The 72,089-nt window shown below is 39.1% G+C and overlaps 2 protein-coding genes and 1 long non-coding RNA gene across 4 annotated transcripts in view; 2 read left to right on the top strand and 1 right to left on the bottom strand.

Moving 5' to 3' along the window:
• Positions 1-32,361: 32,361 nt before the first annotated feature.
• On the bottom strand, positions 32,362-43,008 carry pkia (cAMP-dependent protein kinase inhibitor alpha). The gene is made up of 3 exons (XM_058375944.1): positions 42,850-43,008; positions 34,290-34,467; positions 32,362-33,355 (listed from the first exon to the last, which is right to left on the bottom strand). Exons 2-3 carry the CDS (start codon positions 34,438-34,440, stop codon positions 33,273-33,275), a joined length of 234 nt encoding a protein of 77 aa, XP_058231927.1. The 5' UTR covers positions 34,441-34,467; positions 42,850-43,008; the 3' UTR covers positions 32,362-33,272.
• A 3,587-nt stretch (positions 43,009-46,595) lies between these two features.
• On the top strand, positions 46,596-58,476 carry zc2hc1a (zinc finger, C2HC-type containing 1A). Of its 2 annotated transcripts, none has more exons than XR_009203341.1 (9): positions 46,596-46,720; positions 48,081-48,151; positions 48,845-48,961; positions 51,953-52,094; positions 52,189-52,337; positions 52,915-53,038; positions 56,188-56,287; positions 56,383-56,550; positions 57,531-57,670. XR_009203341.1 is itself a non-coding variant. In XM_058377043.1 (9 exons), the coding sequence occupies exons 1-9, from the start codon at positions 46,705-46,707 to the stop codon at positions 57,667-57,669; spliced, it is 969 nt and encodes a 322-aa protein (XP_058233026.1). In that variant the 5' UTR covers positions 46,596-46,704; the 3' UTR covers positions 57,670-58,476. The 2 variants fall into 2 exon arrangements, 1 of the variants encoding a protein (XP_058233026.1); XM_058377043.1 differs by having other exon boundaries at positions 56,383-56,493; positions 57,531-58,476.
• A 5,527-nt stretch (positions 58,477-64,003) lies between these two features.
• The window catches only part of LOC131344648 (uncharacterized), a 15,500-nt gene continuing 7,414 nt past the window's right edge, over positions 64,004-72,089 (top strand). The window contains exons 1-2 of the long non-coding RNA XR_009203350.1: positions 64,004-64,144; positions 71,716-71,759. This is a non-coding gene — a long non-coding RNA (uncharacterized LOC131344648). The remainder of the gene's footprint in view (positions 64,145-71,715; positions 71,760-72,089) is intronic.

Raw genomic sequence — 72,089 nt, 5'->3', positions numbered from 1 at the left:
AAGAGGGGAAAGAAAGCACCTTCTTCTTCTTTTTTTTCCTCTCTCTCTTAAAGATTATTTGTGACCTGTAGCAAAAACAGGAAATGAGCTTTAGCAATTGTCGAGCTCGTAATGACGCTCCGGCAGCCCCCGAGTCCAAAGGACAAGGGAACAATTTAATATGTCTGGCATAAGCAATAAATGCCACTTTGATTAATTGCACGGAACATCATCATAAAGTGCAGCGGCCGAGCCTCCGAGGTGCATTAGGGTGGCCTGACTTTGCGAGGATGTTCACCTTCCTCATCATTAAGATCATTAATGTATGGGTGGGGGTAATGTGAGGGGTAAATAAGGCCTGGGTATGCGCCTCGGTGTCCTCGCTCACTCACACTGTTAAAGCCTGGCAATAACACAGACCTGCAGGAGCGCAATTTATGGCTCAGATACTAAATTGTCCTTGTTAATGCTCGTACGTTGTGGGGGTGGGGGGGGTAGTACAGTAGCAGTGGTTGTTACGTGTTTTATTTCTCTTATACTACAGTTATCTACCCATTTTTATCATTTACAAAACACATATACTTTATTTAAAAATTGTTTATCACTTACACTATAGCAGCAATAAATATTCATATTCTCACCAGCCTCATTCTCTTTCTTTCTCTCTCTGTCTGTCTCTCTTCCTCTCTCTCTGTCTCTATTACTCTCTGTCTGTCTCTCTCTCTCTCTCTCTCTCTGTCTCTCTCCCTTACACAAAAATGCAGCTTATCGTGACATCAAGATAAAAAAAAAAAAAAAATGGTACATTAACTTGGTTAGATATCTGACACTGGACACTCCTTCCATAAAATCCCATCATAATACAGCATAATAATAATAATAATAATAATAACAACAGTAATAAATAAATAAATAATCCCTCCTGTAGTTTCTTTCTTTCATGACTTCTTTCTTTCATGCATTTTTGTTTTGTTTTATTTTTTGCATAACATCAAAAAACAATTAACTTTGCCCAGAAGCAAAATCCCGCACTTCACTGACATCTGAATATGGCAAATAAATAAATAAATAAATAAAAAAGCAAGGTTAGATCCTGACACTGGAGACTCCTTCCACAAACACAGCATACACTAGGAACGAGCCGTCGCTATAGAAACGATAACGTACCCTATCGTAAGGTTCGTGTTAATATAAACCTGTGATGTCAAATCTGCTGTTTGAGAAAATGAATCCACACTTTCTGACCAATCAGCACGCCCTCTGATCCTGTACACTTCTTCTCTGATAAACGGTCGATGTGTGGGAATTCATCACGACGCCTCTTTTTTTTTTTTCAATTAAACCATTCCAGGCGATGCTATTTCCATTCTTATTTCCTCCTCTTCCTCTTATCTCTGCGCCGAATGATTTTCATAACCCGAAAGTGATTTCCTCCCCTTTCCCTGCTTTGCAATTTCATCTCCTTTTGTTTCTGCCTTTTTCCCGCGCAACCCATAAACCCTTCCTGCGCTCCCATCCATCACACGGCGTCGTGTTGTCCCGGTGCCCCGTGGACATAATCATCATTTGTATTCTTTAATATTCAGGTTTCTGCATATTGTGTTTATCATAAAGATGTCAGCACACCTAGCACGACTCGCGGATGGTGTTTGGGTTGTGTTTGCACGGCCGTGTGTGTGTGTGTGTGTGTGTGTGTGTGCGGGCCCCTCTGGGCCAGGCTGTCAGCTCTCTCTGATGGATAGGGGATAAAAGGAGTGTGTTGAGCTCTAGGGGATCAGGTCTGGGCCCAGGCTGTGGAGCAGGAGACGGGGCATCACTATGCCCGCTTAGGAAATGTGTCAGTTATTGTCTCCACTGCCTCGGGGCACTGCTGAGGCCCAACAGTCAGAGAGACAAGCTTCAACCCAACTCTCTAGATCTCTCTCTCTCTCTTTTTCTCTCTCTGTCTTATTCATCTCTCCTTTCCTTTCCTTTTCTTTCCTCCTCCTCCTCCATCACTGCCTAAAAACTTCACCGAACTAATTGCTAAACGAGGAGCGTCTGTTACACAGAGACGGGTTTTAACTGGGCGTCGCCACTAAAGGTGACGCTAATTTCTTTTACGTTACGGAAACGTTTAGGAACACGGGTTAGCGTCGCGTCCGTCGCGACCTTTGAACTTCTGAGGTAAGCTGAATGCGGCTCTGTGTAAATGTGTAAAGAGGAGAAAAAGTCTAGTCCTAGACACAGAAGATTTACTTTTTACTTCCTGGCACAGAGTCTGATTGGGAAAAAACAAACTACATGCTCTCGTTGTGTGTTTTTCCTAGAAATGTAGTCGGGAAGAATGAGGCTGAAATTAAAGAAATTAAAATGAACTCTGTGTTAAATGTAGAATAAAACGTATGGCTTCTACGTATGATTTCTATTTGAAAGACTTTGAAAGACTCTCAGTGACAGGCATGACATCACAACACGATCCCACTCTAGGCCCCGCCCACAATATACAAAGGAATAAACTCGTAAAGTTTAATTTAATTGCAATTAAAATATTAAACAGTTACCTCAAGCTACCTCAAGACTCACTACATTTAATAAAAGTGAGATAAAATGATATTATATCAGAATATCAACATTATATATATATATATAAAATGTAATGAAAATTTGATTACATATTAAGAGAATAAATATTTTAGCTCTTGTTTTTTGTGGTTATAACCTTGGAAGAGTAAGCAAAAAAAAAAAAAAAAAAGTGGGTGGAGCTGGCAAAAAGTTAGCTACATGAGCTACAAGTAGCAGACACCTGATCAGTCTGGCATGTAGTCATTCTGACAGCACTTTATCAATGTCTCGAACAACCACATGATGATGATGAGAAGGAGGTGGAGGAAGAGGAGGAGGTGGTGCTGCACAAGGCCAAGGTTCATCTTCTCCCACAATGAAGCTCCTCGGCGGCTCTCACCGCCGCTCTCCGATTCACACCCTCGTCTGCTCTGACGGTAGGAATTTATCTGCTAATGTCTTCAGCGTGAGGTAAAAGATCAAACATGGCGGTAAACTATACACACAAAACAACACTAGCTAGCTTGTTACCAATAAACAGCATAAAGAGAGCAGTTTTGTTCCACTACCACTTCCTTAGCACACATTTTGCGTTCTTTTCCACAAGGAAAACCTCACAGCTCCACCCCCTGGTGATCTATTGGCTCACGCTTCCAAGCTTCGCATATTTGCCAAGTTAAAAAAGGTGCAAACTTTTAGCAATGCCCACACTCACATGCTCACCTAACATCCCAACTGGCTAGCTGGCTAGTTAGCAGCTAATAAGTTCTCTAACTTATTAAATGCTCTAATATTTAAACATTTTCCATAAGAACCACCATCTTTTGTCGCTATAGCTTAGCGTCAGGTCATAACATTTGGATAAACATTTCCTGCTATCACTTCCTCATCTAACTATTTGCATATGGGTTGTCTGTATTTAATGACATCACAACAATGGTCATATTTAGCCCCGCCCTCACAAGGACCTTTGTAACGACTACAACGTTTTTGTTTTTTTGTGTGTCTTTTATTTTGTGCTGTTTCGTATTTAGTTAGCTAGCAATGTTTTTAGCAATTTAGCATTATTAGCAAGTATAAAATTCAGAAGAATTTAGAATTGAATTGAACTTAAAGCTAAAATGCTAAAATGGTTCAGTTTGCTAACTGGAGGATGTGTCATTTTTTTTGGATGTAATAAACAGGAAAGTACACTGTAACAATTTATCACCATATTGATAATTTTATATATATATCATCTTTAATTATAAATACACCTCAGACCACGCCCACTGTTTGGTTAAAGGCCACTCAGGTGACTGTCACCAAGAAAAAAGTATTGGCACCCTTTCCCCATTTAAACTAATCATCATTCTCAAGCGAGTTAATGTTGCGTTCACATTTGGTCGCTGGAATTTCTCCAAACAGATGTGTGTGTGTGCAGCAACGTTGTGTGTGTGTGTGTGTGTGTGTGTGTGTGTGGTCCATGACAGCGTGTGAGGTTTTGTTGCATATTAGGTGTGTGGGCTTCCATGTATGCTCATGACATTTCATGTATGTGTTTGTGTGTGTATATATGTGTGTGTGTGTGTGTAATAAAAGCACTGCTGAGCTCTATAGATGCTGCCCTTTCCACACATATCAAGCCTCGAGCTCCGACACTCCATCACCCTCCACTGACAGCCTCCAAATTGGAATCACAGGCCCAATGTAGGAAGATATATCATTAACACACACACACACACACTTTTTCCACGTCTTTTTCCCGGATGGATCCTGTACACACATATATTTTATACATTTGGACAAATGTGTAGCATAAGTCAAGTGGATTAGTGGCTTTATGCATTATGCACGTGTTACTAATACACACATATTAAAGAATTTGACAGAAAGAACATCATTTAAGCTGTTCGTGAAGTAAGAAAAAATAATAAAAAAAATAGGTAAAAGCCGTAGGTAGCGCGTGGCAGCTCGTCACAGCTCTCTAATCACCATCTCCGACTCGTCTCCCCGTCTTTCACCTACACTGTTTATCATTTTTAATGAAAACCCTGAATTTTGCTCCACATTTAAAACCTCCAGCTTTTTTTTTTAAGTGATAAGTGATGAGACGAGGCGCTCGAGCTCGGTTCGAAAGAAGCATCGCGGCTCTTTCAAGATTTAAGATTTTTCTTTTCCCCTCGCTCCGTGTCTCTCTCCTCTTGACATGTGTCACATGTTGGAATTCTGCTCCTGTGGGATAAGTGCCAGATTACACGCTGTCGTATTTTTATCCTCTGTACATTATCTGAAAAAAAAAAAAGCTTAAAACATCAAAGAGAAGGAAGATCACACACACACACACACACACAAAGACTAGAAACCATAACCAAGAGTCTTTCATCATCATCATCATCATCATCATCATCTCGTTCTCGTTAATCATCATCATGATCATGTATAGATGTATTTGATTTGAATTTATAAGTTAGCTTAAACCTCTGGGTTAAGACTTTTATTTTGTCTTTCTACACTTTTTTTTTATTTTGCATTTCCTCAAACTTTTACAGAATCTCAAACTTTATCTCAGTTTTTCTTTAACAAATTCAAGGATGATGTTTTCTTCCTTTTTTTCTATCAAAACACCTGATGCTGATGATGTAGATTAGGATTTCAAACTAATCTGAAGTGCTGAATGATAGCGATTTGGGGGCGGGGCTAGGAATGAGCATGGTTTGCGATGTCAGAATTACCCTGAGCCAATCATATACAATATGCAGATTATTAGTTGAGGAAGTGATACCTGGAAATGCATGGTTGTTTTGAGGGAAAAAATCATTGCTAATTTCCTAGAAGCTAACTAGCTGGATAGTTATTTTGGGATTGTAGATGGACATTTTAATGGGGGCATTTCCAAAAATTCACTTTCATACATTAATTCTGATCTTGGGGAAAAGGTGTTGAAATTTTCCTGGGATATTTAAAGTAGATTCTGATACACTAGCACAGTGTATTGAAGGTCAGTGTAGTGTAGTACAGTGTAATAAAGGGTAGTGTAGTACAGTGTAATAAAGGGTAGTGTAGTACAGTGTAATAAAGGGTAGTGTAGTACAGTGTAATAAAGGGTAGTGTAGTGTAGTACAGTGTAATAAAGGGTAGTGTAGTGTAGTACAGTGTAATAAAGGGTAGTGTAGTGCAGTGTAATAAAGGGTAGTGTAGTACAGTGTAATAAAGGGTAGTGTAGTACAGTGTAATAAAGGGTAGTGTAGTGTAGTACAGTGTAATAAAGGGTAGTGTAGTGTAGTACAGTGTAATAAAGGGTAGTGTAGTGTAGTACAGTGTAATAAAGGGTAGTGTAGTGCAGTGTAATAAAGGGTAGTGTAGTACAGTGTAATAAAGGGTAGTGTAGTACAGTGTAATAAAGGGTAGTGTAGTACAGTGTAATAAAGGGTAGTGTAGTACAGTGTAATAAAGGGTAGTGTAGTGTAGTACAGTGTAATAAAGGGTAGTGTAGTACAGTGTAATAAAGTGTAGTGTAGTACAGTGTAATAAAGGGTAGTGTAGTACAGTGTAATAAAGGGTAGTGTAGTGTAGTACAGTGTAATAAAGGGTAGTGTAGTACAGTGTAATAAAGGGTAGTGTAGTGTAGTACAATGTAATAAAGGATAGTGTAGTACAGTGTAATAAAGGGTAGTGTAGTGTAGTACAGTGTAATAAAGGGTAGTGTAGTGCAGTGTAATAAAGGGTAGTGTAGTACAGTGTAATAAAGGGTAGTGTAGTGTAGTACAATGTAATAAAGGATAGTGTAGTACAGTGTAATAAAGGGTAGTGTAGTGTAGTACAGTGTAATAAAGGGTAGTGTAGTGCAGTGTAATAAAGGGTAGTGTAGTACAGTGTAATAAAGGGTAGTGTAGTGTAGTACAATGTAATAAAGGATAGTGTAGTACAGTGTAATAAAGGGTAGTGTAGTGTAGTACAGTGTAATAAAGGGTAGTGTAGTGCAGTGTAATAAAGGGTAGTGTAGTACAGTGTAATAAAGGGTAGTGTAGTACAGTGTAATAAAGGGTAGTGTAGTACAATGTAATAAAGGGTAGTGTAGTACAGTGTAATAAAGGGTAGTGTAGTGTAGTACAGTGTAATAAAGGGTAGTGTAGTACAGTGTAATAAAGTGTAGTGTAGTACAGTGTAATAAAGGGTAGTGTAGTACAGTGTAATAAAGGGTAGTGTAGTGTAGTACAGTGTAATAAAGGGTAGTGTAGTACAGTGTAATAAAGGGTAGTGTAGTGTAGTACAATGTAATAAAGGATAGTGTAGTACAGTGTAATAAAGGGTAGTGTAGTGTAGTACAGTGTAATAAAGGGTAGTGTAGTGTAGTACAGTGTAATAAAGGGTAGTGTAGTGCAGTGTAATAAAGGGTAGTGTAGTACAGTGTAATAAAGGGTAGCGTAGTGCAGTGTAATAAAGGGTAGTGTAGTGTAGTACAGTGTAATAAAGGGTAGTGTAGTGTAGTACAGTGTAATAAAGGGTAGTGTAGTACAGTGTAATAAAGGGTAGTGTAGTACAGTGTAATAAAGGGTAGTGTAGTGTAGTACAGTGTAATAAAGGGTAGTGTAGTACAGTGTAATAAAGGGTAGTGTAGTGTAGTACAGTGTAATAAAGGGTAGTGTAGTACAGTGTAATAAAGGGTAGCGTAGTGCAGTGTAATAAAGGGTAGTGTAGTGTAGTACAGTGTAATAAAGGGTAGTGTAGTACAGTGTAATAAAGGGTAGTGTAGTACAGTGTAATAAAGGGTAGTGTAGTGCAGTGTAATAAAGGGTAGTGTAGTGTAGTACAGTGTAATAAAGGGTAGTGTAGTGTAGTACAGTGTAATAAAGGGTAGTGTAGTACAGTGTAATAAAGGGTAGTGTAGTACAGTGTAATAAAGGGTAGTGTAGTGTAGTACAGTGTAATAAAGGGTAGTGTAGCGTAGTACAGTGTAATAAAGGGTAGTGTAGTGCAGTGTAATAAAGGGTAGTGTAGTACAGTGTAATAAAGGGTAGCGTAGTGCAGTGTAATAAAGGGTAGTGTAGTGTAGTACAGTGTAATAAAGGGTAGTGTAGTGTAGTACAGTGTAATAAAGGGTAGTGTAGTACAGTGTAATAAAGGGTAGTGTAGTACAGTGTAATAAAGGGTAGTGTAGTACAGTGTAATAAAGGGTAGTGTAGTGTAGTACAGTGTAATAAAGGGTAGTGTAGTACAGTGTAATAAAGGGTAGTGTAGTACAGTGTAATAAAGGGTAGTGTAGTGTAGTACAGTGTAATAAAGGGTAGTGTAGTACAGTGTAATAAAGGGTAGTGTAGTGTAGTACAGTGTAATAAAGGGTAGTGTAGTACAGTGTAATAAAGGGTAGTGTAGTACAGTGTAATAAAGGGTAGCGTAGTGCAGTGTAATAAAGGGTAGTGTAGTGTAGTACAGTGTAATAAAGGGTAGTGTAGTACAGTGTAATAAAGGGTAGTGTAGTGTAGTACAGTGTAATAAAGGGTAGTGTAGTACAGTGTAATAAAGGGTAGTGTAGTACAGTGTAATAAAGTGTAGTACAGTGTAATAAAGGGTAGTGTAGTGTAGTACAGTGTAATAAAGGGTAGTGTAGTACAGTGTAATAAAGGGTAGTGTAGTGTAGTACAGTGTAATAAAGGGTAGTGTAGTACAGTGTAATAAAGGGTAGTGTAGTGTAGTACAGTGTAATAAAGGGTAGTGTAGTACAGTGTAATAAAGTGTAGTACAGTGTAATAAAGGGTAGTGTAGTGTAGTACGGTGTAATAAAGTGTAGTGTATTGTAGTACAGTGTAATAAAGGGTAGTGTAGTACAGTGTAATAAAGGGTAGTGTAGTACAGTGTAATAAAGGGTAGTGTAGTACAGTGTAATAAAGGGTAGTGTAGTGTAGTACAGTGTAATAAAGGGTAGTGTAGTGTAGTACAGTGTAATAAAGGGTAGTGTAGTGTAGTACAGTGTAATAAAGGGTAGTGTAGTGCAGTACAGTGTAATAAAGGGTAGTGTAGTGTAGTACAGTGTAATAAAGTGTAGTGTAGTGTAGTACAGTGTAATAAAGTGTAGTGTAGTGTAGTACAGTGTAATAAAGGGTAGTGTAGTACAGTGTAATAAAGGGTAGTGTAGTGTAGTACAGTGTAATAAAGTGTAGTACAGTGTAATAAAGGGTAGTGTAGTACAGTGTAATAAAGTGTAGTGTAGTGTAGTACAGTGTAATAAAGTGTAGTGTAGTGTAGTACAGTGTAATAAAGGGTAGTGTAGTACAGTGTAATAAAGGGTAGTGTAGTGTAGTACAGTGTAATAAAGTGTAGTACAGTGTAATAAAGGGTAGTGTAGTACAGTGTAATAAAGTGTAGTGTAGTGTAGTACAGTGTAATAAAGGGTAGTGTATTGTAGTACAGTGTAATAAAGGGTAGTGTAGTACAGTGTAATAAAGGGTAGTGTAGTACAGTGTAATAAAGGGTAGTGTAGTACAGTGTAATAAAGGGTAGTGTAGTGTAGTACGGTGTAATAAAGTGTAGTGTATTGTAGTACGGTGTAATAAAGGGTAGTGTAGTACAGTGTAATAAAGGGTAGTGTAGTGTAGTACAGTGTAATAAAGGGTAGTGTAGTGTAGTACAGTGTAATAAAGGGTAGTGTAGTACAGTGTAATAAAGGGTAGTGTGTAGTACAGTGTAATAAAGGGTAGTGTAGTGTAGTACAGTGTTATAAAGGGTAGTACAGTGTAGTATAATAGTGTAATAAAGGACAGTATAGTGTAGTACAGTGTAATAAAGGACAGTATAGTATAGTACAGTGTAATAAAAGGTAGTGTAGTGTAGTACAGTGTTATAAAGGGTAGTACAGTGTAGTATAATACAGTGTAATAAAGGACAGTATAGTGTAATAAAGGTAGTGTAGTGTAGTACAGTGTAATAAAGGGTAGTGTAATGTAGTACGGTGTAATAAAGGACAGTATAGTGTAATAAAGGTAGTGTAGTGCAGTACAGTGTAATAAAAGACAGTATATTGTATTATAGCTGGCTAATTATTTTGGGATTGTAGATAAACATTTCAAAGGGGGCGTTTCTGAAAAATTAACATCCATACATATTCATTAATTGTGATCTTGGGGAAAAGGTGTTGAATTGTTCCTGGGAAATTTTGGAGTAGATTCTGATATTTTTTCCCACAGTAGGTCATATGACCAGGACATGTAAACGGTCGCTGTGTTGGAGACGGAATCAGAAATGTATCTATACCCTCAGGGAGTGTCAGGTTTCGGTGATAAACGACAGAAGAAAGCGAGAACTTCCTAATAATCACCTAACATTGCACATGTAAAACTAATCCAGTCCGAATAGGGCTGTTTTTAAACATTTAAATCTAGAATCCTGAATGCTTTGCCTATGTTTGGCGTATTTTGAGACAGGAATCCTGTAGAAGCCCTGGATGAAGCGAAGCAGTGTGGTGAAGCACGAGACCAGATTTTGACTTGTTCTTGTTTGGGAATGTTTTACACCACACCCGCCTGGTTATGAAAAAAAAATAGAGAAAGCTGATGATGGAAAAGTGCATGGTTATTGTGGAAACGTGTGATTAAGCAGCACGGCTCCAACACGGTGACGTGTAGAGAAAACCCTGAGAGTACCGCACACTCTTTAGTCAATCCTCCGCCTGATTCAGTCTCACGGGCTTTTTGATCGATCGGGTTTGTGGCTCGTGTCTGACTGACTGAGGTCATGCTGTGGTTTAATCCTGGCCTCTGCTCGCGCCTGAAAAGTGGCACACGCATGGAGTGATGATATGAAAATGATTTAGCAAGTCTCCAGATCTTCTGTTGCTCAGACTGTAGCGTTTCACCTGAACGCTCCCATTTTAATTCCACGGCTAAATAACGAATCTCGCTTTAATCGTGATCCTGATTTCTGACGTCGTTAATTAATCATACAGGATTGTCTGCATTAGTGCTGAGCTTAGGTAGAGGAAGCTAACTGGTTTATGTTAGAGATTGGATTTTATTGATTAGAACAGAAGCTTACAATTAATTAAATTAATCTATTTAAAAAAAATAAATAAATAAATATTATTGTGATCATTTCTGCCACTTGGAATACAAAACCTGGAGCAGATTCTGAATTCTACAAAATGACGTGAAACAAAAGGTGAGCTGTGGGCCATCCTTTAATGTTAGAGCCTCATTAGAACTTCCTCTGAAAAGGAGGCTCAGTGTGTGTGTGTGTGTGTGTGTGTGTGTGTGTTCAAGCAGAACCAGGCTAATGCTATTCCTGCCCTGCTGGAAGCAGGAAGAATCGATACAGTCTTGCTTACAGGCCCGGCCCCTGATCCGACCCGACCCGACCCTGAGTGCGTGCTCGGGGCTTTAAAAGCGTGCGGCCGAGTCACTCTGTGCTGGAGCTCATAGATGAAACCGCTTTATTTATTTAATGGACTCTCTGAAAGCATCCTGAAATGTAAAGCAAAAAGAATTTGGCCTTTCAGTGAGAAATTCAGGTATACATCAGATTCCTGAGACGCTGCGTTACAAATCTAACCTCTGATGTGATGAGTCGGCTTTCGCTGACTCGCTAAAAATCACCTCCCGAGTTTCACTTCCTGTGGGAGGGTCATCTCAGGACACAGAGTTTCCTCTTTCTGTTTGTAGAATTTGGCTCTGGAGGGGTGATGAAAGTTTTGATAAATGTGAGGTGGAGTAAACTACACATACACAAAAACACACACACCCATCATAGGTAGCATTCATTGTTTAAACTTTTCATGTAAATGCTGTTAAATTTCTCGTGAAAGCCAAACACTGTTAATACACGACCATTCATAACTACAATCTCGACGCTTAGGACATGTTCACACACACACACAAGTTGGTACACAGCGGACCAACCATAGTCCGTACATCAACTTGGCAGAGGTTTTATGCCGGATGCCCTTCCTGACAACCCTCCCATTTTTGTCCGGGTTTGGGACCAGCACTGAATCCAGTGGCTGGGGTTTGGGCACTGGCTGGGAATCGAACCCCGTTCACTTCCGCATGGTAGGCGAGAAACCTAACACTGAGCCACCAGTGCCCTAATGTAATGTAGTATAGTGTACAAGATATACTATACACAAGAAGTGTAGTGTAGTATAGTAAAGTGTAATAAAGGATAGTATAGTGTAGTATAATATAGTGTAATGAAGGGTACAATGTGGAATAGTATAGTGGGATGAAAGATAATAGAGTGCAATAATGGATATCGCGGTATAGTGTACTACAGGATAATATTGTGTAGAACAGCTAGATATTTGAGGCAGGAGGATATGAATAATTATTTTTGCATGCTCATGCATATTCATAAACCCTGCATATTTAACTAGGCTCAACACGTGTAGAAGGTTCTAGACACATCTCATTAGCACGCTGAGTAATTATGATGATTTAAAATGGAATGTTCAGGTGAACAAGTGCAGGAAAGGTCAGAAGATCGAATATTGTGGCTGATTTATCTGAAGTGTTCTCTTTGTGATCTCGACTTCGTGTCTGTAAGTAAGCAGCAGCAGCGAAGGGTCACAAGAGGACAGTCATCTTACAGCCAGTCGGTAATGTTACTCTGTTCTGAAGTGTCACTTCCTTTCCTTCACCATCATTTACTCTAACCTTTATTGCTTTTGAGGATCACAGACGTGAGAACTCATGAAAGCATTGAGTCTATTTACAGTCGGGAAGATAACCTGGTTGTTTGTTTGCCGCTACCCAGAGGAGAGAGTCTCTGCTCCGTTTTTAGCCATGCTCTACTGTAAATATAGGGAGGGATGCTGGGATAGCCGATAGCCTCGCTCTCATCCAGCTGTGATGTTCAGATTGCAGGTCTCCAGCTGTGCAGCCGCATCAAAATTCAGTCTTTGTAGTCAGGAATGGGGAAGAGAGCTGCGAAGCCTCAGAGAGAGGACCGAGGCGGACGGGTTCAAAGTGAGAAGAGAGGATGAGAGGGACTTTCGAAATCCTGTATGCGTCCTTGCACGTGTGCTCGAGTTAGTGCGAACAAAACCGGCTTCTCTGAACAACACAGGGAGCGTGAGGATAACTGGATTACCAGAGCCGGGCAGGAGCTGACCTTTGGAGGCGATCAATGTAAAGATATCGGTCATGTTCAGCATGATGAGAGCTGCGGCTTTGCTCGTTTGGCTCAAATCAATGACGATCTATTCATCGAGTGTCTGCTGCTTGGCACGGCATGGCACGGCCGGGTTCTCTGGTAAAAAACGCAGCCAGAGTCGAGCTGTAATTAAAGCCCCCCCTCACCGTTTCTTAACACCGACCGTTATTGGCTTAGAGCAGGAAGCAGTATACGAGTGCTTACAGCTGACCTCGGGTCCTCCGGGAGTCCCCTCAGTCGATGCTCAGCTTTACACACGGCTCCCAGAGACTAACACTCACCCACCTGATACACTTAACCTCCCTTTACACCACCCAGCTCAATAACAAATCCATTTACTTCCTGCTCGTGCGTAGCAGGCTAATGAGTGAATCAGCTCGTGTGGATACAGTTGTGTTATTTATACTCATTAACACATGACAGGAAAATAACCGGAACAGACCTGAAGTCACCGAAAGATATTTCGTCTCGAGCAATTCATGCAAATATCATTTTCTGTTTAATGTTCCTAATCATCGAAATTATTACAGCTAAAAAACAAAATGTGAAAAAACGAGATATTGAAGAAAATTTACTGATCTAACCTAAATAAATAAATCTAAAATTACATTTAGGGGGAAAAAAAACTTTTAACGAAGGCTAGAAATATCACCTGTGGAAGTAACTGTGATCAAATTAACAACAAAATCTACTAAAAGTAACAAACTCCAACTACTATATATACAAACTGTCAAAAAAATTATTTTAAAGTACATTTGAAAAAGAAACAAGATCAAAACACTTGCTTTGGGAAACTTAATTGTAACTATAAACAGCTAAAAAAGTATGAGGTGTTGCTGTTTGTTGTGTAATAGGAAATGTGCAGTTTTGGGGAAATGATCAACTGGTGCTAACAGTAACTTTGCTCTCGTTGATTAATTTCCTTTAACTGCACAGCCTAGTGGTTTATTCCTTACGTTTAAAAAAAAAAAAGTCTGATGGATTTTTAAAACGAGGCGTCAGAGCGACGCTGTAGATCTCAATAATGTCTTCAAAGTTCATCAAACTTCCGTTGTGTCATTTATACTCAGCCTCATCTTCGTTCGTAGTCAAATAAAACAGCTAGACATAATTAATGAACGTCGGGTGATCCGTGACCTGCTTCTTCTTCTTCCTCCTCTTCCTTCCTCCAGCAAAAAGGGCCTTCGTTTAATTTCATCCACAAGTCTCCGATACTGATCTTGCGTCGTTCGTATTGATGCATTTAAACATCGTTTTTTTCGATATGGCGAATCTGGAACCCTTGGGGATGCTGGTGATGTTATTAAACACTGTGCAAAATAATTAACGCCATGGCGGAGATGAGCCGCGACCTCAGCCTTCTTCGCTCTTGGGTACTGTCGTCGTGTGCTGTTTGGCTCAACACGGCCACCAATACGCCTGTATTACAGAGAAGGATTAAAACTGGAGAGACGCGTTAATTAAACCTAACAAGTCCGCTGCCTTTTTAACGAGAAGCACGAATTAAACTTAATTACTCTGGCTAATTACAGACAGGCATGCGTTTGACTCTTCTTCCTACTGCAAATCATCAAAAGGCACTCTGGAAAATGGCAAAAGATGAATTTAATCAGGAATCCGCTGACTTGCGTTAATGTTTTAGTGCCGTTTAGCGAGGAGGCGGTAGGGTTTGAGCTTCGATAAGGAGCGGCGGTGATGACAGGCCGTAATTGCATGCATAATTGCAAATAAACAGAACGCAGCATTGATTTATGCAGCGTAAAACTGTAGGAAAGTCGGGTCCGGAGCGGTGCATTATCATCACTCAAAACGTTTCCACGGACTGGAGGAGGCTCCAAATTGTGTCGTAATTACGGGGTGTCTTTATGTATAGACAATTTTGTTTATTGCTGTTTGGCGTAATGTTGCGAGGAATCTTCTGCTTTTGCATTTCATTAACGTTCCATAGACGAATGGGTTTTTTTTCTTCCTTGGCTTACATGTCTTTTTTTTTTTTTTCCCTTTCTGTCCGATCCGTCTTCGTCGCTTTTATCTAGTCGAGAGCGTAAAAATAAGGGAGCGATGGTCAGGCGTTGCATGATACTCGCACTGAGTTTCATTTGTAGCTTTCAATGAATTGAATACGCAGCAAAAGAAGAAAAAAAAGGGATCATGGCATCATGATCATTTCAAACAGCGCTTATTTGCTTCGTTTTCTTTGTTTGCACTCGGAGCCCGGTGTGGAAATTCCTTCTTCATCCCGTCCTCTGCGTCTCGTTACGGTCGTCTGGTTGGCAATTATCGTCTCACAATACGGCGAGTTCGCTGGCGTCCCGGTGACATTAGGAACGGGTGGCATCGCTGGTGTCCTCGCGTGGAGACAAGACGTGGTTGAATAGTGAGCGATATTCGTGCGTGACCCCAAAATCATCCCGGCCTCCTGTTCCCCAGACGCTCTTTTCATCCGTATCCGGGGAGGAATGTGTATTCAGTTAAGAAAAAAAATATTCCATTACTCAGTGTGAAAGCATTTTGTGCGCACATGCCATTAACCCGCGTGCTCAGTTAACACTTCGTCTGTTGGTCAGCTCGGTGGTCGAGGCAGCACCAGAAGACGTTTTAGGAGTTTTATAATGATGCTAGTGATGCAGAGACCAGGGTCCAGGGTTTGTTTATCCGCAAGTTTGGAATATAAAAAAAAAGAAGGAAGAGGAGGAGGAGGAGGAGGTGGAGGAGAGGAAGATAAAGAAAATCACGCGTGATGAAAGCATACCAGCAGTGGGATGCCATTAGCCCCTCGGCTGGGTTGATGAGCCGCTTGGCTTATTAAGAGAGTCATTTTGGAGCAGTGATGTCCAGCCTGCAGCTCTGTGTGTGGATAATCAGCAGTGCCACTGTGGCCGTGGCCGAACTGTGACTTGCTGCAGACTGCTAATGAGCCTGGCCCTGACTCCATCTCTCTGTTTCTCACTTTTACACCCTCATTTTCTCATAATCTCACTACTGCCATTTGCAGCCGTATCCAAACTTGTAATCCGGGAACGTTCGCCCTCCTACAGCCTTCACACCGAGCTCGGGAGATCTGAACATGAATTCCATACGGTATATAGAAACGAATTAAAAATAAAGCTAGATTCATTTTGTGGTGGATTTAATAAATGTAGATTACCTGTGTTTATTATTGCTTTGTGTTTTTCTTTATAAATCTGAACCCTAGAAATCTCAAAAACCCTAATGTCAAGAATACAGATTTCATGTGGATTAGATCGTCATGGATCCTTTCAGATCGATCGAGCTCACTAACTATTAAAGCAAGCGTCAACTTTTATTTAAAAAAATGGGAAAATTCCCAGGCCATAACCATCAAACACATCCTTCATTTCCAAATCTTTATATTTAAGTCTAAAGTTGACGAGATATCTAGCATGCAAGTGAATATGTTAGGAAACCAACAGAACCGCGTGTTTTAGTACTGGAAAGACTTATAACTGCTCACTATTTCACAAGAAGACACAAACTGCATTGTTTCAGCAGAAATGCGATGAAGTTTCACGTCTCAGTGTGAGCTCTAGCTCGGAGATTGCTCCGGTCCGCTCCAGGCTGCTGTCTAACTCTGGTGTCTCCGCTGGCCTCATCGGAAAGGCGGCTGCTACAAGTGCGCTCTTTGCCCCGACACGGCGATCGATAGCTTCAGTGGACTGCTGCCCCCCGGAGAGCTGCAGGAGCCTGCGACTGGGAGTGGTTTCTCATGCTGTAGGCGGTCGAGCAGCTCCGAATTTCGGTTACACAAATATTTCTTTAGACACTGGAGCTTTAGCATCATTTTGTTTTTGTCTTCAAAGTTGTTTTTAATCAGGAGAATAATGCATATTTAATCCTGATCACTATCATTTTTCATTAATAAATTTAGGCACAGATTCATTTGGAGAAAATTTAGCACATGATGTGTTTATGAGGTTCGTTCACTGTTTATTCAATTCCTCTGTGAGCGCAGTGGGCGGTGCCACATTGAAATGCGGTGAGTGCACCGCGTCATTTACAGTTCACCAAAACAGTCGGGAATTCTTGGTTGGGTTTGGTGTAAAAACACACAGCTATTGTTCTAAGCAGGTGGCCAGAAGGTCAGATGTTCAAAGATGATTCTTACAGCAACATGACCTACAGCAATGTCCTGCCAACATTCCTTCTTTCCTTTATTTATTTATTTATTGTTAGAAAAAAAAATAAAATCCTTGTGGTGCCCCCGGTGGCTCGGAAGTCCCTGAGCACCCGCAATCGCTCGCATGGCTTATAGCTTAGAAACGTTCTTGATCTTTTCAGAGCTCTTCGTAGATCTTCAGAAGTCATGTCGACTAGCAAGACCAATTAGCTGTCGGTTAGGGAGCGTTGATGAAAAAGACGCTGCAATTAAACAGAAAGTATCCTTTCATTTTGGAGAGATCTATAAGAAAATCCACTTGTTCTGCACTCTGAGGGTCTTCGGGAAGAACGTGGCCCATCTCCATTAACTACATTGTTTTCCTTTTTTTGAAGATGGCCTTTTTTCCCCAGCGATGGAGAAAATAAGCCTGGCCACTTGAGAGCCGGAGGTACATTTACTTATAGTGGCACAGCAGATGGGTCACATCAACCTCACGGTGAAGAACAGAATCAAAATAAACAATACACAAAGAGCACTCGAGTGTAAAATCGCATTCGGCTCGGCTCGGCTCGGCGCTCCTCCCGGGCTCCTGTGAATAAAACCCGGCCTTCTTTAGAGCACCGTGTTCAGGTACAGAGCTGCCTTTATACCTCAGAGCCCTGTTGTGGAGGCCTCAGTCCTCTCCAGCATCCAGGTGAAGTGCACCTTCCCAGAGATTGATGCACTTCATATGCATAATGACGAGAGCAATCCGGAGCAATCGCTTGATCTAAAGATATTTTCCACTCCGACGTCCCTTTATGGAATAAAATCATTTACTAGGACATGAATATGGAGCGTAATGCGAGGATCAAAGCCGGCGCTGGGAGCTGAAGTAACGTCAATACCTGAGCTGTGTTTTCAGATAGATTTCAAGCTTCCTGTTTAGCTTAAGAGCATTTTCTTTTTGTCGTGGTTTGATTCATTGCTTTCCTTTGAAAGTGACAGAGACTAATAGTCACCCTGAAGACGCACGTCATGTACGAAAAGGAGCGGGACGAATGAAAGCGAATATGCGAGATGCTCCTTTTCATTCGACTCGACTCGCTCACGCTGCCTTTTAATGAAGTACGACTCTTTACGGTAATTACGCTTTATCAAACTCTGAATCATGACGTAATTATAATCGGCATGCGGAACTGTGGAACCAACACACAGTATACAGGATATTTATAGACCTCTATTTATGCTGGAAATAAAAAATTTAAACCACAACAAATTCTCAACTCTGATTGGTCAGACTGGTTAATTGGGCTTGTTTTAATACGTCATTGTTTGTATAGTAACAGCTCACATGTGATCACTCCATTTATACAGAAAAAAACTTGCTTTAAAGTAAGGAGCTGTTTATTTCACAATTAGAAAAGAAGCAACGGGGAAAAAGAGAGAGAACAGGAATTTTAACACATCATACTTTTATAGAAGTTAAACATTATAAACAGCCATAAATAAATAAATAAAAATCACGAGACATTCTTAAATAATTTTTTTTAAATGCCATCGTGAACTAAACAGCTGTGGTGTGAGAAGAATAAAAGACTTTATGATGTGTCTTTAGAGTAAAATCACTAATTCTTGTTATACTACTGAAACAGAACATAACTGAGGGTTTTATTCCTTTATTTAATGAATTCCGAAACGTTAGAAATGACTTCAATTTTATTGACTACTGTGTTGGAATAATCTCATGCTAATGTAAAGACAAGCTCTTTCTGGCTCTAATTAGGCGGCGTATATTATATTTATGTTTTACGACGTTATATAAGTGCTGTGTATTTATCTATAAGAGCTTAACGGCTTTACCCCCTCCGGGGTTTAGCGAGAGCAAGTGTTTTTTAACAAAAGCTCTCATTTAGAGTGGTGTTAGGATCCGAGAGTGGCTAGGAAATCCACACAGGTTTATTTCGTTGGTTGTTCTGTGGAAATAATAGGAACCGTAGGAAACATAAGAAACTCTGGGGGGCAAAAACTTTCGGTTAACAGTGCAGAATAATGTTTAACAACATAAAAAAAGAATAGCTCGAACCCCTGTACCCCTGTACCCTGTACTCGAACCCCTGTACCCTGTACTATACATGCATCTATGAGGTTCTCTCTTGAAAAGGTTCCAAACAAAAACTTCCTATGAGGCTGGGAACCGTTTAACAAACCTTTAAAGACCCCTTTAGGCTTCATGTTAGAACTAGAACGGAAATTCCAGGTTACAAACTCGCTTTGGTTTGAACATATTTCACACAAAAAAGGGAATTATTTATAATCAGACTGGTTTGGTGTCACCACATGAGGATGGGTTCCTCCTCCGGTTCCTCTGAAGGTTTCTTCCTCATGTCGTCTCAGGGAGTTTTTCCTCGCTTCCTTCACCCCTGACCAGCTCATTAGGGATCAATTTAAATTTGTATAACCTGAATTTATATATTTCTGTAAAGCTGCTAAAAGAGAATGTGATGAATTGAAGTACCAGGGTTTGAGTATGATGACAAAAAATGATGAACAGCAATCGAAAGAAAAATGAAAAAAAAAAAAATCATCATCCTGTTCTTATCATCCTGTTAGCAGACATTTGAATATTTTTTTTAATTAAGAGAGTATAATTTACTGATTTTATTTCTGCACACGTGTCAGAAGCACCAAGGTATATATTTATAATATTTGTGATCAGCTCAGGAGGTTAAACTCCATCCAGACCTGCATGATTTCTGAACTCTGAATGTAACGCAAGACAATTAATCTTTTTTTTCCCTTCCTCTTAACACAGACAGAAATAAACTAATATTTGCTGACATTTTCAGGGCACATTAACATGAACACGAACATGAACAGCCAGCCGGTTGCACGACGCTATGGAAACGCATATTACCATACATCACGATTTATAAAGATATGCAAATGAGCTGCCATAATTAAAGAGAAAACTGTAATCTTCTGCGAGTTCCTAGGCAGCGCTGTCAGGAGGGAATTAGCCAAACACAAGCAGTGAAGTTGAACTTCCTGAATTTCAAACATGGTCTATTAATGGAATGGTGCATTAATTAACCGCTAAACTGTTTAACCCAGAAATTTTTTAAACAAAAATATATGAGACCTGCTCGATTTACACGCTCGGCAAACAGACGGGAGTCGCAGTCGTGACGGTTTCTGGACTAATGTCCGAGCGTAAATGAGCGAGCTGTCAGTCATTAGAGGCTGATGGAGACGGGAGAATGGAGGCGTGCTGGCTGCTGAGCGCACACACACACACACACACACACACACACACACACACACCTCGCCTGTCTCTGCAAGTCACTCAAGAGCCTTCAAACCTGCTCATATTGTGCTTTCTTCAATTTACTGTCATCTGGGTTGACGCTGCTCACAGCTGAGCCCCTCTCTTAATCTCTCGCTCTCTCCTTCTTTCTCTCTCTCTCTCTGCTTCATTTTTTATTGCATCTCTTCACTTTTTCCTCCTCTTCACTCCTCCTGGTGTGTTTTCTAAACGCCGATATTCCTACACGGCCTACACGGAACAGGAAAACGTTAAAATAAAATAAACGTATATGTAAAGTACATGTTTGTGTTTATCAACTAACTAATTTAAATAAAAAATTGCTTGTCGATTATATTAACGTTGTGTGTTCTGTTGGTTCTCCACCGCACCCCAAAAACACGGTGCATTTGACTCGGTTCTAAATCGACTCGTCTGCGGGAAGTGGATCACTTTCTCACGCCAGAGATCACGTGGAAGCGGAGCGAGACCGCGTCACCCACCAATCGAGTCTGAAAGTCAAGAGAAAAGTAGCCACGCCCACATCACCATCACCTTCATATCACTGTGAAGGTATAAGTTTGCAAGACCCACAAGTGTGTGTGTGTGTGAGAGAAATCCCTGGCACAAGCACCTCACTACAATGTTCTGTTCAAAGCCACGCCCACAAAACACATGCAAAAACGATGACTCCTAGTGCAAGAGGCGGAGCTTTCTGAATCTGAAAGGATGCCTCCTTTTTCCGTTTTGTATTGGTGGGATGTTGCTCGTTGTAATAATAATAGATTTTTTTAGAATATAAAAAATGCCACAGAGACCAGAGCAGCAGCTGCAGAAGAAGAAGCAGTTGTATGTATCTTCAGATCTGATCAGTATGTGGTGTGTATGTATGCACTTGCTTTGCTTAGTTGCTTTGATGAAGAGAAAATGTGTGTGTCTGCATCTTGCCCAACATGTGTATGTGTATGAGCTGGAAGCCGTGCAGCAAACAGACGGTTTACGGGGTTGAGACTCGGCCAAGAATCTCCTTGTGAATTCAGACATGAAATGGCTCCAGCCTGCTCCCTGTGGTCGGCTGTGGCTTGAGGCCGTGCGAGGCCTGAACTCTGTAATTGCCTCTTTCAGCTAAGATATTCAACATTTCTGGAACGCTTCATCTGTTTATCAGAGTTTCCAACCCCAGGCCTGCTTTCCTCCAACGATGCCTTGCTACCTTCAAGACCATGTTAGCATGGAAGTCTTCTTGGCTATGCTGGATTGTTTATCTTCTTTTTTCTCTTTTTTTTAATTCACCACAGATGTCTGATCACGGCCAATTTCAGATTTTACAGTAAACGATTTCATTTCGTTTAAAAACGCCTTGTGTCTTGTCTTGGGGCTTCAAAGCTAAGAGATTAAGGTTCTGCACTAGCTACCAGAAGGTTCTGGGTTCAAATCCCAGAAGATAACCTTCGAGTGCTAAGCTATAAGCTTCAACTGGATTCTATATTACCTGTAGGGTCTTCTGGATAAAAGTGTCTCCCATATGACTGAATAAATGAATAAATTAATGACGTTCGCTTCAGGAGTGAGGCACTTGACATCTTGCACCAAGTTAAAGGACAACCTTGAGAACCAGTTGATTCTGATGATTTTCAGCGAGTCTACACACTACGGTGTTCTCCAGGTTTCTGTTTTAGTTCCCTGAAATATTACACAGTGCAGTTTTATTTATATTTAGGCCCACTTAATGAGCACTACAGTGATCTGTAAGGTTCTGATTTAGGCCCACTTAATGAGCACTACAGTGTTCTGTAAGGTTCTGATTTAGGCCCACTTAATGAGCACTACAGTGTTCTGTAAGGTTCTGATTTAGGCCCACTTAATGAGCACTACAGTGTTCTGTAAGGTTCTGATTTAGGCCACCTTAAAAAATAACACGGTGTTCTACAAGGTTCTGGTTTAGGCCCCATATGAAGTGCAATACAATATTGTGTCAGATTAGACACAATTTATTTATTTAATTTTATTTATTTATTTATTTATTTATTTATTTATTTTACCCATTTCCAGATAAGTAACAACTTCACATCAAGCCATCCCAGATTACTAGAGAACACCAATCTCATTCTTTATCTGGCTTGATTGGAGACAGTATTTACTTATTTATTTATGGAATCATTTCCATAAACTGGTTTAATCATACCTTAATCAAAGCGTGCCAAAGAGCGGTCTTCATATGAGGAATTTTTGAGCTTTTCTCATTAACTGTGCATGAGCAGGATGGTGGGGGGGGGTGTTAAAAAAAACAGAAAAGAAATGAAATGGAACATTTTTAATTATGATAGGTTTGATCTCAGCAAACATGCATCTCCTGGAATTAGACGGAGCAATTAAAATGTAATTTATGTCCTTTTCTGCACACTGCGAGTGTTAATTTAAGGCTCGGCTTCCGTGGGCTGTTTGCACCAGCACAGCTTTATGGGAACTAATTAGTGGCGGTTACCCAAGACTGCTAGCTATCCAAACAAGCTAAACGACGTAGGCCAATAAACATGTTATGATGTGTTAAAGTCAGGCTCTAAATGCGGATCTCTGAAACGAAGCCCGTCTCGGAGGTTAACTTTTATTGCGTTATTGTTGTTCTTTTCTTCTCCTGTCTTTCATTATGACATTTTTGATTTTAAATTACGCGTAGACGGTCTGTTCTCTTTCTTTTCCTGTCTTTTTTTTTAGTCTATATGTGTATGTGCAAAAATGGAGGAGCTTAAGAAAGAAGAAATGATGAATAAAAAGAGAGAGAGAGAGAGAGAGAGAGAGAGAGAGAGGAAATTCTTCTTCTTGGAAACCAAGTTCTGTGTAATTATCTACACGCACTGGATCGAGTTTCTCTTTAAAAAGCAACCAATTATCATAATGCGTGCGGTTGAAAACAAAATCCAGCAGACGAGATGGATTTTTCTTATAAACACAAACACTTAACCGGCGGCGAAGGGAATCGCTGCAGTATATTATTGGAAAGCCTGGAGAGCTCTGGCAATGCTAAGTATTAGAATTATAGACATGTCAAGGGTTTAATATGGTAATATATGCGTGTCTAAATGCAAAATTAGACACTAAAACTTTTATGGTGGTTTTCACCAAAGTCTCGGAGTCATGGCGGTCGAAAGCTTGACCGTGTGGGTCATTTATCGTCCAGTCGCTTTATTCATAGCGTGGTAGCCATTTTCCAAATTCATCAAACCCAAACCGGAGTGTCTTCAGTAACAAACGTCTAAGAGAAACCCTCAGGAATCGTGCTACATCCTGGACTCAGGAATCCTGCTACATCCTGGACTTTTCCTCCCTGAACTCTGAGTAAACCACACAGACGGTCAACATAAACACTTTCAGAAAGATTAGTGCATGTAAAGTGTGTGTTTGTGTTTGAGCCGAAGATTCGCTCGTATCAGAACCGGAATAAATCAGTGGTGCGCTCAGTCAGATCCGATTCGAGCTTTAAACCATGTGTACATGTGTTGTGGCATTGAAAATGTAAAACATCCAGCTGTGGTCAGGAGATGGGACTCTCGCACAGGGAGAACGGAAAAGTGCTGTTCGTTGTACAACAGTGCAGCCTGGTGGAGACACCATGAACTGCAGGTTGTGTTACAGAGGAACTCGTCTGGCCCAGTTTCCCTGAAGCATCGTAAAGTTCACATCATAAATGAGGAGAGAGAGAGAGAGAGAGAGAGAGAGAGAGAGAGAGAGAGAGAGAGAGTACTGTGAACATTTAAAGGGCTTTAAAGGGTTCTTTATTTCTAAATGTCTAGAACTCAAGATGAATATTACATGGAAAATGTATTCAAAGGAGGCTTCTACATTATTATTATTATTATTATTATTATTAATAGTAACATTCAATGTAATATTACATTTAATATAATAGTTATAATAATAATAATAATTATTATTATTATTATTACATTATATTGCTTGCTCTAGATGCAAGGGTATTAGATTTTTGGAGTTTTGCTTGACCATCCATTTGCTCTTTTATATTTTTACTTTAAAAAAAAAGAAGAAAAACATTAAAATAAAAAATAAATTGCTATTACAATTACAACTACTATTGCTTTGATTATTTAAAAAAATATTACAAAATAAAAAAACATTTAAACATTTATTAAGTTAGTAGTTTAGGTGTATATCTTGTTTTGAATTATAATTTTATTTACATTACAATACATTCTAGTTTTTTCTTGTTAATAATAAAAATTTTAAAAAAGTGAAAAACAATTTCTTTGCATTTCTTAGAAATAATTACTTTCTTTTCTATACACTCATCTGTTTTTTTTTTATTTAATTGGCTTTTAATTGAGTTTTTTAAGAACGTCTTAATCACGTCTCCTCATAATAAACCCTCCACAGATCCTCTGCAGTTTTCCATGAAGCAAGCAGCATGCCAGAAATCTTCATCACGTGACCTCTGATGACTTCATCCTATATTCACCTCGGGTTTTGTTTAATGGGTGAACCTGAAAACGCACACTGCTTTAAGCTTTAGGAATATCTCTGTGTGCTTTGAATAGGTTTCCTATCCGGCCATGATGAAGAGAATTCCAGAACGGATCAGGGCACCGACGAGCACGCCGGGAAAAACAGGCACGAGTCGTACAAAACCTTCGCCATGAGAAGCATTTCAATCACGCAGCCGGCTGAATTTTCTCCCAGAGCAGAGGTTAATAGCATGAAATGCCCTTCGGAGTCCGCCGAGAGAGAGCAAGAGAGAGAGAGAGAGAGTGTGAGAGAGAGAGAGACACAGGGAGCGAGTCAGACAGACAGACAGAGGTAAGAGAGAGTTGGGAGAGAGAGAGAGAGAGAGAGAGAGAGAGAGAGAGACAGACAGACAGAGAGAGAGAGAAAGACACAGAGAATGACAGAGAGAAAGGCAGTGAAAGGCAGTGTAAGAGAGAGAGAGAGGGAGGAAGGGAAATAGAGAGACAGTGAGAGAGTGAGAGAGACAGCTAGAGTCAGACAGACAGACAAACAGAGGTAAGAGAGAGAGCAAATAAGAGAGAAAGTGACAGACATACAGATAGACAAAGAGTGAGAGAGAAAGACAGTGAGAGAGAGAGAGAGAGAGAGAGAGAGAGAGAGAGAGAGAGAGAGAGAGAGAGAGAGAGAGAGAGAGAGAGAGAGACAGACAGACAGAGAGAGAAAGACACAGAGAATGACAGAGAGAAAGGCAGTGAAAGGCAGTGTAAGAGAGAGAGAGAGAGAGAGGGAGGAAGTGAAAGAGAGAGACAGCTAGAGTCAGACAGACAGACAAACAGAGGTAAGAGAGAGAGCGACAGACATACAGACAGACAAAGAGTCAGAGAGAAAGACAGTGAGAGAGAGAGAGAGAGAGAGAGAGAGAGAGAGAGAGAGAGAGAGACTCCTCTGTGTCTGTATATCTGTTCCATATGTCACCACCTGCCACCACCTGGACGGCTCATCATTCACTGAGGGAGCTGATTGGTCAGAACATGGCAGGATTCCTCAGTGCTACTTGAACATCTTTGTGTTGTTGTTGTCTATACGTTCAGCACATCAGTATAGGGATAATTCAGTGGAGCGCCACACGTTCCCAACGTTCCGAGGTTTCGGTTTTCGACGCGAGCTACCGTAAAAACGTCACAGAGGCCACAGGCGATGCGCTAACTGCCCTTTAACGCCGCGGTGTCACGGAAGACGCCGATTCAGACTCTGTATGTGTGGAAATCATAAAATCATAAAAAGCTGCCACACCATGAAGTGTGACCTAATATGAACAATATGCTTCATGATAATTGCATTTATTAGCGCCTCAGCCAGACACTGCGGTAATTACATATAGTTACAGTCTGCAGCCACATCCTTTTGATTTATGTATTTTTGCGCTCACTGACAGATAAATAAGAAAAAATGTTGTATTAAACAGCAATAAATATGAATTATTTCGCAATCTGCCCGGAAATAATATTGTAATGTGCGAGGCGCCGGCCTGAACCCATGCCTCTATTTCAGCACAATGTGATGCTGCGCTTCTGAAGGAGCTCTTGATCAAAGCGTGGACGTTTTACCCCGGCCATGCACCTGCTCTCACGCAACAAGTCTCATTTTCTTTCAATTATTTTCATCATTTTTACCCCCATGCTCCATTCTATTCAATCCACTGAATTTATTTGCCTGTATGTACAGTAGGGTCCAGTCACAGTCCACTACCGAGAACACAAACTGTCCAAACAAATGACCACAAAAACTAAACCGTTTACATGCTTTTTTACATTTTTTAATTACTGTATTATTGTTTGTTTGTTTATTTATTTATGTATTTATTTATTCAAAGCAACACTGGCAATAACACATGGAGTTTTACTCCTACAGCAAATAAATAATATTTTATTTTTTTACTTATTTAAGAATGACAGCATAAAAATATTTAAAAATATTTTTAAAAATATATTAAATATGTAGAAATGTAAAAATATCTGTTCTGATTAAAATGACGTTTCAATAATAAAATAAAAAACGCTTAAATAGTTATACTTTTTCCTTATTTAAAAAAAAATAAATAAATAAAAAATTTCCCCTAGAGCTTGTCCCTGTCTACATATATATATTTATTTGATTTATAATTTTAAAAACATTATCTACTATTTTATAAATAATACATAAACAATCAAATATTAATTTTATTTGTAATATTATATAATATTTTTATAATACTACTAATTAAAAACTTTCTTTTTGGTTTCTAATTTCAGATATTTATTTTGTTTGATTGTTTTATATAAAAAATTAACTAAATTTTCTTTTTTTTTTAATCATCAGAAGCCATTAGACATTTTTAACAAAAACAATTAGATGACTTTTTTTACACTAAAATTTTTATTTTACTTTATTCTTATCTGGAAAATCACCATAACATTTAATTCCACTTTAAAAACAACTTCTGATCTCTCTTTCTCTCTCTCTCCCTCCGCATTCTCCACACTTTGACCTTTTTTCCCCAGGACTCTGTCTCTGTCCCCTTGTTACCCGTCACTTCCTGCATGTCCTCGTTCCGCTCGTCTCGTCGTAACCTGACGCTGCAGACTAATTACCTCCTGAGGAGACTCCACGCTGCGTCCTCGAGGCTCTGCTCCTCGAAGAGCCCGAGGTCTGATGATGAAGAGCTCTCTCACCTCTAGCTGCACTTGCTCTTTAACCGGCTGTTAACGAACAAACGGCAGAAACACTGATCCCCACTTCCTGTGCGATGTATGACGACACGCTGGTGCAGGAAGTGGAAGGGTTTGATGCTGAATAGTGTGAGTATGTAACTGTAGCATCATCACTGTCTTTATTTGACAAATTTTCATTTACATTCTAACAGCTATATACACTAGTTTAGTAAAGTTTATAAAAACAAATAAACGTGTAAACTCTTACAGTTTTTACCTCATAAATGTTAAATAAACATCTCCTTCCAGAAAACATCACCACATCATCAATAACACATTTTTTATTTCCGTCAAAAAAACCGTATAACCGGTGATGAGTTCCTGTGTTTTTATATAAGCTGTTGAGTTTAAACAGCGGGTCACACCTTTACACTTCTGCCAGACGTCGTCATCCAGAGCGACAACCTATACAATTTATCTCATTTTATACAACGGAGTAATTGATGTTTAAGGGCCTTGCTCAGGGGCCCAGCAGTGGCAACTTGGTGGACCTGGGATTTGAACTCACAACCTTCTGATCAGTAATCCAACACCTTCACCACTGAGCTACCACATCCCCCATTTAATGCTCATACTGCAGCTGGTCAGAATTGAGACTTCAGCAGCAGCGTAGCGCACCTACTAAATACTCACAGCGCTGTAAAGTAAAGACTTTTTGATCCTCAGGTCTTCTGTAAGAAAACACAGAGCGGCGCCATGACGGAAGGAGAAAGAAATGAGGAATGATGGCACGTGTGGAGGAGTGTATCTGCGTGAATATGAAAGAGAGAAGACGGTGAGATTAGAAAGGATGGCACGACACTGTCCTGTCAGGACCGAATCCATCACTGTCACGCAGGAGCTAGAGTGGAGTGTTAGTGGAGCTCGATTTCACTCCCCAGGGCCTCTCTGTCCTCCCCGGAGTCCTCACAGCGAGACACAGACGCATCGTTCCGACTCAACCGTGGAGGAAAACCGTCACTGTCCGTCCAAACCCCGCTGGAGGAGTCGTACTCCGACACAGCGAGCAGCTCAGGTCAAGGGGTTCTCCATACGGGAGCATCTAGAACAAAGAATGTTCAGCCGAAAATGTAAAAAACTACAGGTTTATATTAATGCGTTCGCTCTCATCAGGTCATTTTTTCTCTCTCACAGAAATCTGCCCAAATTGGTGACATCACCATCACAGGATTCTTCTTATAGACTCCTCCCAGTGCGACACCCATGTAATGTCCTTCTATACAAGATGTTCTCATGTTCCACACACGTGAACAGAAGAGGACTTTATCTGAACACGTATGAAATGAATGAATGACTGAATGAATGTTTGAGAGCAGAATCCATTTGCAGAGTGGTTTTATAAAGAAAAAAATTAAGAGCAAACAATCCATAAACAGAAGGCAGGTCCAGAAATGGAAAACAGTCACTGTTTGGTAACAGAAAACAATCCACGGAGCAAACAAATCTAAATCACTAATCCAGAAACACATAGGACAGGAAACAGGGAAGGTCAAAACACTATGGCACTAGAAAACAATAAACGGCTTGGTAACGTAGCGACACTAACAATACTTTGCATAATAGTGGTGGTTAACCTGCTTAAATGGCTGACAGAGAGAAGTGAGTTCACCTGGAAGCGCTAGGTAAATGCGCTCCCTCTGGTGGTCAGGTTGGGGAATTGCAGATAGAATCGTATTGATGTGTTGTGACGTCACACGACACGTCTCGGAACAAATCTGAGGAAAATCTGCGCCGATTTTGAAAAAGTTCCTGGTGACATATGAAACAGATATATACAGCCACAGAGGAGTCTCTCTCTCTCCCTCTCTTTCTCTTGCTGTCTCTCTCCCTCTCTGTCTATTTCTCTCTCTTTTTCACTGTCTCTCTCTCTCTCACTGTCTCTCTCTCTCTCTTACTCACTGTCTCTCTCTCTCTCTCTCTCTCTCTCTCTCTCTCACTGTCTCTCTCTCTCTCTTACTCACTGTTTCTCTCTCTCTCTCTATTTCTTAACATAATCAGAACTAAAAACACAATTATATTAATTTAAAAAAAGATGCTTGTGCTTTAATAAATAAATCCTAATTGACAAATTTTTGAAAATGACACCCACTGAGTCTTTGATTATTTTCCTGTGACATCATGACACTGCGTGTTTTATTCTGAAATACCTTTAAGGCATTTACAGCATCTAAAATAATAAAAAAAAGAAATAGTTTCAGTTTTTAAAGCACACACACACACACACACAAACACACACACACACACAGAGAAAACAGTGAAAGATTAAAACTAGGCTCTTCTTCATTGGCCGAAGTAATCAGATGGTCGAGAAAGTGCTGTGTGTGTGTGTGTGTGTGTGTGTGTGTGTGTGTGTGTTTGTGTGTGTGCTGATGAATGATTAATGTACGGCTCCGTGTGTCCGGCGGCTGTGAAAAGGTCAGCACTCCTGAGTGTTACAGTTAAACCTGACGATAAATGTCACGCGCTGAAAAGCTCAGGATGACTTTATAACCTCATCCAACACACGCAGCGTCCTGTCACAGAGTCCACATGTCCACCCTGCAGCACCGGACACTATTCATTATTAACACGCCGGTTAAAACGCTGCTTCACTTCAACAGCAAGGCATCGGTACGTCACATCTTAAAAAAAAAGCTATATACATTTGCTATATAGTCCAATAGTCAAAATTCTTTCTTTATTTAATTCTTTAATTATTTAACTTTATTTTTTGTTTTAATTTCTTTACAAAATAACTATTATGCAGCAAATGATTATTTTATATATTTATGAGTTTATATTCTATTTATATTTTCATACTTAATTCATGGTATTAATATTTGTACAACTAAACTGGTGCAAGACTTTTTATTTATTTATTTATTTTTAATAAAAATAATTTACCATTTATATTTCTATACACAATTTTATTTTATTTTTTTTTAAGACAGATGAAAACTTTTTTTACTTTAACATTTTAGACTATAGTATTTGGAGCCTTGTACATTTTTCTATTATTATTTATTTATTATTTTATTTTTTATTTTTAGTCATTTCACAAATATTATTTTGCACATTAATATTTTCCGGGACACATTTTCTTTTCATGATTTTTTTTAAACAATTATAAAATTAAATAATTATATTAGTAAGAAAGTTTTACACTTTTAATCGCTTTAGAAATTTAGAAATATTATTTCTTTATTATAATTGCACAGAGAGAATGTGTGCAGTTGCATTTGCAGGCCACACGAAGGCGCCACTGTGGCTCAATTATTGCAGGAAGACTGGAATCAGCTGTGTTTTAGTACATTATGAAAACGATTCCTTTTTAAAACTCATGTTCACGTGATTTAAATAACAACTTAACATATACTTTAGTTATTTATTTATATAATTTGATAAAGTTTTAACACACATTAAAATGTAACGACTTCCAACACCACAGCTGCCCTGATCGCCTCCACAGCTCTTCAGCTTGTCTCATGGGAAAGCTGTAATATATATACACATGTTGTAGAGATGAATTTCTTTATTATTATTTTGTAAATAAATCCTTCTGGCCCATGTCTGGTCCCTTATTAGGTTTGTCTCTAGTTAAGGCCAAACAAGGTGACGTGAAGCATTATTGAGGTATTATTATTTTTATTATTCTGCAGCGCTAACATCCAATCCAAAAAACAAATAAATCCACACAATGCAGCAGTGGTGAAGGATGACATACAGGACTAATAGCACAGCCTGTGAAGGACATTTTTCATGCATTGAAGTTTCACAACCCTCAAACATTTTACTGAGAATTTTCTCAACTGAACAGAAGAAACGACCAGTTATAACATCCTGTTCAACTCCCTCTTTACAACATATCCATGAGGCATGATGTGTGATCACGTGACTAACAACAAGCGTATGTTATGATGATTAACTAGCTAGTGTGGCCCTTCAGAGGTTCCTGATCCATGTGAGGAAGTTCAGGCACTAGGTTCAAATTCAGTCATAAAGTGCTGATCCTTTCAAGTCTGTTTTTCTTTCATAATTAATCCTGAAACATTTTATTTACAGCCAAAAGGACAATAAAGCTCTCTGCTTTCTTCTGCTTTCTATCTGCTAACATGGGGAACTAAAGTTGTGACGTCACTACAGCAAAACAAACACAACACTAAACAACACACTGGCCCTAAAATAAGTGAACAACTCGTACTGTTTCCATCTGCTCAACACCAAACACCGTTACAGCAAAGCAAACAAGCTACAAACACGCAAGCAGAAGTATTGGCACCCTCGGCACTGTTCTGTCCAGGACAGCTCTGGATGGAAACACTGGCGCAGCGGCCAGGAGAGAAAATAAAGAAATAAATAAACACACAGTTTACTCACTCATTTGCTGGATTTCCTTCCAGCAGGCATCCGGTTTAACATGTCACAACAAAGCAGATTCATAATACATTACACTGCTAATGAATTAATTAAACTGTTAAGCTAGTTAGGCTAATTTACCTGCTGAGGTAAAAGAAGGAGCAGGTGTAAAAAATAAATAAATAAATAAACCAGTCCTGACAGTTTTGTCCTCTTCTTTTCTCTTCTTTCTTCTCTTCGCCTTTAGACTCAACTTTTACATTTATAATGAAAAAGAAAACCTTCTGTTATTTATTTGGTTGCCTCTCTGTGAGAAAAATTCAATTTAGCAAAGCGATTTAATTAGACTGACCGCTAGCGACGTCCGGGTCACGTGATTAAATCTGACGCATCTGATTGGATAATACGACGAACTCCCGAACACAGCAATTTAAATATTACTCAATATATATATTTATATATATATATACAAGAATGCAAGTAGTCATACTAACAAATAATGAAAAAATTTGCTATGAATTTGTGTTTTAATTAGGCTCATTTACATATTCATCCTATTATTCTTTATAAATAAGAATTACTATTCAGTCCTTTTATGTCCATTTCTTTCTTTCTTTCTTTCTTCTTTTTTCCTTCCTTCAATTATTTCTTTCTTTTCTTTCTTTCTTTCTTTCTTTCTTTCTTTCTTTCTTTCTTTCTTTCTATTTACCAAACATAGTCATCTGAGAGACACAAGAAAAAAAGTCAAAAGCATTAATGATGACAGAAACATCATTCGGTTATGTTTATTACCAAAAAAACGTCACACCGAGCAACAACGTGAACAAAAGTGGAAGACATATATATTAAAAATCCATCAAGGTGAGCTCAAAAATAAATAAATAAATAAATAATAAATAAATCCAGGGCCGTGTTGACCAAAAAAATGTGCTTAATTTTTTCTGTTTGTTTGTTTACTTTTTATTTAAAAAATAAAATCAAAAAGAAAGAAATATACCACAAACGTTTAGCTCACTTTTACACAGCTGCATATTTTGTACATGTATATTCTCTGAATTATATTTAGGTGTCATGCATCACTTTTTAGACCGTTTTCAGTGACATTTAACTCATCCGTTCTGTGTTACGTGGAAAAAACGTCATTTCTTGCGTGTAGTCGATAAGAACATCGGCTGAAACGTTACGTGGAAAACCAAAACCTGATTAAAACACAGAATGAATATTTAAATACGTAAAAAGGTAAGCTACTACAACACCACCACTACTTATACAAATTAAGAACACTGAAACATGGCTAACTTGGCAGTGGATCAAAAAATGTTTCCCTCCATGACTCCATGTGACGGAAAGTCAAACGCTGAGAAGATCCGAGAAGATCCTACGAATCTTCTGCTAGGTCTTGAGCAGCTCTGAGAGGTTTAGCTCCATTTCCACAGCTAACAACGAACAGTGATTAGCTAAGGGAGTGCCTACGGTACATCAGCTATGGTATCATCCGGTGCTGAAGCTACAAGTCCAGCCTTTTCCTCCGAATGCCGTGAAGGCAGTACCTCGGCTGAGTCCAGGGCAGACTGGTAGACGGCGTCGCCGTGTCCGCCAGGCCATGTCTGGTTCTCAAATTGCCACAGGATGGAACTGATGGAGACAGATCTCTCTGTCCTTCTAATGGCACAGGAGTCCTTTACGTTCCCTCCGCTTTGCTCTCCTCAGGTTTGGGATCAGAGTCTGAGGAGCTCGAGCTTTTCTCTCCATTGTTCCCTTCATCTTGAAGGAAAAAGATTAAAAAAGGGTTTTAAAAAAGAGTGAGATCAGGAGTAGAAAGATATTTCATGACAGCTCATAAACAGTATATATAGATTTCTGTAAGGTGATGTTCACTAAATGCGAAGACATTTTATCTTCTACTCTTTCAAAACATTGCTTCGAGTCACATTTAAACGAGGTTTTTAGGCACGAGTTCAAGCAATAAACACAGACCAACTTCTCCTCCTATGCCTCAACTAGTTCCTCACCAACACTCGGTGACACAGTGATGAAACAAAACAATCCTATACAATGAAAATAAAATGTTTATGGAATTAAAAAAAAGACCTACACTGTAAATCTGGAATAAAAAATGTTTTTTAAAAAATCTCAAAGCATTCAGACAAAAAAGGAAAACACAGATTTTCCTATATATATATGATAATAATAAATTAATTAATTAATTAATTAATAAATAAATATTAATTTACCTAACCTATATCTGGCAACCCTCACTCTAAAAAAATTAATAAATAAATTAATTAATTAATTGATTATCATTATTATTATTAATCATAGTAATAATAATAATAATAATAATAATAATAATCCACAAAATTCTCTTCTCTTTCTTTTTTCTACAATAAACTGAACGCATATCTGGCAACCGTCACTCTAAAATAAATAAATAAACAAATACATAATAATAACAATAATAATAATAATAATTCTCTTCTCTTTCCTTTTCTCTAATAAACCTCCAATCTAAACCTAACCCATATCTGGGAACCCTGACTACACCTCACAGGAGATATTTTAAGCAGGTTGCCATGTTTGAGATAAACACCCAATTATTTCACTCAGAATATGAGAATTGAATAACCCTAGATCACATCCGGACCAGAACCGTATCAGGTCCTGTCGTCGGTGTAGAAGTCGAGATGTTCTCACGTGCCTGTTTTGTTGACGTTAAGCTCAGAAAGCGTCTGCGAGAGTCCGCTAGCGTCCAGTCCTCCTGATTCCCCCAGGATGTCATGCACTGCATTCCTTCTGCCCGTCCTTCCAGAGGCTATGAAGTCTTCATACGTTGCCTCCACATCAGTCATATCTAATTTATTTCAACATAACAGTGTCTGGAAAAGAGAGAGACAGGGAGAGAGAGAGAGAGAGAGAGAGACAGACAGAGAGAGAGAGAGAGAGAGACCCAGACATATCAAATATTACATGTATTACTATAAATGATAACACAAGAACAGCTCAGGAGGAAAAGGTTACCCGAGGTGAATGAATGAATGATTAGCATTCTAGCTGGAGAGATGACTAGCATGACATTACAATCTCAGTAAGATCTCTGATTCAACTGGATCCAAAAGTATAATTAACACAAATTTGACCCAAAATCTCACACAAACACAATGTACACATTTCATCATTTTTCCCTGCTGTTTTTTCTCCATTCTCGCTAATATTCAGATTTGCTTCAAACGTACAGATGTTTTGCTAATTCTCTGGAAATTTGATTGAAGCATTCGGGTGGAAACAAGACCAGAGTGCGTGCTAAGCCACTACTCTAATCCACTGGAGATCGGATTTGCAGGGATAAGAACTAGCTTACACTGTGACCTTAGGAAGACATTAAAGTGATAGCATCCTCTGTTCCAGGTTTGTTATCACCAGTGTCTGTTGCGAAGTCTGGAAATCAGATGGACTTTTCACCTCTGATACGACTGTTTACATCATTCTGTTTTTAAAACAAAAGTTTTCAATCTAATCTCCATCCAGAATTAAAGGTAACTGTTGTTGTAGCATTAAAGGCGATGGGAAATGCAACTCTTGAAGAAAACCTCTCTATGAAAATAATCTTCTTCTTTTAACTATAATTGCAACAGCTGCCATTAAACTTACAGCATGTGGGAGATGTCCTTATCCAGAAGGACTTACATTTTATACAATGGAGTAATTGAGGATCAGGGGCCTCACTCAAGGGTCAGCTTGGTGGATATAGGATTTGAGCTGATGACCTTCTGATCAGTGGTCCAGCACCATAATCACTGAGCTACCATATCCCCTTCACAAAGAGACACCATACACACACAAACACTAAAGATAATGATGAGGCTGACAAAACACTGGCGTGTCCCTTTAAACTGACCAAACCTGCACCGAGCGAAGAACCTAAAAACACTCCTAATAGCCAAAAGTATTGGCACACCCCTCCAGATCATTGAGTTCAGGTGGTGTTTTTCAGGGGTTGGACTCGGCCTCATAGTTCCAGTGAAAGGACTAAGACTATGCTTCAGCTTCATACCAAGACATTTTGGACAATTTCATGGTCCCAACTTTGTGGGAACAGTTTGGGGATGACCCCTTCCTGTTCCAACATGACTGCACACCAGTGACCAAGGCAAGCTCCATAAAGACATGGATGAGTGAGTTTGGTGTGGAGGAACTTCACTGGCCTGAACAGAGTCCTGACCTCAACCCCATAGAACACCTCTGGGATGAATTAGAGCAGAGAAGAAATAATACCAGGATGATATTAATTTTTTGCCTATAACAAAAAGCAACAATGCCTGGGAGAAGGAGAAGCGTCTGTTTGTTTCTGCAGAATGTTCTAGTCTTTATTAGCGTGTTAGAGCTGCAGCCATGCCGTGCCGCACCCTGACGAGCTGCACTGCTATAATTAGCGCGTCATCATCACAGTGCGCTCGTTCTCAGCTGTTCAGTTCACAAATGGTATCACGGGGCAGATAAACACTTGGAAGGAGGTCAGCAGGGTGGATCAGCGGCCGTGCTGACCAAGAGATATTCTGGATGATTGTGGACTTTACTCAAAGGTGAAATGTCCAGCCTGATTCCTTCAGGATTCTGGTTCAGGATTATTCATAATGTGATGATGATAATTAATGACCTCTGAGTCATGACCCATAAACATTGATAAGAATAATATGAAGGATTTATTAACATTCACTGGAGTCTCCAGTGTCAGAAGACTCAGAGGTGAAGGTTTTGGACATTTCCAGAGTCTTTTATTCGTTACGTAGGAATCAGTTACTCGGGTATTATCACATGCTGAAACGTGGAAGAAAGACGATCTGACCAAATGTGACCAGTGCTGACTATCATCTGATACACCAAGCACCTGTCCCTGAACTGAGCCAGATACACATCTCAAACACCACACACACACCTCTCTCTCTCTCTCTCTCTCTCTCTTCCTATTCCTCCATTCATCTGTCTATCCGTGTGTGTTATCCTTCTCTGTTTCTGTCCCCATTCATCCATTTGTCTATGTATATATCTCATTCTATCTCTCCCTTTGTTATCCCCCCCTTTCTCTCTCTCTCGCGAATTCCTTTAGGCTAAAGTGACAATTGTACAAAATGCTCAATGCACATGATCTCTGTGTGTGTGTGTGTGTGTGTGTGCGTGTGTACATGGTGTGTGCTTGTGAGTGTGGTGTGTGTGTATGTGTGTTTAAGTGATGTGTATATATGGTGTATGTGTGGTGTGTGTCTGCATGTGTGTGTGGTGTGTGTTGTGTGCGCATGTGATATGTGTGAGTGTGTATGAGTATGTGTGTGTGTATGTGTGCATGTGTTTGTGTGTATATGGTATGTGTGTGGTGTGTGTAGATATATATATATACATATAGTATGTGTGTGTTTGTGTGTGTGTATATGGTGTGTGTGTGTGTTTGTGTGTGTGTGTATAGTGTGTATATTGTGTGTGTGTGTATGGTGTGTATAGTGTGTGTGTGTGTGTATATGGTATGTGTGTGTTTGTGTGTGTGTATATGATGTGTGTGTTTGTGTGTGTGTGTTGGTGTGTATAGTGTGTGTGTGTGTGTGTGTTTATGGTGTGTGTGTGTATGGTGTGTGTGTATGGTGTGTATAGTGTGTGTGTGTGTGTGTATATGGTGTGTGTGTATATGGTGTGTGTGTATATGGTGTGTATAGTGTGTGTGTGTGTGTGTATATGGTGTGTGTGTATATGGTGTGTGTGTGGTAGCGGGCCACAGTAGCATCTGCCAAGTCACCCACACAGACAGCTTGTACAACAGCTTTAACAAAAAAGTGACAGTGAGTGAATGAACAGATTTTATCATTCAACAGAAAGCAGGCTTTAAACGTCATCACTGCTCTGATCTCTACAAACATTCTTCATTTCTCTCTAATCTATTTCCAGAGAAGACTTTCGTAACTGAGCATGTCTGAGATTCTGAATAAAATCAGACTACTTTAACCAGACTAAGAGTCCGCCTCTACAGGAAGTAGTAGAGGTGTGTACTTTCACTCTGTCCTTTTTTCTTCACTGTGTTTTAAACGATGATTTCAGTTCTTCTGGATTTCTAAAGCAGGATCTGATGGCACTGATCTGAACATCAAGTCCTCCCTGACGGAGTGAATTATAAACACACAGAAGTTCAACAGGGACAGACAGACAGACAGATATTGTGTATTTCATTCCCTGAGTCCATAGATAGATAGATAGATAGATCCACCGTAGTAGAAGTGAAGATGTTCCAAACACACACCACACACACACAGATCATGTGCACTGAGCATTCTGTACAACTGTCACTTTAGCCTAAAGGAATCATCAACAAACTCAGAATGTATCGATCTGTTACAACATGGATAGATAGATAGATAGATAGATAGATAGATAGATAGATAGATAGATAGATAGATAGATAGATAGATAGATAGATAGATAGATAGATAGATAGATAGATAGATAGATAGATAGATAGATAGATAGATATTGTATTTTCATTGTCACAGTGTCCCTGAGTCCAAATGAGAGATAGATAGATAAACAGACAGAGACAGAGACAGAGAGAGAGAGAGAGAGAGAGAGAGAGAGAGAGAGAGAGAGAGAGGTGTGATTAAATTTCTTCATCATCCATCAATCTGGAAATCTGTGTGATGTGATGCAACGACAGGAAATAAGGATGATGATGAAGGATTGAAGACAACACATAACACAGAAATATGATCAGAACATCTGAATAATCCACGTAAACACCCCGAACTCCGCACTCGTCCATCTATTATTAATTACATTAAACTAACAGAATGAATGATAACGTGTAATAGCTGTGTTAGCATTACACTGGAGCTTTTATACACAGTGTTGCTTTAGAGGTCATTTTATTGCACAGATTACACAATAAAACAGTTAGCGGTCAGCAATCAGGCAAAAAAAAAAAGTTATATTTCAATAATAACATTCAAAATATGTTGTGATATTTATATTTACTCCCAGAGAAACTGCAGCATTATTTATATATATATGGAATTATTTTTTGTCCACTTTTTGGTCCCAAGCTTCAGAATGACGAAGGCTGCAATCTGATTGGTTCTCTCCTTACAAAATCTGCTGAATGCTGGATTCTGATTGGTCAGAAGGTGTTGATTCATTTTCTAGAGCAGCAGCTGGCAGGTTTATATTAACGCTCTCATCCTGATACTTTATCGTTTCTATAGCAACAGCATGTACAGAAGGAGTGCCCAGTGCCAGAAATCTGAAAGAGTCAGAAGTAAAGCTTTTTTTCCCCTAAATGTTTTCATAAAAATCTGCAAAGGTGTCTATAAACTAGCTCGAGTCTGAGTACTGAGGTAAAAACCTACTTACACAACATCAATAATCAACTCTATCAATACTCAGAGGTGGACGAAGTACACAACTTCCTTACTTGAGTGAAAGTACAAATACTACTGGTCAAACATTACTCCATTACAAGTAAAAGTTGTAAAGACAGATTTTTACTTAAGTAAAAGTCCAGAAGTACTTGTTTTTAAAAGTACTTAAGTATCAAAAGTAAATGTCAACGCATTGTTTTATTATTGTTGCATTGTTGTATGCAACAATCATAAAACAAGGTACTTACAGTACCTTTTGTAGCAACCTAGTGAATATACTGACCAGTTTGTAGTATCTGTGGAATTAAGAGCTTTTAGAATGTTACAAAACCTATAGAAATTAAACAACTGAATTGACAAAAAAGAGAGGTATAATCATTTTCATTTTTAATGTAAACACTCCTACCACCCCCAACAAAAAAGTACAGGTACATCTCAAAAAATAAGACTATCATGAAAAAGATCAATATTTTTTATCACTCAGTTCAGAAAGTGAAACCCATATATTATATAGATTCATCACACAGAGTGAAATATTTCAAGCCTTTATTTCTTGAAATTGTGATGATTATGGCTTACAGATAAGGAAAACCCAAAATTCTGTGTCTCAGAAAATTAGAATATTACATAAGATCAATAAAAAAAGGATATTTCAAAGAGAAATGTCAGACTTCTAAAAGTATGTTCGTTTCTATGCACTCAATACTTGGTTGCGCCTCCTTTTGCATCAATGCGGCGTGGCATGGAGGCAATCAGCCTGTGGCACTGCTCAGGTGTAATGGAAGCCCAGGTTGCTTTGATAGCAGCCTTCAGGTCATCTGCATTGTTGGGTCTGGTGTCTCTCATCTTCCTCTTGACAATACCCCATAGATTCTCTATGGGGTTCAGGTCAGGCGAGTTTGCTGGCCAATCAAGCACAGTAACACCATGGTCATTGAACCAGCTTATGGTACCTTTAGCAGTGTGGGCAGGTGCCAAGTCCTGCTGGAAAATGAAATCAGCATCTCCATAAAGCTTGTCAGCAGAAGGAAGCATGAAGTGCTCTAAGATTTCCTGGTAGATGGCTGCGTTGACTGTGGACTTCAGAAAACACAGTGGACCAACACCAGCAGATGACATGGCAGCCCAAATCACTGACTGTGGAAACTTCACACTGGACTTCAAGCAACATGGATTCTGTGCCTCTCCACTCTTACTCCAGACTCTGGGACCTTGATTTCCAAATGAAATGCAAAACTTACTTTCATCTGAAAAGAGGACTTTGGACCACTGAGCAACAGTCCAGTTCTTTTTCTCCACAACCCAGGTAAGATGCTTCTGACGTTGTCTCTGGTTCAGGAGTGGCTTGACACGAGGAATGCGACATTTGTAGGCCATGTCTAGGATTCGTCTGAAGCTCCCCCAAATTCTTGAATGGATTTTGCCTGAGAATCCTCTCAAGGCTGCGGTTATCCCTTTTGCTGGTGCACCTTCTCCTACCACACTTTTTCCTTCCACTCAACTTTCTATGAATATGCTTGGATACAGCACTCTGTGAACAACCAGCTTCTTTAGCAATGACCTTTTGTGGCTTACCCTCCTTGTTGAAGGTGTCATTGACTGTCTTCTGGACAACTGTCAAGTCAGCAGTCTTCCCCATGATTGTGTAGCCTACTGACCCAGACTGAGAGACCATTTAAAAGCTCAGGAAACCTTTGCAGGTGTTTTGAGGTAATTAGCTGATTAGGGTGCGACACCATGACTTTCCAATATTGAACTTTTTCACAATATTCTAATTCTCTGAGACACAGAATTTTGGGTTTTCCTTATCTGTAAGCCATAATCATCACAACTTCAAGAAATAAAGGCTTGAAATATTTCACTCTATGTGTAATGAATCTATATAATATATGGGTTTCACTTTCTGAACTGAGCGACAAAAAATATTGACCTTTTTCATTATATTCTAAATTTTGAGATGTACCTGTACACATCTATGTGTATCCACTCATGAACATTTCAATCAAATGGTCTGTAAATGAAGCCTGGTCAGAAAAAAAAAATCTAACCTGCTTTAAAACCCAGCTACACAACTGTAGCTGTACAACCACCCAACAGCAACACTGCTTTAACAAAGCAGAGTTATATATATTTCCACAATTCATTTACACCGTTTTAATATGCATTTACACCATTGTCCAGGCTCCTCCCTCCTGTGTACAATGCGTTGTGGGCAATATTACCCATTAGAGTGTGCATTGTTCTGCACTTTCGACTATTATTTCTACCGGAAGTAGTAGACCATCCAGGAATTTTTGGAATACTCTTTTCAGTATACTACGATTTGGGGCATACTAATTCTATTTCTGAATACTATTTAGGACACATAGTATAAGAATTTGGACACAGCATACGTTTTTGTGTGTTAACTAACATCATTACCAATGCGTTGGTGGTGTATAATATACAAAGCATATATTCATCCATTTTGTCAGCAATTGATCAGTTGAGCAATTGAGTTAAAAAAATTATGGAAAACCACTGAACTTTACAACACGTGACGCTACAAGAGTGAAAAAAATCATCCTATGATTAATGTAACTACTTTCTACTCAATGACCTGGACAGAAATGTAGTGGAGTAAAAGTAGAGTATTTGTCTTTCAAATGTAGTGAAGTTAAAGTAAAAAGTATCCAGAAAAAATAATACTCAAGTAAAGTACAGATACTCAAAAAGTGTACTTAAGTACAGTACTCAAGTAAATGTACTTCTTTACTGTCCACCTCTGTCAATACTACAGACGTCAGGATAACAATCTTCTTTAAAAACTCCTACAGATTTACAAGGAGCAATAATATAACAAAAGAAAAGTCTCTTTATATTCTATGTAAATATTTCAAGTGCTGGAAATTGTTAAAGGATCTGATATGTGATTTGTTTTAATCAGATATCACAGATCAGATCCACCAGATTTATTTATGTTCCACTTCTGTGTCTTCTCTGATCACTGAGACTGTCATATCACGTAAACATTATAATAATAATAATAATAATAATAATAATAATAATAAAAATAATAATAATAATAATAATAATCATGATGAAAATAAAACGAAAAACGTCTCTTAAAACGAATGAAATGAGTGTGTGTGAGAGAGAGAGAGAGAGAGAGAGAGAGAGAGAGAGAAATGGATGGGGAGAGAGAGAGAGAGACGCTGAGAGAAAGAGACGGGGATAGAGAGAGAGAGAGAGAGAGAGAGAGACGGGGAGAGAGAGGCAGAGGAATAGACAGGGGGAGAGAGAGACGGAGAGAAAGAGACGGGGAGAGAGAGAGAGACAGAGAAACAGGGAGAGACAGACAGAGAGACAGAGAAACAGAAAGAGAGAGGAAAACAAGACATCAATACTGAGGTCGATGTAAAATGCATGGTGTGATGACTACAACACACACACACACACACAGCTCAGTGTAAGACTACAATAAACGCATTCTGGAATTGATTAACGTTTTGTTTTGGGTTTTTTTCTTATCAGCACCCAGAAGTAATTGCAGTTATTTAAACGGAATAAACAAAAACGGTAGCACATGAGGCTTGATCCCAGGCCCGTGCACAGTGCGCGCGCTCAGCGCCATTTCCACACTCATCTTATGAAGCCGTTATGCGACCTGTAATAGGATTTCATCACAAAGCCTTCATGTGTGCCTTATGGCGAGGTTTTGTTTGTTTGTTTGTTTGTTGGTTTGTTTGTTGTGTCTCCGAGCACCATGACGATGCTGCGTGAACGACAAACCGGCGTCCAGGCGGAATGCGCGCGACATGTCCAATCATCTGGACAATCCTAAAACACACACGCACACACGCTGTCTGTTCCAAGTTCATGTCCTACCTGTTTTAGGCGTTTCTTTGTCTCCTTAAATCATACACCTCTTCACAGAAGCAGCAGCAGCGTCGCTCGACGCAGTCCCGCTGCCTGAAATCTGGGTTGCCAGATCGAGCGGATTCACCCTTACTTTAGTCTATTTTTATCCACAGTGCGCTGGAGAAATGCCCTCAAACTGACAGAATTAAAGGGATAACCCACCCGGAACTACTTACATAATAATCCCTAGAACTGGCACGTGATCTCCAGTTTACACGAGTTAATAAAATGTGTGTGTGTGTGTTTTCGCTTTAATTAACGGATTCCTATTTTACACACAACGTCATGCTGAGAGCGATGCAGCAGCGCTTTAGTTACTAGCTGCGGAGCATTCTGGGACTTTAATTCCAGTGTTCGGAATAACATCTCCACGTCTTCTACAGCGGATTTCTTATAAGAGTGAAATCTCTGCTCTTACTCCTGTTTGAGATTGATCAGTAGAAAGTGGATTGGTGTGTGTATGAACACAGCTCTGCTCTTATAGCGCTCCTTACATCCTTTAATCTGGAATAGTTTGGTCTTCCAAACATTCTTGCTTTCTTCTGGTGTGTTTTTAGAGATAAACTAATCTTTACTCCATGATACACTATCAGTATATCCAACATCACACTGACCATATCAACGTCCTTCCTCACAGTAGTGCTGAATGAACTCCATTTTCTTATGAATATAAATATATGTTTGTTATTTTCTTTAAAAAAAATCTAAAGTTGCACTATTGAAACAATATGGTTTAAAGTGAAGGCATAACTCCACACATGTACAGGAAATAAAGTTAGATATACAATTTCCTACTTCCTGTATATCCTGAGTGACCAATGTCTAGTCCAATCAGAGGGGATGTTCTCAGGCTAGTTCATTTGCTATAAAAATGAAAACTGTTTTATTTTATGATGTATTTACTAATTATCGGCTCAAACCGTGTAGCTGCCTGTTTTTTTTTTGTATGTCTGCAGGATTCAGTTTACTCACAAAGGCTTTAAATGTTCTTTTAAACGCGACACATGGTCAGAGTCGCATCCTCTTGGCCGTATTGCTGCGATTCTCATCACAGACAGTCGAGTGTTTGTTCATCGTCACTGCAGCATGAATGCAGAACTTCAGAACAGTGCCAGATGTCACTCTACAACATACTAACTTACTTGTTTCCTCAAACAAACATACGCACAAGTCGCTTCCTCTGCGCCCACATTGAGCATGTGTGTCCAGTATGGCCGACGTCTCTGATCTCTTCTTATATCAGGAGGGAAAAAAGAAGAACTTTGAGTTCCACAGCTGGACTGATACAAGCGACGCTGCATTCAGTCAGGGTTATAGATTTAACCAGATATTAAATCAATGTCTCTGTGCTGATATATACACATCTTGAAATAAATAAAATAACGAAAAAAGCATAAGGATTTGAGCGAGTTTGACCAAAAGGACCAAATTGTGATGGCTAGACCACTGGATCAGAGCATCTCCAAAACTGCAGCTCTTGTGGGGTGTTCCCGGTCTGCAGTGGTCAGTATCTATCAAAAGTGGTCTAAGGAAGGAACAGTGGTGAATCGGCGACAGGGTCATGGGCGGTCAAGGCTCATTGATGCACGTGGGGAGAGAAGGCCGGACCGTGTGATCCGATCCAACAGACGAGCTACTGTTGCTCAAACTGCTGAAGAAGTTAATGCTGCTTCTGATAGAAAGGGGTCAGAATACACAGTGCAGGACAGTTTGTTGCATATGGAGCTGCATAGCAGCAGACCGGTCAGGGTGCCCATGCTGACCCGCCGAAAATGCCAACAATGGGCATCAGAACTGGACCACGGAGAAGGTGGCCTGGTCTGAGGAATCACATTGTCTTTTACATCACTGTGTATGTAATGGACGTTTATTTATGTTAGTTATCCAAACTATTTAATGCAAATTCAATTCTACAGCCTGGACAATAAATGTGTGAGGTTTAGAGATTTAGACAGATGACAGAAAGTCTTAGCAAAACTATTATTATGAAACTTATTACACAAAAATAGAGCAGCACTATCAGAAGTAGTTCCGGTTACTTTACGCTTTTTACTGAGGTTTTGTTTTCTGTATCCATACGCCATCAGAAAAGGTTTTTATGTTTGACATTAAGTTAGAAAAAAAAGTTACAAAAGCAAAAATTCTTCTATTAAAAAAGGGATATGTATTTAGAGCTTCAAGTGAACGAAAATATTAAAGATACAAAAATATACCGAGTTATGGAAGGTCCCTCTAGTGGCCACATGGAAGACGTGCAGGTGGAACGCTGATATGATGCTTCGCATCTGGAGACACTTTTGACTCTTCTCACGCTAAGACGCGCATTAAGAGCTTAATAGAGTTAAATAAATGATTGAATGAACATCAGAGGTGCTGTTTTGTGTCTTTTGCGTGTACAGGTGAAAAATCACGTTTATTTGTGCATGACTGTATATCTGAATGGAATCGCAGACTTATTTGCATTTATTTTGCTCAACAAAAAATGAAAAAGTGATCTAGCTTATTGACAAATGATTAGCATTACATGTTTTAACTTGTACTAAACATCAATCAATCAATCAATCAATAAATCATTCATTCATTCATTCATTCAATCAATCAACGATGTAATCAATCAATCAATCATTTAATTGATCAATCAATCATTCTTTCAATCAATCAGTCAATCGTCCAATCATTCAATCAATCAATAATGAATTATTTAAAGGTGTTGAAGTGTGTGAGTGAAGTGTAGGTGCTTGCATCCATCTCTGACTGTTTGACTCAGGGTGATGTTGAGAAGAAACCTCTCCTGTAGTCACCTCCACTTCTCCACTGAAGATCCACGGTCCATAATGCTGCTCCAGAATGACACAGAAACCGAGAGGAAGCTTTCGACTTCTTCTTCCTCTGAAGTATGATTCATAGTTCACGAGGGCACGAAGTCCTACACGGCCATGCAGGGAGGGGTGTGTGATAATGTTCCTGGACACAGTGTTCACATCACATTGTGCAAAAGGAGGAAAAAGAAAAAAAAACTCACATGCTTTATTACACAAGTGTGTTACCTCATAAAGATTCAGTCAGTGTGGAGGGAAAAGAAAAATCCTGTACATGTGCGATGAAAGCTGAAGAGGAACAGACTGTGTGTGTGTGTGTGTGTGTGTGTGTGTGTGTGACTCACCCTGCTACATGGTGTATAATAGAGTATAACCTTGTGCAGGGCACAAAACATCTGTCCATTCCTTTCTTTCTTTCTTTCTTTCTTTCTTTCTTTCTTTCTTTCTTTCTTTCTTTCTTTCTTTCTTATCTTATCATATGTTTAAATGGTAAACATGAATAATATATGTAAATACTTTCTTCAATTTTTGAGCTATTCGTGTAATATTAATAAACAAATCTAACTTATCTTTATAGAATTTAATAATATAATTTTATTTTATATAATAAATGTATATATATATTTTATTTATAAATAGTGTCCACAATTCTGAACCCGACGCTGTCCATTTCCTTGTCCAGTCTAAAATGATCGTTTCTATTTGATCTTTTTCGTTTAGCCAATCAAATGCCGAGTTTGCCCACTGTTTAATGAATATTCATAAGCCTTCCCCAGTTCCTCCAATGATCTTATTTTTCACTTCCTGGTCTCCTCCTACGCCTTCAAAATGACGTCCTCGCTCTGGGAATGACCAATCAAATATCAGGATATTTCCTCGTGCGCAAACGCAAGGACAGGGAATAACCAATCAGAGGCGTGGATATTGGCTCGCGGGGCGTGTTTTAGGCGAGGCTGGTGAATGCCCGTTGCTACAGCAGCATCTCCTGCTTTCACTGAGAAAGATGGAGGAACTTGACGGTAAGGACATAAATAAAGAAAACTATAATTAATTAGTTATCGTTTCTATATTATTATTTAACTAGAGCTGTGCTTCGAAAGGCGTACCGTGTTAGCTTTCTGCTATTCGCGGTCTTTTGTTTGACTAGCGAAATGCTCGTTCCATAAAAAATTATGGGTTGCGTTCCAAAGGACGTAACGCTCCCTTCATAGGTGCACTACACAGGCGATAAGATAATGGCGTATGCACCCTATGTAGTGGGCGTGACGCTTAATATAAGGGCACTTGGAATCCGGCCATGATTTATTCGCTTTGCTTTGATCATTGAGGAGTGACGTCGGTTAGGGTCAGATTTATTCAGTTAGGCAGCTTTCTTTGTTATTATTTGATATTAATAAGGTTTTTAATATATATATATATATATATATATATATATATATATATATATGTATGTATATAATTTTGCAGAATAATTTATTTACAAATTAATGTGTTTTGTCACAGAAATCAGAATGGGGTGTACATACTTTTGCACGTCACTAATATATATATATATATATATATATATATATTTACACACTATACTGGGACACCCCTCCAGATCATTGAGTTCAGGTGTTGTTTTTCAGGGGTTGGACTCGGCCCCTTAGTTCCAGTGAAAGGAACTCTTAATGCTTCAGCTTCATACCAAGACATTTTGGACAATTTCATGCTCTTTGTGGGAACAGTTTGGGGATGACCCTGTCAGTCTCTGCTCTAATTCCCCTGAAAAACAACACCTGAAGTCAATGATTTGGAGGGGTGTCCCAAAACTTTTGCCATTATAGTATACTCACTAGCATTCACACTGCTGGTAGACACTATGACGGACAGCTGTAACAAAGGCTGTCATAAATCAGAAGTCAGACAGATAAAATAGGTTTTAAACAAAAGTGGTGTATGCGTTGTGTTTGGTTACTTCTGTTTCTCAGAAGAACTAAAACACAAACAAAAGCTTGTGGAAAGCCCACACCTACAAACCATCTGTAGAGGTTGCTATACACCCAAATGATACAAACAACGCACAACTTGATCTGTGTTCAGGTGGAGGAGGAGGTGGAGGATTTCTGATAATGAAATACTTCCCCTCACAAAACACATACATACACACACACACACACACACACACACACACACACACATATGTGTATGTGTGTGTGTGTGTGTGTGTATGTATGTGTGTCTGTCTGTCTGTGTGTGTGTGTGTGTTAAATCTTTGTGCATGTACAGAGTTTTTGTATTTTGCTCTCTGAAGTTTCCTTTGTGATTAAACATCTCGGTGTGTCCTTGACTTCATCACCACATTACTAACTTTCTCTTCCTTTTGTGTTTCCACCTCAGAATCCGTGCCCGTGGGCGAGTCGATGCAGTCGTGTAAAGTGTGTGGAAGAACTTTCTTCTCAGCCGTCCTGGTGAGTCTCCAGGGTGAAATTGGAGCCGAGAGCCAAAGTGCGCTGCATGTCGTGACATGGATGGAGCCGTGGCTTCGCAAACACCGAAGGGAAATCCCTGTTTGGATGAAAACATGCTCATCAAAGTGCTCTTTGTCCTCTGAGTTCCTCTTTTATTGATCCCTACAATCGAAAACAAGCTGCTTAAATACACAAGAGGAGCCTCTGAACAGGAAAGCCGTTAGAACGTTCCACAGCATTAAGTGTAACCGTAAATGGCCAAAAAAAAAATAACACGTCGTTCTGGAGTAAATAAGCTATTCTAGAATTACAGGAAGCGCTGTGATGGGAAAATAATCAACGACAGGGCATTGTGATGAAGCACATCACCCAGAGCTTGATTATTTTCCTATATAACATCACCTACAGGAAGTGTTTCATTTCTCTCTTGCTCCACACAACCAGATGTTGCTTGTGGATTGTTTCTTGTGACAGATCTCTTAAAGATGAAACCTTATAGCTTGAAGGAACCTTTAAAGGAACTATGTAGAACCAGACCCCTAAAGTGAGAACCATCCTGACCCCTAAAGTGAGAACCAAAAGAACCTTTGAGGACCCTTCTATTCCTGAGTGCACGGTTCTAATGAAGTGATGAAAAATATGAAATATGCTTTTCACTCTTGCGCTGATAACCAGATCAGTTTCTCTCTGTAGAAAAAGCACACGCCCATCTGCCAGAAAGTCATGGCGAAGAGAAGGAAGGCGTTCGACTCGAGCAGGCAGAGAGCCGAGGGCACCGACATCTCCACTGTGAAACCGCTCAAGCCGAAGGTGAGGACCAAAACCCTCAGCGCTCCTCACAAACAACATCATCATTTTATTTATTAGCTGCTTGCACACTTTTCCTTAACTGCAGCTGTACGTCTCCACCTTCTCCAGTTTTTTCCCACTTCGTCTTATTAGTAAGTGAATATAATGGACGCCTCACGATATGATTCAATTTGATATGATTTGATATGATGTGGTTCGATATTATTCGATTCAGTATGATATGATACGATATGATGCGATTCGATATGATACGATTCGATTCCATATGATACGATTCGATATGATTCTATATAATGCGATTTGATATGATACGATTCGATTCCATATGATACGATTCGATATGATTCTATATAATGCGATTTGATATGATACGATTCGATTCAATATGATTTGATTCTATATGATTCCATATGATTCCATATGATGCGTTTCGATATGATGCGATTCAATATGATTTGATATGATACGATTTGATATGATACGATTGGATACGTTACAATTCAAGATGAGTCGATATGATACAATATGATACGACTCGATATGATTCGACATGATATGATAAGATATGATTTGATATGATACGATTCGATATGATTTGATTCGAAATGAGTCGATATGATTCGATTCGATATAAGTCGATACGATACGATTTCACTTCCGTTATTTAACGTTACCACTGACTACCATTTGATTTTGTATCCATCGTTATTCAGAATCGGCAGCAGGTCTGCCTTTAATGTGTGAATGATGATGGATTATATAGACAATCTTCAGATCAAACAACCTCAGAATATAAGGAGCTTCATGAAAACAGGGGTGCCAGTATTTACAGTAGAGGCATAACGAATATGATTTATGACTGGATTCTACCTGAACACATGATTTAAAGCAAAGTGAAAATAATGTTTAGTGCCAGAACAAGCAGCACACAGAAGGAGAAAAAGTCTTAGCTAATAGCCGTATACCATACCAGAGCTTCCCAAACTTCAGAGGGGTAAGGCTCCCCAAATACATAGCAAAAGCTCCACGACCCCCCCTCCCAACCTCTTTGTTTAAAAAATACAGTATATTGATTAATAGTATAAAGATATATTTATACATATATTTGTATATTAGATATATTTAATAAAGCAGATTGTCTCACATTTATTAACCATTTTGTAAGAATTTCATGTGAATTATGAGAACTACCATAAAATGTAATATTTTTATATCCTGGTGAAAATAAGATGATGTAAACATTCTTTACAAATATATTTAAATCCTTAACACTACATACTGTCTGCATACTATTTACAATTATATTGAATCAAAGTGTGTAACAGAAGCTTTTTATATTCTATTCTAAAATATTTTAATTATTTTAATATTTTGATTTAGCCTAGCTACGGCCCCCTGCAATACCGCTACGGCCCACCAGGGGGCCCGCAGTTTGGGAAGCACTGTACTATACTAACATCAGGAAAAAACCCTGTTCCAGTGACGTACACTGGGGTTTCGGCTCAACGCCAGACATAACATGTCTGTTAGTTTTAGTGCCTTCTCTGGTGTCCAGCGCCACAGACCGGTCTCTGTTTAACCCTCGCATAAGTTTCTTTCCATCAATTTAAGAAGGAGGATGAATGAGCTCCAGTTTGCAGCACATCACAAGCTCTCAGCACTGAGAACCTTAATAACCTTAAGCCTTTTTCCTACTTTAAATACATTTTCTATACACTTTGTATATCAAGAATATTTCATTAGATTTATTTTTTTATTTGTACTTTTGAATACATTTGTGTATAGTTGTGCTCAAAAGTTTGCGTACCCTGAAAGAAACTGTTAAACATTTAGAAAATAGGACTGATAATGCAAAAGATTTTTTTTTCTTATTTAAGGATAGTGGTCACCTGAGGTCATTAATGATCACATAGTTGTTTGACACCTTTTTAAAACCTGATCAAAAGTTTACATATCCTTGAATGTTTGGCCACATTATAAACACACAGGTCGACCCACCGAGGTTTAAACGGCTTAAAGGGAAGTTCCCACTCCTGTGACACATTATAATTGTAATTAGTGTCTGTGCGTAAATATTCAGTGAGCCTCTCAGCTCATGAGGTGATGCACTGAGCTGTGGCTGGATACTGCACCATGGGGAGGACAAAAGAACTGCCAATGGACGTGCGTAATAGGGTGGGTGAATTTTATAAAGCAGGAAAAGGATATATCTCAATACTTGAAAATGCCTCCATGCTGGTGGAGCTCTTATGTTTTAGGGCTGTGTGAGCTCTAGTGGCACAGTGGAGTTAGCCAAAAATTGATGGCAAGCATGTTCTCAGAAAATACTGGCAGACAGTTAGCAATGATCCAAAGCACAAGGCCAAGTTGACCCTCCAAAGGCTACAGCAAAAAAAAAAGGTGAAGGTTATGGAGTGGACATCACTGAGGTCTCCTGACCTCAAAATCACTCAGTAGCCAATTTTGGGAGATCTCTAACATGCAGTTTGCACAAGACAGCCAAGAAATTTACAGGAACAGGAGGCTTTTAGCCAAGAAGAATGGGCAGCTAGACCACCTGAGAGAATTAAGGACCTTTATGCACAATTATTACAAAAGACTGCATGCCATGATTTGATGAATTTGATGGATTTGATGAATTTGGATTAAATATATCCATGCGTATGATATGATATAAATAAACTGAGAGCGACAAATAGTCTAAAAAGCAACAGAAATCCAAGATGGTCATTTATGTTAGCGATTTAAACTGACCGCTCGCAGTTGAGGACCAGGTACCACGGTGCATACAGAGCGCTGAGCGTACCGAATTCTGAGGAACGAGGAAAGAATAAACAGCACAAAACCACCGGATTTGTTATCAAGTTATTTCGGCACTTTTTCAGCATTTCTTTCCGCTTCAGTTTGCCTTGCTGCATAGACGTCACAGGTAATTCCCATAGGCCCTGTTCGAACCGGCCCTGTCCTTAAACGACACGTTTCTCTGAACAGCCTGAAGCACCCAAGAAAGCGTCCAACTGGCGTCGAAAGCACGAGGAGTTCATCGCCACAATCCGTGCTGCCAAGGGCCTGACCCAAGTGATGAAAGATGGTGGCCCTCTTCCCCCGCCCCCTCCTCCGTCCTACGACCCAGGTACACACTTAAGTGCTTCTGGATACGGGTGGAATTGTTGTCGGGATTGTTGACGTAGTAACGGGTTTTAACTTCTTTTTTTCCCGTGTTCTAGATTATATCCAGTGCCCATACTGCCAGAGGCGGTTTAGCGAGAATGCAGCCGATCGGCACATCAAATTCTGCAAGGAGCAAGCGTCCCGTATCTCCAACAAGGGCAAATTCGCTGGAAACGACAAAGCCAAGCCTCCAGCCAGGACACAGGTGAGTGCATCAGAGTGCGTCAGAGGATGGAAATTCTGATGAAAAAAAAAAACAGAAATCGATGAACAGGTAGAACATCATATTAGCGCCCTCGTTAAAACGCCACAAAGGCGTTATTAGCTGACGTTTTTTCCCTCTCTCCAGATATGTGGAGGTGTCGGTGAGGTAAGCAGGATCGCTATGCACCGAACGGAGAGGTTTCTGTCTGTAATTTATGATGTGTGAATATCAGTATCTGGTGTAAAACCTGTACCAGAAACATGTGGTCCAGATGATCTGCTCTGGTCACCTCCAACAGGGAGCAGCCGAAAGAAGAGCATTTCTTTTTCTGCTAGCTTTCTGCTAGACAACTTTGAACAATAATAATAATACAGTAAACAATAAATAACCCGAACATGATACATGATTTGTTCTTCCAAGCTAAATGATGTGTACCTGCAAGCGGTAGAAAAAGGTGTTAAATTCCCACTCTGCTTTGACTCTAGTGTTTACTAAATGAATAAGTATTTTGTAAATTATAAGTCTCTCTCTCTCTCTCTCTCTCTCTCTCTCGCTCTCTCTTTCTGTCTCTCTACAGTACAAACCTGCCCCAGTGAAGAAAGCGAGTCCTGTAACTTCCGCGTCTTCCGCATCTTCTGCATCTTCTACGTCTTCCTCTCGCCTACCTCAGCGTCCAGTCTACGGGCAGAGCGGAGGAACTGGTACGGACCGAATCTCTGAAAACCATCGCTAACCCTTTCCCAAAAAGTTTCCTAGCAGCACCTCTGCTTTTGATAAATTGCTGTTTGAAGGCAGGCAGGCAGTGACATGATGCAGGGTTTCATTTCCAAATATCATCAAAACAGCAGCTTGACAGTAGACAGTGTTAAATGTTTAAAAAAACAAATCCAGTGACACCCAACCCACCTTTCCTCCCCCTCATGTTGCCATGGCAACATCTGCAAGTCTCATAAGGTCACTTGTTATAAAACAGGCTTTATGGAAATGCTAGTTTTTCCTTTCGTTCCTAGGGTTTAATTTTGATTGGGGGGGGGTGTACCCCACATGATACCTAACTGCATGGATGGATCACTTTACACTCGCGCTCCATCCCGAAAGCCCCGCCTCCTTTCGCATCTTAATAACCTCTCACCTCGTCCCAAAAGATAAGCCGAAGCTCTTGTGTTCCGTCAGTGAGAGTGTTTCTAGTTCGTTAGAGTGAAATAAAATCAATCCACAGCTCCTGAGCACATTATTAGGAACGCTGTCCTAATACTCCGTCGAGAGGTTCCTCTCAAAACACCCTCAGGTTTTCATGGCACGGATTCCACGAGATGTTGGAAACATTCTTTTAAAATAAAGACCTGTGTTGACATCAGGCAATCCTGGCAGATCTTTCAGGAGCACTTTTTATGCCAAGAATCTCTTGTTTTATCACATCCCAATGAGCTCCTGCTGGATTCAGCAGGGAAGCTCTCTGGAGAACAATGAGTCGTGTTCATGAAACCAGTTGGAGATGGCTGGCTGGCTGGCTGGCTGTATTCATTATAGATTATAGACAAAATGAGAAAGGAGGAGAAGAGATTGAATGGGAGATGGAGACGTTCAGGTTGGAAATGGGGGTGTGAGAATCTACAGGATTTTACAGGGTAATCAAGTTTACCTAAAAACGTTTACATTACATTCAGTTTCCTATTAATTGGTGTGTGTAACACCTACTGTCCTGCATGTCTAACAAAAACACGCCTACTGTCCTGCATGTCTAACATAAACACGCCTACTGTCCTGCATGTCTAACATAAACACGCCTACTGTCCTGCATGTCTAACATAAACACGCCTACTGTCCTGCATGTCTAACATAAACACGCCTACTGTCCTGCATGTCTAACATAAACACGCCTACTGTCCTGCATGTCTAACATAAACACGCCTACTGTCCTGCATGTCTAACATAAACACGCCTACTGTCCTGCATGTCTAACATAAACACGCCTACTGTCCTGCATGTCTAACATAAACACGCCTACTGTCCTGCATGTCTAACATAAACACGCCTACTGTCCTGCATGTCTAACAAAAACACGCCTACTGTCCTGCATGTCTAACATAAACACGCCTACTGTCCTGCATGTCTAACAAAAACACGCCTACTGTCCTGCATGTCTAACATAAACACGCCTACTGTCCTGCATGTCTAACATAAACACGCCTACTGTCCTGCATGTCTAACATAAACACGCCTACTGTCCTGCATGTCTAACATAAACACGCCTACTGTCCTGCATGTCTAACATAAACACGCCTACTGTCCTGCATGTCTAACATAAACACGCCTACTGTCCTGCATGTCTAACATAAACACGCCTACTGTCCTGCATGTCTAACATAAACACGCCTACTGTCCTGCATGTCTAACATAAACACGCCTACTGTCCTGCATGTCTAACATAAACACGCCTACTGTCCTGCATGTCTAACATAAACACGCCTACTGTCCTGCATGTCTAACATAAACACGCCTACTGTCCTGCATGTCTAACATAAACACGCCTACTGTCCTGCATGTCTAACATAAACACGCCTACTGTCCTGCATGTCTAACATAAACACGCCTACTGTCCTGCATGTCTAACATAAACACGCCTACTGTCCTGCATGTCTAACATAAACACGCCTACTGTCCTGCATGTCTAACATAAACACGCCTACTGTCCTGCATGTCTAACATAAACACGCCTACTGTCCTGCATGTCTAACATAAACACGCCTACTGTCCTGCATGTCTAACATAAACACGCCTACTGTCCTGCATGTCTAACATAAACACGCCTACTGTCCTGCATGTCTAACATAAACACGCCTACTGTCCTGCATGTCTAACATAAACACGCCTACTGTCCTGCATGTCTAACAAAAACACGCCTACTGTCCTGCATGTCTAACAAAAACACGCCTACTGTCCTGCATGTCTAACAAAAACACGCCTACTGTCCTGCATGTCTAACATAAACACGCCTACTGTCCTGCATGTCTAACAAAAACACGCCTACTGTCCTGCATGTCTAACATAAACACGCCTACTGTCCTGCATGTCTAACATAAACACGCCTACTGTCCTGCATGTCTAACATAAACACGCCTACTGTCCTGCATGTCTAACAAAAACACGCCTACTGTCCTGCATGTCTAACATAAACACGCCTACTGTCCTGCATGTCTAACATAAACACGCCTACTGTCCTGCATGTCTAACATAAACACGCCTACTGTCCTGCATGTCTAACATAAACACGCCTACTGTCCTGCATGTCTAACAAAAACACGCCTACTGTCCTGCATGTCTAACAAAAACACGCCTACTGTCCTGCATGTCTAACATAAACACGCCTACTGTCCTGCATGTCTAACATAAACACGCCTACTGTCCTGCATGTCTAACATAAACACGCCTACTGTCCTGCATGTCTAACATAAACACGCCTACTGTCCTGCATGTCTAACATAAACACGCCTACTGTCCTGCATGTCTAACATAAACACGCCTACTGTCCTGCATGTCTAACATAAACACGCCTACTGTCCTGCATGTCTAACATAAACACGCCTACTGTCCTGCATGTCTAACATAAACACGCCTACTGTCCTGCATGTAAAACCTTTCTACTCTAATCCTTTCTGCTTTCCTGCGTGAAGTTGTGTTCAGTTTCTTCCGTTCTTGAGCATTAAACTGATATTTAAAGCAACTCCGTATTCAAGATAACATCTTAACGCTTAACATATAAACCAGCCGAAAATCAGCATTTCATTTTTAACGTACACACAGGGGCTGAAACACAGAAACAGCTCTCTGATCTTTGATCTTTTCTCAGGCACCAAAAGTCCTGCAGGGTCGGTGAGGAATGTGAACACGTCAGCTTCTTTCTCTCCGTCCCGCCCCATTGCTGGTGGAGTGACCAGTCCTCCTTCTGGGTGAGTGATTTACACTGCAGACCAGAATGGTAAAGTCCTTCATGAGCTCATACCCGACCCCCACCCCACCCCCCCTTGTTATTTCATGTGTTTAGGATTAACACCAAACCTAAAGGCCTGGTTGCCCCGAATTCACTGAAGAGCATGTCCTATGGAGGAGGAACGAACAAAAAGAAGGTCTACAGTGCTGACAACTATAATTCAAGGTAACACCCATGATCAGAGGCTGTTCAACTGAATACTGAAACATCAACTTTAAGCAGGTAACAGAGTCAGTAACTCTGCCTCATATCACCGCCTGGTGTTGATTATGATTATTTTCTGATAATAACATGTTCCTTAAATGATTTATTTCTTTACAAAACACTGAGGTTTACTTGTCAGTGGATCACAAACCGCCTTCAGTGGGATATTTTTCAACCAATCAGCTGCTACCTGAGAGTGTGTTGCGATACACAGATCAGGCATAACATTATGACCACATGCCTAATATTGTGTTAGTCCCCCTTTTTGCTGCCAAAACAGTCCTGACCTGTCCTGCACTATGTATTCTGACCCCTTTCTATCAGAACCAGCATTAACTTCTTCAGCAAATTGAGCAACAGTAGCTCGTTTGTTGGATCGGATCACACGGGCCAGCCTTCTCTCCCCACGTGCATCAATGAGCCTTGGCCGCCCATGACATTTCTGGAATTTGGCAGACGTTGTCTGTCACCAGTTCACCACTGTTCCTTCCTTAGACCACTTTTGATAGATACTGACCACTGCAGACCGGGAACACCCCACAAGAGCTGCAGTTTGGAGATGCTCTTATCCAGTGGTCTATCCGCCATCACAATTTGGCCCTTGCTCAAATCCAAACTCACTCAAATCCTTACACTTGTCCATTTTTCCTGCTTCTAACATCAACTTTGAGGACAAAATGTTGACTTGCTGCCTAATATATCCCACCCACTAACAGGTACCATGATGAGGAGATACTCAGTCTTATTCACTTCACCTGTTAGTGGTCATAATGTTATGCCTGATGGGTGTATATTTACCAGCAGTAGAAAGGCATCCTGATGGTGTGCTATGACTTTTCAATAAACTTCAAGAAGAATTTGAAGTGACTGTAAACTAATAGAAAACAGATGCCTAGACGGATGAATTAGAAGATTAATTGTTTGGCTCTCGAGTTAAAGAGCTGGTTTTCTTTTTCCTCATCACAGAGTGTTTTTCTCACTTTCTCTCTTTCTCTTAGGAATGAGGCGAAAAACAATGACAGTGAGGCAGACTTTTCCACACAGGGGACCAAGTTCTGTCATGAATGTGGAACCAAGTACCCGGTGGACTGGGCCAAATTCTGCTGTGAGTGCGGGGTGAAGAGGATGTGCATTTAGAAAGAGAGAGAGTGAGAGAGAGAGAGAGTGAGAGAGAGAGTGACGTCTTTTTATGCTGATTATCTCATTTTTCCCACCGTCACACTCGTGCCCATGAATTCCTGTGCATCTCTATTTATTTATATATTTTTTTGCCTTGTTTTACTCCACTGGTGTTTATTATCGAAGTGCAATATTATAAACTACTGATATTTTTTTTTTTGGATCGGAATTTTCCCAGTGTAGAATTAATTTCATAAATCGGATGATATTTCAAAGCTGACTTCAATCCGTTTCGAAGCAGGAACGATCTGACAGAGCATTGTGATTTTAATTTATATTTTTTATTAATCCAGATACAATTAGAAAGCCAAGCCGTTCACCCTCGTCCTTTTTTTGATGTTTCATTGTAAGTTTTTAAATGCTTATTTATCTCGACATTTCCCACGACGTACGCTCACTAGCCGGGTCGCCGACGTATTCAGACGCTTCAGAATAATACAACCCTGGATAAAAAAATATAGCTGATGTTTTAGATTTCAAACCATGATCAAAATCGGACGCAGAAGATCGTACGCTTTTCCAGCTTCTCCAGGTCTTTATAATCCCACCGCTGCTCCTCAGCCTGTAGGTCATGTAAGCTAAAGCACCATATATAATCCCTGTGTGATTAATTAACCCTCGGTGTCGTTATAGCCGAACGCTATTGCTCACGAGCGTATGAACGGTGCGTATGGGTACGAGGCCCGCCCACAGAGCGGATCCTGACGCCGGATTTGTCACTGTATATGCAGAATGTCACGTTAATAAACATTCATGCGAGTGCTGAAAAGGAATGTGTTGTCTTTATTTATTTATTTATTTATTTTTATGTATAGGAAATAGGAATAGGAAAGCAATCAGTGAAAAAAAATCCACACCTAACGATTTAATTATTTAAAATAAATAATTAAAGAAAAACACACCCTTTTATCCATCTACTGTAATAAACATTTAATATCATGCAATATCGCACCACTTGGGCCAAACAATTTGTTTTTACTTTTAGAATTCAAATGCTTACTGAATTTTTGGGAAAATCATGAAGAATAGTATAGATGTTGGTTAATATGAGCTAATAAATAACTGGATTCATTTAACCCCGCCTCCCAGCCACACACATCTACACGAAGCCCCGCCTACAGTGGGTGGTGTAACTCGTCTGCATCAGTTCATTAGCTAGACAGCTATCATTCGATCGGCTTGTTGTACTTGGGCATTTATTACAAAAACTCGCTTTAAACACACAAAATGCTGACACTGCAAAAATTTGTCCAGGAGAAATGCAGTCTCTGTCCACCTTCTTCCACTTCACTGACAGCAGGATCCTCCATTTTTGTAAAAGCAAAGCTCTCATTTTATTTCTTTGGTGTCATTACACTTAATTAAAAAAAAAAGTTTGTTTGTTTTTAATACTTGCACATTTAACCAAACGAACCAATAACTAAATTTGACTTTGCATTTTCCATGCTGTAATGCTAGAGGGTGGAGTAAAAGGCCCAAGGGAGTGTGTCTATAACAAGATTGACAGGAATGGAGAAAGTTATTGGGCTGCATTTTTTTCCTTCTAATCTTGTCTTCCTCTGAGGAAGTTGTGCTCTCTGCCCTCTTCCACATATGTAAGCTCACAGATGGCCGCGATTGGCTAGTGTCACTGTGATGGGTGGGGGAGAGAGAGGGAGGGAGTTAGCCCCTCCCACATTTAAGTTACAGATAGCTGAGACATCGTCTGGATTCCAGCTCTTGATCCATTGCAGCTTTTTATTGGCAAACCAACCATGCTGAAAAAAGGGACGTTTTTATAGAAAAATATATTTATTCACAGAGACATAGCGTAATACATAATAAAGTCTGAGCAAACGGGTTTTACCTAGAAACCGACAGAGTTCTTGGAGTAAGTCGGAACAGCTCCTGACCTACGGTGGAGTGAATCGCCATAGTTAGAAAAACAAGGCTGATATCCATAGCTGGGGAAAATAAAACCAGATATCCGTATCTTCAGCGGGTTCAAATCACCGAACGCTGTTGAAAAAAAACAGCAACTGGTCCGTAAAATATTTCGGCCGGTGGTTCGGTTCATGATGGATCCTGCGTTTGGTTGATTTCTGCTCTCCAAGCGGTGGGACGAGGTCCATCACGGGCTCGTGTCCTCTCATACACAAGGTGCTGTGCAAAGCCTTGGAAGAACGCCATGCTTCAATGCTTGATTTATTTATTTACTATTAAGTCTGAATGTCTTTCACTTGGTTCTCCTCGCAGCCTGAGAGTTGTGTTGTTCATACGCTCTCTCTATTGCCATGAGTAAACGGTGCAGTTTACAGAACTTCTTCTGTACAGACAGTGAATCTCGCCACCTTAACGCCTGCTCCGCCTCCAACAAGGGGGAAAAAACATTCGATTACAAAACAAACAAACAACAAACGAATTGCATGTGCTACTTGTCAGTAAAAATGTCTTACCTCGTTTGGAGAACAGGGACATCCCAGAGACGCGTGTATGACCTTCGTGAGGATTGACAGGTCATTCTGCAGCGTACCGTTGATGTGCTTCGGCAAACGGTTGCAGGACACGGTGCTGATGCGCTCGATCAGCGATAACTGGTCAGAAGAAAGCATTTCGTGAGTCGTTTTCTATAACCGCAGCTAATTTTCTGATCAGCTGCAAATCCCAGGTTTCTATTCAGTCCCCCATTCTAATACGCCCCAGTTTTTATGGTAGACACATCACGTAAATGGACTAAATAAATAAATAAATAAAACCTGAATAAAATGTCATTTAGTTTCAGATATTAAAATGCAAAACCACAGAAACGCAATGAATAACATTCAGCACTTCTCGCTTCCAGACACTAGGGGGCAGCAGAAATCAGTTCTATTCTCACAAGGCCTGCAAATAAAACTCTCGTGTTTTTATACGGTTGTAAAATAAATCAAACAAAAGTAACCTGACGGTCCGGTCACGGATGTGTCAGCCATGCTCGTTATAACCTCAGGGGAAAATCTGTGTGATTTTACGTTCTATATGTACAGGACTTGACCTCATCCTCTGCTGTACTTTATGAGTCATTTTGGCGTGCCATGATGTCCACCATGTTCCAGTGGGAATGATGTCATGCTGCACGAGGATCAGTGCATATGGGTTTTTTTTTTTCGGATTTAGACCGCGACATGGCTTTTTGGGAATTGTCTATCTGTTTCCTTCTTAGTTTTCCAGTTGTGTCTTATTCTTTCCACATTTCGACATGTTCAGAACTTCAGTGCTTGCCATGTGGCCTTGTGTAAGTACGGTGTGGTCAAGTGCAGCATGTGATGTGTCTCCCCCCCAAAAAAAAAGAAAAAAAAAGAAAGTATACACGTCACATGATTTATACTTTTTACTCTTAATGCGTTCGGATAGAAGTTTAATTTTAGGTTGTTTTATATTTTCTAAGGTGAAATCGTTACTGGACACACGCAGTTCCTGGACTGGACTTTACATCACAGTGTGATACTTACATTCGGCAGCACGAGTTTTTTTTCCCTGCACGACTCCACGTATTGCTGAATACTCAAGTTCTGCAAGGAGAAAACAACTTTTTTTAGCTTTTGCATGGTGTAATGATAATAATAATAATAATAATAATAATAATAATAATAATGTTATTAATAATATTAAGCTCTCCTGAGCATGACTTACAATGTGATTCAGCTGCTTCTGAATGATATTCGTATAATCCTGAGAGATCTCCTCTTCAGTCTTGGTGCTTTTGCAGGAGAAGACGAGAGGTAGAAGGAGAAACACCAAAACAGAAGTGCCAAGAAGATGCTAGAAACAGAAAATCATTACCTTTAACATTTTTAAGCTAATTTAACATACTCTGAAAAAACAGGTAGTAAACAGGAGCACTTTTCCTCAGCGTGGGCGTGGCAACAGTAAAGCCTGCCCCCTTTTGTACCATCTGTGTTTGTTTGTGGAAAGGTGCAGGGATTGGCCAGAAATCTAAAGGGTTAATTAAAAAATAACCTTCCTGAAGGTTCGATTATCTGCAATGACTCTGAGAACATTCTAGATTTTTTAACTCTCAAACTTTTATTTCGAATTTTTTCTATCCTTGTATGTATTAGTTATCGTTTTTTTTACACTGTTTGTTCCGAATCCTGGTCCAACACACATTTTACACTTAAACACACACACACACACACACTTTAGCTTTAGGAAGATCTGTTCGTTAAGCTAGCTCATTAACTGGATCAGGTGTGTAGCACATGAGATGTCCAGGACAGGACAGGAGGTCTAACATGTGAGATGTCCAGGACAGGACAGGAGGTCTAACATGTGAGATGTCCAGGACAGGACAGGAGGTCTAACATGTGAGATGTCCAGGACAGGACAGAAGGTTCTCCACAACCAGAACCTCTCAGAGATAAAGCCATGCACACTCTGGCTGCTTTTCTTTTAACATTCAGCCTGTAACAGAATTCCGAGTCTTAGCATTTTTATGTATTTATAAAGACAACAAACAATCAATCTGTTTTCACAAGTATATTCAGATGGAGTGCTGACCTTCCCTTTGAACAGAGAACTGTTCTGTGTTACTTTTGTTTATGCAACAAACCACTCATGGTTCATGTCCGAGGCCAGCTTCTCAATTTTCCTGTAAGCACTTGGCAAAGACAAAATGCATGACTTGTTCAAAGTATATTACACAAAAACATGATGATGATGATGATGATGATGATCCTGGGCAGAGTCAGACAAGACCCAGCTCCTTGGGTGGAGTCAGACCTCATCCAGCTCCTTCAGTGGAGTCAGACCAGACTCAGCTCCTTGGGTGGAGTCAGACCTGCCCCAGATCCTGGTGTGGAGTTGGAGCATATCGAGCTCCTGAGCCAAGACAGAAATCCAGGGTGACAGCTATGTGAGTTTCAGCCTGGAGAAGTGTGTTGTTCTGAGGGTCTTGTCAATTAAAGATTAGGATTATGGGAGGAGTTGGATCAGGTCTAGCTCCTCCTCCTGGACTTCTGGTACTGCAGTGAGGACCTCTATCAATAGTAACCCGGACTCAGACTAACGCGAGTAGTAATGATCTCAGTATAATTCAGAACATTTGATTTGTGGTCAGAATATATTTCGGCTTCCTGTCATCACACACATCAGCTTCATGGATCAAAACACGTGAACAAAATATTTAACCGGTTTCTGATGGCAAAGTAAACTGTGTTGGGTAACAACCTGATGGACAGATATAGGCTGAGAGAGGCATGGAGGTACTAATCATGCTTTTGGGCTTCAGCAGCAGTAAAGCAGTGAGAGAAATAACAGAGAGAACATTAGTTCCTGTATGTAACTGCTGTCATCCAAGTCGTGGTTTCATTTGTTTGTCTTTCCTAAGTGCTTTAAAAATGAGTCTTTTTTTGGCATGAAACATATTCTTCTTCATCTACTATTTGTAGATCACTACAACTTTCTCTAAACAATTTTTCATCCACAGCAGATTGACCGAATCACTTCATCAAGCTTCTGAATGAGATCCATACACAGTAAACACCACTTTCTACACCAGCTCAGGAGTGTGAGATATTTCAATAGGAAGTAGATGTGAAAAAGGTGTTCCTCTGAGAAAAAACACACACACTCTGCTCTGCACTGGGATTTGACGGGATATTACTTACCCCGTCTTTTTATTTTCACAGTTAATTCGCAGGAACCTATTTTCCTACATCTCCGGGAATATCCAAGGAGTTTTTTTTCCTCATTGCCCTAACCACATTCATTCGCTTTCGATATGACTTTCCTTTCTTGTAAACCCTCTTTCCTTTTGTCGGTAATAATTACAGATAACTCAGCGGGATTTCCCCACAACGGTAGTATAAATAGGCTACAACCTGTTCCCATTCCCATTCTCAGTGATCTATGCTATGGCACACACACACACACACACACACACACACACACACAGGCGCGCGCGCACGCCAGACGGACAGGTAAGCCCGGCTCGTAATTACGCATCTTTTTTATTTTGCTGTAAAGAAACTTACCATTTGTCATTTTTGGTCCATGTTCACACGCCTGAATGATTCGTGCCGAAGTCCTCTCAGATTGGACAATCTAGATCTATGCATGGAGACTACATTTTTCTTTTTCTTTTTTTTTCTTTGTATTTTAAATCCTCCCTTGGTCTGCGGCGCTCTCGGTCCTCTCGGAGAGTTCACTTCGGTTTGGTTTTAGTTGCGCGTATTCGTGGAGTCGCGCATTTCGGGGCTGTTATGAAGTTTCCGCCCCTACGGCGTTGCCAGGTGCTGAAATGAAATTTGTTCCCCAAAAAAGTGTCGGATTTCAGACCGAACTGTCGTGATTTCATAATCTAGCCGCGACACACACACCCACAAAGACACACACCAGGAAAAAAAATCCGAGAGAAAAAAAGAGAAGTACCCAAGAATGACAAGAATGACCCCAGCTCAACAACTCAGCACAGGTGAGAAGGCTTGAAGCGCGCGCGTTTGGACCTAACTCCCTGTGCCACATGTATGCACACTGCTTTAATCACTTACATTTTCCCATCATGCATTTTCCATCATGAGTAGGCCTGTTTCAAATCATATCAGCACCCTAGCTTTATATAGTGCACTAATTTGGGATTTCACTTTCAATTGGCTAGCTAGACCTCCAAACCAGCCTGCACATTACGCACTTCGTTTAAAGATCAGGTACTGTGAGGCTGGGAGGGAATCCATACGAGGGCTGTTCTCTGGAACAGCACCATTGACATATTTTTCACTCAGTAAGAATAATCCAAGCATGGTGATTCACCTGAGAAAACCGTCTCTTCTTCCTTTCGTTTTCGCCTTGTGTGACGAGCATTCTGAGCATTCGAGCCGCGGTATCGATTCCGCTCAGTGAATCGAAGTCCGCGAGTCGGTTGCTTGATTGATTCATTGCCTAGGGCGTCTTGCAGGAAGGGACCCTTTTCTCTGGAGTATCTGCTGTCACTTGGGCTGATATTTATGGCTGACTATCTCCAAGAATCTCCAAGTGTGTCTTGGAGCAAAGTCTAGCCAAAAACACATTTACAAATCACTTATACAGCTTTTAAAAAACCCCGTCATACTAATGACAGGTAATTAAAATAAAGAATTAGAGCCAAGAATTTTAAGCCAAGTTTATTTGGTCTCTAATATCGATCTAAAAGATTTATTCCTGCAGCTTAAGTCAGCTGTACATTGGGTTACTTTTATTTGTTCAGATTTATAGCTCTAAATTAATTGTTGGGATTTGCTGAGTTATGAAATAAAACAAAATCAAACTACCATTACTGCTAATAATAATAATAATAATAATAATAATAATAATAATAATACTTTATTTATAAAGAACTGTTCATACACTTATGAATAAAAAAATCAAATCAAATCAAAATAAATCAAATAAAAATGCATAATTATTTTACAGATTACTAAAAACTTTCTCAAGAATTCCTCTCTATAGTAAAGAGTTTTAATTGTTCTTTACTTTAAAGTTTACAGAAAACTGTAAGAGTAGAGTTTTATAGTCTGTAGAAAGTTTTAGGGACAAAACTAAAGAGATCTAAACGAAGGTTCTGAGTGTGTGTGTGTGTGTGTGTGTGTGGTTAAATGTGTATTATGCCGTGCAAAAACCTTATATAATGAGCTTAATGCGTAATATATAAATAACACAGTATATTGTATAATATAATCAATCTCTAATAATAATAATAATAATAATAATAATAATAATGATAATAATAATAATAATGATAACAATAATAATAATTTGTAACAGGATTTATAATACATAATACTGTAGATTTTTTAATAAATACATTTGGTTTGATTTTCTTTCAAGCAATTCTTACATATTTATTACATATTAATTATTATTAAATGAATTATTAAATTATATTAATTAATTATTAAATATTCCAGAATTTTATATGCTGAATTTAGTGTCAGAATTTATTCATTTCATCCATTTAATTTAATAATTGGTCTTTCTTTATTCCTTTTTAATATGTACAAAATCTTTACAAGCTACTTTTAACATCTTCCCTACATCCACTTTATTAGGAACACCTGCTCTACACCTGCTCTATCCAGTCAGTGGAACATGTTGCAGCAGTGCAGTGCACAGTAGAGTACATTCATCATGCAGATACAGGTCCAGAGCTCCAGGTGATGTTCTCATCAAACTTAAGACTGAGAGATCACTGGATAATAACAGGCATGAGCAGGTGTTCCTAATAAAGTGAACAATGAGACTGTATAGTTAAGATAAGACTTGTACACGCTCAGATATCTTCATATATCAGGTCATAGACTGCCCCCCCCACACCTGTCACTGTGAAGCCATGGTCTCTGACCGGACCCCTTCTGAGATTTTGGACATTGTGGACATCACACGTAACTAGTGACCGAAAATCTCTGTAATAAGATTAAAAGTGGCAGAAGATCCACTTCAATACTCTTTATTCTTTTTGCCATAATAAACCCAATCATTTTTCCATCATGAAGAAGTCTTTCACGTAACCGTTTTATTGACGGTGGGTTTTTTTGTGTTCATTCTCCATGGCAACGGCAATAACAATCCTGGTGAAAGATCCATCAGTCAAAAAGTTCTCAAGGAACCCAAAATTGTTGTTTTGCTTTTTTAATTTTTCACACATGATTATAATCTCAGGTAGTTTCATGTCACAGAGATTATCTTTCATGGGGTAAAAATCAAATTGGAAAGTAGGTCACTCAATTTATTAAAACAAAAATACAGTACAGTCATTAGACAGAAAGAATATTAATGGATAAATATTAATGATAGTAATTTGAGGTGCATTTTTTGCTAATTTGTTTTATTACATACTCCAGATTTGTATTTATGAATAAGTTTCTTTCATAAGACACAAAATACCTGGTGTCTCATCATGTGACCAGTGCGTTTAATTTTATATTAAAATAGACTCCAGTGACATTTAAGGAGGAGCCAAAAGGTCTATTTCGCAAGCAGATTGTAAGATTGATTCAATGACATAACAAAGCAAAAAACAAAACAAAAAGCATCCTCAGTGTGAGCGACGGTCCTCTAAAAGCAGGGCTGATTATTTTACCAGAGACAGAAGTGAAGACAGAACGTACATCAAAGCTCGGAGGAGCGAGGGAGCGAGCAAGGGAGCGATATGGCACCGGACCATGAAGACGTGTCACTTTTGAGAAATGCAAATATGAAAGGTTTCCTGCAGGACTCGAAACGAACAAGACCACACATGCCTGAAGGACCGATTATGATTCACTGGGGAAATATTTTCCCACATTTAAGAGACAGTGATATTTTCATAATATTATTCAGGGTTATTTTGTACACTTGATGAGAAAGAAATCACACTGTACATGTGTGAGGTTCTGATTGGCCGACCCTGAGATTACGGTTGAGGGAGGAGGCTGGATTATACAAAATATTTCTGTTACTATTATATCATATCATATCAATAATAATAATAATAATAATAATAATAATAATAATAATAATAATAATAATAATAAAATGTAAATATATTTCTATATATTTTCTATAAGTATGTATAAAGCACAGCACCTTAAACAATAATAATAATAATAATAATAATAATACAATTTATAAAAAATATAAAAATATATATATTTTTAGATAATTATACTGTATATAAAATATAAAAAATATATATTTCTATACATATAAGTATGTATAAAGCACAGCACCTTAAACCATAAAAAAAAAGTAATAATGAAAATAAATAAAATAAAATAATAATAATAATAGAATTTAAATATATTTATACATTTATGTAAGTATATATAAAGCACAGCACCTTAAAGTAAAATAATATATATATATATATATATATATATATACATATATATATATATATATATATATATATATATATATATATATATATATTATAATATATAATTATAATCTGTTGCCTGATTATTTAAATCATTTAAATCATTATTTTTTGATTTGCACATAAATTTTTTTTTGCACTTTTCTGTAAATAATGCGATGTTATTGCTGCTTCTACACACAGGCTACTTATCTAAAACGCTACGAAAATGAGCTTTATTGCGTTAGGATATTAAATGTTGTAGGTTTTTGATTGTTTTTTAACCTTCTGTAATCCTTCTCCTGTGCACGGTTGTATTACATAATGGCTCTGGGATCCTAATGCGAGCCTAAACGAGTGTTTATTATCAGCCCTCAGACGTTATTTTCTTGGCAGCCTCGCTGTTTTTTGTCTTGTCCTTTTGTGTCTTGGTGACATTTCCCGGTTCCTGTCCGTTTTTTTTCTCTGCTCGTTGATGGCAAAAATGAACAGTTTTTCCGGGGTGTAGACTTTGTATAACCGTCATGCAACCCTCAAAAGGTGCACAAACTTTTGCACTTACCTGCTATTCTTAAATGATGTATTTTGGATTGATTGATTGGATGTTAAACCACATGTCCTGTGTAAAAAGGGAAGCTCTTGGTTGGCACCTAGAACCTTTAAAGGACCCTGTGTGTGTGTGTGTGTGTGTGTGTGTGAGTGTGGTACATGTTTACATACACAGTGACGAGAGGAACATCACCCTTTTCTTTTCAACCAAACAGCTGTAAAAAATGGCTTCTTTCTTCTCGATGAGAACGTGGCCTTTACGCTCGGGGAGCTACAGCAGAGATTGTAATTTCTAGCAGAGATTTTGTCCAAAGAGGCTTAGAGTAAGGACAAATCCAGTCCAAGCATGCAGCTGAGGGGTCAGGGGTCAGGGGTCAGGAGTGGGGTGGACAGTTCTCATGACTGTTTACAGGATTTACAGTAAAGTGTAATACAGTGAAGTAATGAGAAAATGCTGAGCATGAAAGAGGGTTTCAGTGATGTTGTGTCATGTTCTACTGGAAATCTGATTATTATTTATTTATTTATTTATTTATTTATTTATTTATTTATTTATTTATTTATTTATTTATCTATTTATCTATTTATCTATTTATTCATTTACTATTATTTTTATCATCATTATTATTTTCCTTTTTTTCTTTCTTTCTTTCTTTCTTTCTTTCTTTCTTTCTTTCTTTCTTTCTTCTTCTTCTTCTTCTTCTTCTTCTTCTTATTATTATATAAAAGCTATAAAAGAGAGATGCGTATTTCTGTATGATTTATGGAGTTATTAATTATTTAGTATTCAGTATGCTGTTTAAAATATTCTAAAAATATGATGCTACAGAAATAAATAAATCCTTTTCTTTTAGCTTTAATGTTATGCAGATGTTATAATTATTTATAACACCTACATTCTACAAACAGTGCATATGTATTTTTGCACTTTGGAGCTTCATTTTTCCTGGAATATAAACAAGGAAGATGAGAGGTTTTTTATGCTCTGGAGTTTTATTAGAGTTTATGATTTCTCTGTAACACACCGTCTCGCTCTCAGATCCCAACCTGAGCCAAGAGGAGCGTCTACGGATAAAACCTATAAACTACACTAGGATTAAACAGAAATGACTGAATCAGGTCACTAATCAGGTCTGAAATGACCTGATTAGTGTGACAACAACAATAATAATAATAATAATAATAATAATAATAATAATAATAATAATAATACAGTAACCATTAACAATAAAGAAAAACAATTTAAAAAAATATTAAAAGAATAAAAGAGAATTAAAACAAACAAACAAAAAAACTAATTACAAACACAGATTTGGGGGAAAATTAGATACAACAACAACAACAACAACAATAATAATAATAATAATAATACAGTGACCATAAACAATAAAGAAAACCAATTTTAAAAAATATTAAAAGAATAAAAGAGAATTAATACAAACAAACAAACAAAAAAAAACTAATTACAAACACTGATTTGGGGGAAAATTAGATACAACAACAACAACAACAACAACAATAATAATAATAATAATAATAATAATAATAATAATAATAATAATAATAATAATAATAATACAGTGACCATACCATAAAGAAAAACAATTAAAAAATAAGGAGAAAAAAAGAAAAAATAGATAAAACAACAACAATAATAATTATAATACAGTAACAATAAGCAATAAAGAAAAACAATTAAAAAATAAAAATATTAAAAGAATAAAAAAAGATTTAAAAAAACAAACTACTAATTACAAACAAAAAATAGCTAAAATAACAACAACCACAACAACAACAACAACAACAACAACAATAATAATAATAATAATAATAATACAGTAACCATAAGCAATAAAGAAAAACAATTAAACTGAAAATATTGAATAAACAATTGAGATAAACATGGAATTGTAGCTCAGAAAAAAAACATTGGAACTAAAATGAAATAAAAAATAAAATGTCATACAGCTGTTCACAAAATAATACAAAATGATAAACAGACTGACCACAAATTATAGAGAAACAAATATAGATAGAAAATCCATTTTACACAAAAAGCAGCATCAGCACTTCTTGTGTTTTGAATAAGAAACTAAATAAAAATTTAGAACACACACACACACACACACACACACTGAGGCCCATGACATCTCTCCAGGATGTGGTATGGCTCTCGCGGCGGTAATGAAGGACTTGATTACTTCTGTGTGTTGACGTTGTGGTCTTGGAGAAAAATCCAGAAAATTCCTGTTTGTGAATTCGTAACGTTATTTGTGATTCACCGGAATATTTCCGTTTGGTCAGTGCTGAAACATCTGTAAACATTATTCTTCAGAGGCGTCAGAGGCTACCTCCAATTCTGCTCTCGGTGTCTTGTGGTGTTTACTCGCCCACTCCTCGTTGAGTCCGATCTAAACCTGATTTATGAGAACACTTTTGAGGAGTGTTAGGACTGCAGGCCCCGAGGTTCACGCCCTCACAACGAGGATGAAGGATCTGTCGAGCTTCAGGGCGTGAGTAAAGAGCTTATTGTGCTCTGATGGATATTTAATGGAGCTCACGCTGAATCCGCTTCCAGAACTTCAACAAAATGTCTCGGCTCTTTGTACAGCTGGGAGTTAGATATCTACTTGTACCTCTGGACATTTAAGACATTCTAGGTACTTACAATGATCTCTAAGACAACACAGGAGATCTTCTGCTGCAGGGTTCCTCTGTATGTTCCCTTTAATTATTATGCTAACTAGCATATCTCTCTAGTTAACTAGTTAGTTAGCACTGCCTGTGTATATAATCCATCACTGCTGGTATATTCATTACCTCTTGTCACTTGTGGGCGTGGCCTGTCCAGATTTTTTTTAAAGTTTTGAAGAAACATGTTTACATTTAACGTGAGCAATGAAAACAGATGGATTTGCTTGTCTTCAGTCAATCCGTTCTTAAGCTAGCGTTTGAGAGACCTTCTCCAGAGTTGTTTCATCAGCATCCAAAGTTTCGAGCAGCTGTCTGCTGGAGCTGCATCTGCCCTCAAGTTTCCTTATATGGAAAAACACCCAAGCTAATTTCTGTGGTAGCGCCGCTGCTAACAGAAGCATTCCAGGGACATTTGTTAAAATTATAGCTGTCATCAGAAGCCTTAAAAACACTGAAAACTATTTGATATCGTATGTTTTTCTGGGGAAAAGGTTGAGAGAGCGATGGATCTCTTCATAATATGCGAGAAGAAAGAGGTCAAAAAAAAAATAAAAAAATAAATGTAAGAAGGAATAAAAAAGGAAAGTGGATGCAACAGAATGTTCTCTGTGACAATAAAGACAGATCCATCAAGCCACTAAGCATCCTTTTAGAAATAAATGTCATCTTTTCATCGTGTCCTCAGGGAGTGCATTCATTCATTCATTTATTTATTTATTTATGTATTTTTTATTGTAGAATCAGTTTTCTGGATAATGGAGTAACATCCATCAGACCCCGAGACGCTAAACGTTCTCTTATAAAAATAAATGTATGTTTTTTATTTGGTCCCGGAGGCGCACAAACTTTCAAAATGATGAATAATTTAATAACCGATCTTATGTCTTAAGATGACAGAAGGCTTTTTTATTTCTTCCTTTTCCTGTCTTAAGAACGAGGAGAACTGGAGGAGGTACAGTCACTGCAGGATCTGAAGGTAAAAAAACAAAAAATTTCAACAATGTTAACAGTAAGAAAGACGTTGCGATGCTAATGCTCATGTTCAATCCTGATCCCTGTTCCGGTGGAATTTTAACTCACAGATCCATCAGAACAACATGACAAAGAGACAACATTTTAAGTTTGGTTCAAATTGAACGGTCAGTGTATTTACAAAAAACTCAGTGGATTACTGGACCCTTTATTTGTATAGCGCTTTTAACAATGGACATTGTTTCAAAGCAGCGTTATGCAACACAAGAAACATAGAACAAAAAGTTCAAGATTAACTACGGTGTCTGAGAAGCGCAAAACACGATAACAAACC

This window comes from Hemibagrus wyckioides, linkage group LG23 (genome assembly GCF_019097595.1).
Source record: "Hemibagrus wyckioides isolate EC202008001 linkage group LG23, SWU_Hwy_1.0, whole genome shotgun sequence".
In the NCBI taxonomy this organism is placed as follows: Eukaryota; Metazoa; Chordata; class Actinopteri; order Siluriformes; family Bagridae; genus Hemibagrus; species Hemibagrus wyckioides.
The sequence above is the reverse complement of the archived record's forward strand: the minus strand, read 5'-3'. Positions and strand labels throughout refer to the sequence as shown.

Bases quoted from the DNA above. Each gene is read 5' to 3' on its own strand.
- pkia (XM_058375944.1), bottom strand. From the start codon at position 34,440: ATGACTGATGTGGAGGCAACGTATGAAGACTTCATAGCCTCTGGAAGG. The intron at 33,356-34,289 runs GCACGTGAGAAC...TTTTCCTTCAAG, and splicing joins GCTTAACGTCAACAAAACAG to ATGAAGGGAACAATGGAGAG.
- zc2hc1a (XM_058377043.1), top strand. The intron at 56,288-56,382 runs GTGAGTGATTTA...TCATGTGTTTAG, and splicing joins GTGACCAGTCCTCCTTCTGG to GATTAACACCAAACCTAAAG. The intron at 56,494-57,530 runs GTAACACCCATG...TCTTTCTCTTAG, and splicing joins GCTGACAACTATAATTCAAG to GAATGAGGCGAAAAACAATG.